The following is a 72,089-nucleotide window of genomic DNA, read 5'->3' on the forward strand; positions in this document are numbered from 1 at the left end:
CTTTATCTTCAAGCGTCACAGTGTGTTTGAGATGCATCTACGCCTTGTGTATGTGTTGTGTCCCGGAAAGGTGATGCCAATGTTGTTTTTCATTCACCCTAAGAGCTAATACCCTGAATACAATGCCAAAATCACTCCATTATCACTCGCTTGTGGTTAATGGTCCGTGAAGCTACACATGCAAGCTTCTTTTTTTATTTAAATTTCTTTTACATGCAAAACTCTATTATGGAATGTCTGGAATAGTATGGCACGTCTGGTCTTTTATGGAATGTATGGAATGGTATGGCACGTCTGGTCTATTATGGAGTGGTGTAGAGTCTGGAATGTCTGCAATGTTATGGCGTGTCTAGCCTATTATAGAATACCAAGTTTCATTACACATATATTTATTCAACAAAAGATATCTACACGAAGAAAACGGAAATGCCAGCGGTACGTTGATGAGACAAAGCAGTTATGTGATTATTTGTCTATTATCTTCCTTTTTTCATCCCATGCAAAACTGATCCTATCTAAACGATATGAGGTTAATCAGTCCTACTACGTTGCGATGACAAAACATGTCCAGACTGTTAGTCTAGATACGTGTCAACATTGCGATATAACGTCAATGCCTAGACTGTTTGTCTAGGTACGTGTCTACGTTGCGATAAAACGCCAATGTCTAGCCTGTACGTCTAGATAGGTGCCTACGTTGCGATAAAACGCCTATGTCTAGACTGTTAGGCTAGATACCTGTCTACGTTGCGATAAAACGGCAATGTCTAGACTGTTAGCCTGGATACGGGTCTACGTGACGATAAAACGGTAATGTCAAAAATATTAGCGTAGATACGTGTCTACGTTGCGATACAACGCTAATGTCCAGACTGTTAGCGACAGATGTGACCCGAGTACCAAAAATGATTCATTTTGAAACATAATGTGTTAAGGTGAGAGACTGGTTACTATGCTTGTCAAAGAAAATCTGATCAGTTTGTATTGTTTTCACATTTCCTACGTACTGCAAAATTCCACTAAACAGTCAAAAGTTTATTGCACCAAATATTTTTTGAAATACAGCAATCTGGAAAAAGGCGACATTTGTCAGCCGTGTACCAAAAATATGTGTCATTTTGACACAGAATGTGTCAAGGTTAGAGACTGGTTACTGTGCATGTCATAGAATATGTGACCAGTGTTGATTGTTTTCATACTTCCTACAAGCTACAAAAAAAGAATTCCACTAAACAGTCCAAAGTTCGTTCCACCAAATGTTCTTTGAAATACAGCAAATCTAGAAAAAGACGACATTTGTAATCCGTGTACCAAAAATATGTGTCATTTTGACACAGAATGTGTCAAGGTTAGAGACTGGTTACTGTGCTTGTCATAGAATATGTGACCAGTGTTGATTGTTTTCATATTTCCTACAAGCTACAAAATCCCACTAAACAGTCAAATGTTTATTCAACCCAATATTCTTTAAAATACACCAAATCTAGAAAAAGGCGACATTTGTCAGCCGAGTGCGAAAACAATGTATCATTTTTAAACAGAATGTGTCAAGATGAGAGACCGGTTACTGTGCTTGTCAAAGAATGTCTGACCAGTTTAGATTGTTTTCCTATTGTCCACAAGCTACAAAACTCCACTTAACAGTCAAAAGTTTATTCATCTATAATACTTTGTTAAATACAGCATGTCTAGAAAAAGGCGACATTTATCAGCTGGATGCCGAGAAAATGTATCATTTTGAGACAGAATGTGTCAAGATGAGAGACCGGTTACAATGCTTGTCATAAAATATCTGATCAGTTTGGATTGTTTTCATGTTTTCTACAAGCTGCAAAATTCTACTGAACAGTCAAACGTTTATTTTGCCAAATATTATATAAAATACAGCAACTCTAGAAAAGGACGACATTTGTCACCCGAGTACCAAAAATGTGTCATTTAGAAACAGAAAGTGTAAAAATGTGAGACCGGATACTGTACTTGTCAAAGAATATCTGACCAGTTTGTATTGTTTTCACATTTCCTACAAGCTGCAGAATTCCACTAAACAGTCAAAAGTTGCACCAAATAATCTTTAAAATACAGCAACTCTAGAAAAAGTCGACATTTGTCAGCTGAGTGCTAAAAATGTCTCGTTTTGACATTTATTTGACACAGAATGTGATACAGAATGTGTCAAGGTAAGAGACCGGTTAATGTCAAATGTTTATTCCACCAAATACAGCAAGTCTAGAAAAAACGAGATTTTTCAGCCGGGTACCAAAAATGTGTCATTTTGAAACAGAATGATTGTGTCAAGATGAGAAACAGGTTACTATGCTTGTCAAGGAATATCTGTCAAGTATAGATTGATTTCCTATCGAAACAGTGAAAAGTATATTACACCAAATACTATGTAAAATGCTGCAAGTCTAGAAAAGTTTATAGTGATCAACCAAGTGCGAAAAAATGTGTCTTTTTAAAAAGCAGAATGTGTCAAGATGAGAGTCTGGTTACTGTGCTTTTCAAAGAATATATGACCAGTTCGCATTGTTTTCATATTTTCTATTAGTTAAAAAGTTCTGCTAAACAGTCAAACGTTTATTTTACCAAATATTATATAAAATACAGCAGGTCTAGAAGAGGGTGACATTTGTCAGCCGAGTACAACAAATGTGCATTTTTGAGACAGTATGTGTCAAGAAGAGAGACTCTCTCACTCACTTATTCTGATGCTGTTTCCCCTTTTTGTCGTTAGCAGGGACCGTTTTCCCCATATCAGATACAATTTTGAACAAAGTGAGACATTTTGATCAGAGATGACGGTAACACGAGAGTAGATCATTTGCCAATTCCGGAGACAATATTTACACAAGAATTGTATTTTGCAAGGGATTCTAGGACAATCTTTTGTCCCCATTAAGTTAGGTGGTATTCGATTCGATTAGAAACTTGAAACTTGGTAAGAGGTTATTTGAGTAACAGCATGTTGACCACAAAGAACATGTTCCGCTCTGTAATTATTTCGTTAATAGTGTTCTGATGAATAAGTTTTTTTTTCTTCAATGTATCAGAGGTAGCCTAATGCTTCAAGCTTTCGCTCGTCAAGCCGGAGACCCGGGTTCGCTTCCCGACATGGGTACAATGTGCGAAGCCCATTTCTGGTATTCCCCGCCGTGATATTGCTGGAATATTGCTAAAAACGTTGAAAAACCAAACTCATATATCAATGTGGAAACTGTGCAGTGTCATAAGACCTTGTACAGTGACACGTCGGCCACCAGTGATAGGGAGACGCATTTGGTTGGTCATCAACAGAATCCCGTCAGCAAACGTCTGGAAAGAAGATGGTGACATTACAGCATAATGTGTACCGAAAATGTATCATTGAAGAGACATTATGAGCAGGACAAAATATAATTATTTTCTATACACAAAACGGAACCCGTTTCTTGTGCCGGGTGAGGCAATTGTCTATTGCTGGGAATGTATCTGGATTACGTCATGTAAGTCACCTACAGAGCCACATATTAACTGACAATGAACTCACCATAAACTCAGACTCCCTGATGTGGATTTCAATGACGTAGTTATTGATGTCATTGACTGAAACAGGAAGCTCCACTTCTTCTGTACCAAAGGTTCCTCCCTGCCGTGTATTGAAGACGGCTCGAGTTGTGCTGTTGCCCCATCTCAAAGACAACAGGTACACAAGGTCCGTGTTCTGGCCTCAAACAAGACGTAGTTGCTGCAATAATACACAGGATACCTAGTACATATATACCTTTTATGTTTCATCATAAAAAAACTGTAAGTTTGTACCTGACAATGATTGTGAGGGAATGGGAGTGGCTTAACTTAACATATTTATATTGCTCTGTAATTGCTCAGAACAGTAATACCCACTGTCTTAACAGCCAACCTGCATTGAAACGCGTAACGCCATTTGAATGTGACGTTTTTGCAACAGCTTGATCCCACCCAAGCATATATATCCTGTGAAAGCCAGTGGGATGATTCATTATTATGCAGAAATGCAAATGGATAGCGAGAATCTTCTTAACATACGGTACGCTTACAAAACACTTCCGCTATGGTCCCTAAGAAATATGTAAATACAGTAAAATACGTTATAACGAACACGCTTATAACAAACTACAGTTATAACGAACTTAAATTAAAGGTCCATTTACTGTAGGTTTACTTACAAATCAGTCGTGTCTCCAGACACTGCAAGTCTCAACTTCATCCCTGCAACAAGGTCAAAGTTCAGTTCTTCTGAATATTCCATGGATGGAATCTGCTTTAAAGAAGCGACATTTTAAAGAAAATACATATAGGAACCCACATGTATTTATTTGGATTCATCAAATAAATATTTAAAAAAAACCTGAAATGTTTACATGTGTGTACACCTTTATCTGTTAACTAATTTTCATCTTTAATTCTATTAAGGATAAATTCCAAACTGTCCAATCAGACATAGCATCTTTATAATGTGACACAATGTATCTTTTGACATGTCACAATTTGTATAGGCTGCCAGTAAACTGTAACTTATGCGACACCTCACCTGTTCTCAATGGGTAAAGGCAAAAGAAGTCATGTGTGCGTGTTTCTTGTTTCAGTAACATGCAGTGGTATGTAAGTAATCGATTCAGATCGAGACAATCCAGTGATAGCAATTGGGGTATGACAACAGGCAATCAACCAAGTCACGAGCATGATAACCCGATCCAGTTTGTCCTTCTTACAACAAGGATGGGCTGGTGTGGGCCCATTGCCCTACCTGGAATCGCCTTGGGCATAATCACACATGCAAATTAGATGTAATCTGTAGTACCCGTTTACAAACTTAACTCGAGCATTGCTCTTACATTTTCACAAACTTCGTATTATTATTGTAAACACGACACAGATAAACAGAGGTAAAGGTAGGTTTTACAGTTTCTTTCATTTACCCACACAGAAACATTGAACAACATGTGTGTCAGTAATAGTCAATCTTCTTCAATTTATCTTCATCGCTGATTCAGACAAAGGAATAGACATCAATATGACCCTACCATGGATTGCCTTGCCATGCCTATCTAGCATGACACACACTTGACTGGCACCACTTCCCATGAGGCACCTGTATAACAGGATGACGTGTTGTCATCGGAGGCAATGATGTTGGTGTTGCAGACATCTTTAGGGTCAGTTTTGATGACGTTAACATCTGCATGTGCATTTTCAAGTGTAAAGTCGGCACATGAAACTGGGGACGAAGTAGGAATAATTATATTTACATCAGTCATCACAGACATTAGTTTTAATGGGTAATGTGAGCAACTATCCAGTACTGACTTCAAGTAAATGAAAAAGAATATATGCGATTATGATCGAATTACATTCCTTAGGGAAAAGAATTGATCCATTCATGTAATTATAATCTCTACTATTGCTTTTTATGCCTATTAAATTGTGCTTCGGTTGATCACCAAGACTGATTATTCTCTAGCACTGACGGTTTATGCTTTCTCTTCATAGAATTAATGCCTTCTGCAGTCAGGTTGACAGGTCTATGGACCATATCACTATAAGAAGCGTTACACGGAGTCAGGGATGCAAAATTACAAATCTAATAGCTAAGTGGCCTTACCTGTATATATAAATGTCTATTGTTGTTTCACTTTACGAAGATACATTGTCGTGAGATGAAACTTGCTTTAACACTACTTGCACGTGCGTGCGTGCGTGCGTGCGTGCGTGCGTGCCCGCTTCTACTAATCCAGTCACACGCGGGCTCTGTAGTGCTAGCCAACTGAGATACCATGCCACAGTTTTAACATTGAAAGCCCACTTAGACACAGTATGCTGACTCCGAGCCGACCAGTCATTGGGTTATTTCCTTAACGCCTAGCTTCGGGCAGAGGATCACAAGTATTATCTTTTAACCTTTTCTGCTAGTATGTGTCATAGACCGAATCCATAACACCCTCTCTCGGGGTGATGCAAAGAGCCAACATCAGCTTTTGTAAGTGTGTAATCATAACACACGGAATATCCACAAAATATTAAAAGGATATACCAGTCCCATCTAGAAATATTTCTGTGTCATCATCATAGATCATGTTAAACATTTTTCAGTTTGATGAGCTTATTTGAATTATTATCATTAATCATTATTCCCAAAATTTCTGCAACGAGCAGGAATAGATATGGAGACAATTCGTCTCCTTGTCGACATCACCTTTCCTATAGAAGAATGAAGATACGTAGTCGTATGTTTTCGCTCATGCATCTTCCAGGGATAAAGTCAATCGTGGCGTGTTTTTGTTGTTCACTTGTTTGAGATTGTGATGGCATCAGAATGAAATCCCAGCGCTTTTATAGCCCAACAAGTGATGTTGCATGTCATATTGGTGTGTGTTTTGGCGCTAGGCTCTCAGGTGATTATGTTTGTTTTTTTGCTATGTTTCAATTTCGACAGTACAAAGTTCTTTTCCTCTCAAATCAGTTCCAAGCCATGCAGAAATTTATCAATTCCATATGGATGTGCGTAGCACTCGGTCAGATATTTATGATTTTATTTTATAATAGTCAAGCTGTATGACTGCGGTCTGTAAATAATCAAGCCTAGACCAGACAATCCAGCGATTGACATCGTGAACATCGATCCACACAATTGAGATACGATGACATGTATGAACCAAGTCAGTGAGCCTGACCACCCGATCCCGTAGGTCGTCTCTTACGACAAGCATAGTCGCCTTTTAAGGCAAGCATGGGTTGCTATAGACCTATTCTACTGTTGATGTTCACGGGCCTTTGCATTACTATATGCCTGTTGATACGTTCAGAAACGTGCATTGCCTAAAACGTATCGTAAGATGCAAAGATAGTTGTGCAAAAGATGTGATATGACTGTCAACGCAGTACTAAGCCAGATTTTGTGTTGATACAAACCAGAAGACACTCATGCACAAAACATTCTCAGTTTTAAGTTTAAATTAAACGTATTTAAGTAACCATTGACCATAGTAGGTATGCTTAACCTTAGAATGTGGGTCTTACATCCTTCACACAAGCAGTTCCTAATCATATCGCGTCGGCTATTCCCTAAGTGCCCATTCATACTCACTTCCATAGTACTCCATCCGGTTTCAACAGAGTCATCACTGCTCAAATCAAAGGCTTCAGTGTACAATTTACACTTTCTAATATGGGGGTTGTACAAGACCATGTTACACGTTACCCGCCACTGACACTGAGAGAAGCACTCAGCCCTCATGTCCACCAGGTTGATCTCTTCTATCAGACTCCCGGCAAACATCAGATCATCCATCTCCAATCTTCTGTAGAAAGTCGCATTATTGCAGCTGTCCGTGTTGTACGTTAATAGAGTTAAAACATACGACAAATTGAATCCAAATAAAGCGAGGATAGACGTTTGAAACACTTTCATAATGAATACGGCACAGAGCAAAATCTTCCGCCTCAATCAAAGTTTGTGATCCAGCACATCGCGTCCGCGTTACCTATTTAAAGTGTGAAATCGTCTTCCTGAGCTTCACACCACCTGGCATCAGCATGTCAATATGTACACAGCTAAACATTAACTTACCCTGACACAGCATGTGTATCGCCCTGAGCATGTCAATATGTACACAGCTAAACATGGACTGTACCCTGACACAACATGTGTATAGCCCTGAGCATGTCAACACGTACACAGCTAAACATGGACTGTACCCTGACACAACATGTGTATCGCCCTGAGCATGTCAATACGTACACAGCTAAACATGGTCTGTACCCTGACACAACATGTGTATCACTCTCAGCATGTCAATACGTACATACCTAAGAATGGACTGTACCCTGACACAACATGTGTATCGCCCTGAGCATGTCAATACGTACACAGCTTAACATGGACTGTACCCTGACACAACATGTGTATCGCCCTGAGGATGTCAATATGTACACAACTTAACATGGACTGTACCCTGACACAACATGTGTATCGCCCTGAGCATGTCAATACGTACACAGCTTAACATGGACTGTACCCTGACACATGATGTGTATCGCCCTGAGGATGTCAATATGTACACAACTTAACATGGACTGTACCCTGACACAACATGTGTATCGCACAGAGCATGTCAATACGTGCACAGCTAAACATGGACTGTACCCTGACACAGCATGTGTATTTCCCTGAGCATGTCAATACGTACACAGAAAATCATGGACTGTATGCTTACACAACATGTGTATCGCCCTGAGCATGTCAATACGTACACATCTGAACATGGACTCTACCCTGACACAGCATGTATATCGCCCTGAGCATGTCAATACGTACACAGCTAAACATGAACCCTGACACAACATGTGTATTGTTCTGAGCATGTCAATACGTACATAACTATACATGAACTGTCCCTGACACAGCATGTGTATCGCCTTGAGCCTGTCAATACGTATACAGCTAAGCATCGACTGTACCTGATACAACATGTGTCTCGCCCTGAGCATGTCAATACATACAGAGTTAAACATGAACTGTACCCTGACACAACATGTGTATCGCCCTGAGCATGTCATTACGTACACAGGTAAACAGGGACTGTACCTAACACATCATGTGTATCGCTCTGAGCATGCCAATACGTACACAGCTAAATATGGACTGTACCTTGACACAGCATGTGTATCGCCCTGAACATGTCAATACGTATACAGCTAAACACGGATTATACACTGACACAACATGTGTATCGATCTTAGCATGTCAATATGTACACAGCTAAACATGGACTATACGCTGACACAACATATGTATCGCTCTGAGCATGTCAGTACCTACACAGCTAAACATGGACTGTACCCGGATACAACATGTGTATCACTCTGAGCATGTCAATACGTACACAGCTAAACATGGACTGTACCCTGACACAACATGTGTATCACTCTGAGCATGTCAATACGTACACAGCTAAACATGGACTGTACCCGGACACAACATGTGTATCACTCTTAGCATGTCAATATGTACACAGCTAAACATGGACTATACGCTGACACAACATATGTATCGCTCTGAGCATGTCAGTACCTACACAGCTAAACATGGACTGTACCCGGATACAACATGTGTATCGCCCTGAGCATGTCAATACGTACACAGCTAAACATCGACTGTACCCTGAATCAACACTGAGTGTAAAATTCTTTGATATTTCCACATGTGAAATTTAGTGATTCATGATGCCACTGTCAATTTAATTAACATGAGGTCGCATTGCTTCCTTGTCGAGATATGAGAGGAGATCAACCTTCGTCTATGACTACACATACTAGTACCATACATTGGAAAAGTAGGCTGATTTCGTCTACGTTTCTCGGTTATTTTGACGTCATTATATTTCTAAAAATGACAATGCAAATATATGAAACAACCTACTCAAAACTTTGTAACATTAACTTATTAATGACTGATGTGTGTTCCGTTCTAAAGGCCTGGTACTTAAATCATACTTTCACTCGAGCAATTAATCTGTAATTCCATTTAGTCCGTCTTAGTATACACTGATACTCACTTCCATGGAACTCCCATCCAATTTCATCGGTGCCATCACTGCTCGAATCAAAGGCTTCAGAGTGCAGTCTGCACGTCCTGGTGAGTGGGTTGTACATGACCAAGTTACAAAGCCCCCGCCATTGACATTGGGAGAAACACTCAGCCCTCTTGTCCACCTGGTTGATCTCTTCTATCAGACTCCCGGCAAACACCAGATCATCCATCTCAGACCTCCTGTAGAAAGTCACATTCGTACAACTGTCCGTATTGTACAGTAACTGACTTAATACGCAAGATAATTTGAATGCAAGTTCCAGAATGTTAGACGTTTGAACTAAGTTTATAGTTGATCGTGTCTGACAGATGATTTTGTTCTGAGAAGAAATCTTGTTATCCGATGCTTCATAAGCGAAACAACACATCTGTCTTGCCTGTGTTTCTATGTGATCGTGTCTTCTCTTCAATCTTCAAGTTCACTTATGTCAATCAATCGATGACGCATTCTATCTGTTTACATGTGTATGTACTCCAAATGAAAAGTAGTGGTACATCAATCTGCAAATAATTCCTGTTTGAAGGATTTAGTATGTGTAATCAAGAAATATTGTAACTTCTTTTCATTGGCTAGATATATGTAATGTGCCAATGCAATTTATACAGAAACATAGTAATCTTGATTTATATTTGCGTGTTTGGATACTCAATACTTAGCAAACGTTTTAAGAGGAAAATGAATATAAATGTGGACGTTGTTTATTTATCGAGGCAATGCTTTTTTGGCACATCAATGTATATTTTTTTGCGCGACTTTGTTCGGTCTTGGTTGATGGAGTGAAAAGTCAAAATATTGAAAACTATATCAGAACTTAAACACAAATAACGTCCAGTGAGTTTAACTTGGCAGCAAATCAAAAGAGTCGTAGTAGTAGTAGTAGTAGTAGTAGTAGTAGTAGTAGTAGTAGTAGTAGTAGTTCAATCGAGGGTTACAACATTCACGGACTCAGTTAAGCTTTCCCCCAAAAATATGGAAGACATGTGGAGTCCATTTCCAAATTTGAGGCATCACTGACAGAAATGATGACTCATTTTGACTTGTACCATGTTTCTGTGCTTGTTTATAAGTGAATAACAGACAATATTTATATTGATTCTAAGCACCCCTAAGCAGAATACCTTTGTAGTAATGGACCTTCGTTAATTGCTTCATAGAGTAGTTAATACGGTATGTGACAAACTATACTAGCCTGTGATATAGACTAGAAACGTTTTGTGCAAAAAACAGTGACAAAAGCAATCTGCCGTAAGCCTGATACATTTGGTCTTTCAACAGAAATTAAATCTATTTTCACACAGTTCTCTACTTAGCAACGGGAACTTTCTTTATTATCACCCATGAGCCTTATGTACAACAGGTAGAAATAAGAGATGAGAAACTGAAGCTGCGAAGCAAAGACTAAAATATGCATTGTCAGGTCTGTTTACTTGATCAACTCCCAGATGCTCCCACCAACTGTATTCCCGAGGTGATGCAGGTCTCAGACGTTTACCACTTCAGTGAAACCCACGAGCACGGTTATGGTGCTGACATAGGTTTCTGGCAGCTCTGCACGAATCGCTGCGCCTTAGACGACTGAGCCATCCGTGCCCCCCTTGACCTTTAGTAATACTTCATACATTTGTACTGCCCTGTTAGATTTGTTTCGTTTTAATATTTTGTATCTATATGTAGTTACGCGTCCCAAGAGCGATGTCAAAGCGCTCTTTTCGTCATGGTAGAATAGTGATAAACCTACTGTGTTTTGAAATTTGATGTTGTCCATTGTATAGTAGACACGTCCTAAATGGAGACAAATTTACACAAACTGAACTGGTGTGTAGACATAGCAACACATAACGTCACAGCTATTCAGCTATTGAAACTGAACTGGCCTGTAGACATGGCACCACATGCACATGTCACATAATGAAGACCGACATTCAGCTATTGAAACTGAAATGGTGTGCTGGCATATTTTAATATCATCATTTGACATCAGCACAGCACAATATGAAGACTGCGTGCGTAGTATATGCATCCTAAGAGTTTGTCTGCGTGAAACGGACATAACCGCAAAGAAACCAAACTATGACCTAACACATACTTGCATCTAATCACGTACAGATTATGCGTGAAATCAATTACACGTGACAATAAGACCATAGATTGTCTTGCCATGCCAATATAGCATCATTCACACTTGACTGGCACCACTGCCCTTGGTGCACATGTATAACATGACGGTGTGTGTTATGTGGAGGCAATCATGTCGATGTTCTTTTCTAGGTTCAGAGTTGTTGACGTCAGCATCTACACGTGCATTTTCAAGTGAAAAGTTGGCACATGAAACTGGCGGCGAAGTATACTGAACAACAAAAGTTCCTGTGACATTGATTAAGATTTAATGCAAATTTATTTTTTTTACCAAATCTGAAACAATTTCGGTTTGCAACAGATAAAAGACTCCTGTAAGTGTTCAAATGGTTTAATTTGCCATACTGACTTTTTTCCTAAAAAGACATGAACATGCCAAAATGTATATTTACAAATCAATAGCTGGGTGTACACCTCTGGTTGCGATGCAAGCAACACATCTTCGTCTCATGGAATGGACCAGGCGACACACAAAGTCCTGTGGGATATCTGTCCATATCTGCTGTAGCATGTTTCGAAGTTCCCGGAGTGTCCTTGGAACACGTGGTTGACGTCGAAGGCGCCGATCCATCTCATTCCACATGTGCACGATTGGTGAGAGATCAGGGGAGCGAGCCGGCCAGGGGATGACATTCAGGTTTTTTTGTTGAAGAGAATCCTGAACAAGTCGAGCAATAAGAGGCCGGGCGTTGTTATGTTGAAAGGTAATGCCTGGGCCATGACGATGCAAAAACGATAGAAAACAGGGCTGATGGTTTCCTGTCAAAATGGGACGTCTGACGGGTCTTCTGGCGACAATCCCTGCACATGTGAGGCGACGACGTACGGTTTGTGAAGATATTCGTACAAGGCCAGGGATGCTTCTTGCAGTCACTGGTGCTGGCTGGAATCGATTTTGTAGCTGCGTGGTTCGAATCCAGTTGTCTTGTCGATTATTGGTTACGCGTGGCCTGCCACTCCGAGGATGGTCTCTGACTGCATTCGTCTGTTGCCAACGTTGCCATAAACACCAAATGGTGTTTCCGTGGTTGTTAAATTGTCTTGCAACATCACGTTGACTCGATCCTGCTTCAAGCATGCCAATGGCTCGCAGACTCTCATTTTCGGACAGGCGTGGCATTTCGTAATGTTAAATAATTGCGTAATTTTATTGTTTTTCTGAATGGTGGTTGTCAGCACGATGCTAAACAATGCATATGAAATCCCGTTAACGCACATGTTTTTATACCCATAATGGGGTAGTGAAATGCATGGGGCTTGCATAAAAGTCAACTTTTGCATGGAATGCATGCTATTCTGTAGCAGTTGCGTTTTTGTGACTTGATTCCATAAATGTACTACAATATTGAAAACCAAACTTTACTTGTTTGAAAAATACACTAAAATATGGAACAGGAACCTTTGTTGTTGAGTATATTTTTTGTTATCATTAGTGATGTTTGCCTTGAGAAAACTTGGGGTTGAAAAGTCATAAGATACAGTCTCTTTAATTCCTTTTTATTTACTTATTTCTTAAACATAGTTGTGACACAGGAATTATTACAACTTTGAATCTGTTTGAAATGTGTTTATTGTTGTTCCTGTTTGTTTATTTCCCCAAAATGCAGTAAATTTATATCTGTGATTTTTCAAGCAGATTCAGCGGACATATGTTGACTTAAATCATAATTCTGTGATGATTGATTTTGAAAATAAATGTTGAAATAATCTTTGATTATCATCTGGTATTCTTTTTGTGATTTGTGATGTTTGCTTTGATAAACCTAGGAGTGGAAAAATCATAAAACATAGTATTAAAAATTATTTCTAGTGACACATTAGGATTTCTTATTGATAATGATAAATATGTATTGTGACTTCCACTCTGTCGCCGGATATATTTAAGGTTAGTTGCCAAGAATTATCTCTGTTTCTATTTACGGACGCTTCATCTCTCAATCTTACTCCTGGTTGTCTTTCCAGCAGTATCTCGTGCAGATACCTGGGGCGTGACGTGGACACTTTCAAATGCCACTTTTATGTCACGCCATTGTCGAGGGAAGACATTTTTTCTTCCTCGACTCATCAATTCATGTTGATGTGATTTATATATTTTTACAGGTATGTACCCTTGTCTATCTACTTTCTTTATGAAAATCTAGTCAATGGAATAGGTAACGCGATTGTAGAAACTAAATCATAAACGCAGTAAATTGTGAATATCATACTCGGTCAAAAGACATCACACTGCACAAGATTACTAATTCAAACACTAAGTTAAAGCACCATCCTGTAAGTAAGATTGTGAGTGAAAGATCTGCTTAAGTTCCATTTGTTTATCATGAATATATATTTTATTATTACATAAGATATCATAAAAATGGTACTTTGTATATAATGTGGTGACGTCACACCTAACGTGTGCCGCCGAAAACATTTATTGCTGCATTTATAGTATATAAAGTAACAGCGTTTGAATATGTATTATAATCATATTAGACTTTTATGTCACGCAATTGCCGAGGGAAGACATTCTTCCTTCCTCGACTCATCAATTCATGTTGATGTCATTTATATATTTTTACAGGTAATAAATCTGTTTATACCTCATCCTCACCACCTCAGTTCCCTCAATTACATCGTTGGCAGAACCCGCGATAACTCTATAGAACATTTCCCATTTCTAGAATTCTCCAAGTAAATATGACTTGCTTACCAGTGCAAGGGAGATAATTCACATATTTTTATTGTATGTGATTTATAAATCAAAGATCGGAATCAGTCTCTCTCTCTCACTCTCTCTCTCTCACTCTGTCTCTCACTCTCTCTCTCACTCTCTCTCTCTCTCACTCTCTCTCTCTCTCATTCTCTCTCTCTCTCTCTCTCACTCTCTATCACTCTCTCTTACTCTCTGTGTCTCTCTCACTCTCTGTGTCTCTCTCACTCTCTCTCTCTGTCTCTCTCTCTCTCTCTCTCTCTCTCTCTTTTGTTGATAATATAATATGCCGAATTAAATTAATCTCATTTGATTTACACACAACTTGTCTATGTATATCACTTAATTCAAGTTCTGTGTTCCATGAGATCAGTCCCAACTGATGCTGTTGATGCACAAATTGTCACAGAGCCACTAGCTTTCCCACGGTGTACTTCGGCTTGACATCTCGAAAGAGTTGATCTTAGTGACTAACATTATCTTCAGTTTCATTTGAGGATTTATTATGGTCAATCTCTCTAGGGTGAGAATCATCAATGTTCACTGTAACAGCAGTATTGATCATTCTATAGTAGTTTTATTGTGGGATAGAGGACTGGAGTTCCTCTCCACACTGTGCAGTTGAGGACTCTGATATGTCTCCCGAGACAGAAGGATCATTGGTGCTTCATCCTTGTCACTGTTGTTGTCCTCCAAATAACAACTCAGAGCAAACATGCATGAAAATTCGAATATAATGACCAGTCGATTTGCTGCTAAGACACCGAATGACATACCTGTAATAATGTGGTCTCTTTTAAACCTCGTCTTCTAGGGGAATGTTCCCAACAAGCACAATTTATACAAGTGTTATGATAGCCTTATTCTTGGACTTTGTTAAGTGAGGTGACAGGACTCTCCGCTGAGCTGGTACTGCTTTACTTCACAAGTGCAGGAAATCAAGACATTTGTAGAAGTGTTCTGAGATGCCCTCTGTTTTATTTCTGTCGTTTTAAAGATATAGGCTCTTGGACCACCAAAACATTCTGGTATATCCACGTTAGCGGCGTATTTTAACGATTGTATGCACGTTTCTTTAGACAAAAACACCTGTTGAGATTCTTTGAGTGTCATTTCCTCGCCTCTGTTAGATTGAAATCTAGCAGACACAGCATGGGGTTCAATGCAGACGATCTTCAAGAAGTAGACCTTACTCATGTCGTAGTTGGTAGTTAAGTGATGGAAACTCCAACAAAGTGCAGTTTTATAACATTTTCCTTTTTCAGTCTCAGGGAAAATAGATGGTAAAGTACCCATGGTAATACAATTTCTCAGACGACTACACACTGGATTATTACAGGGAGAAGTGTCCACCAAGAGATAAGTATACTTCTTGCTTCCTTCCACAGCATCTCGATATGCATCTGTAAAGTATTTTGCTTGTACTGGAAAGATTTGTGAGACTAGAGTTTTGTATTCACGTGCTGAACGGGGATTGGACAACAAAATGAAAAGGTGCGTATTTAAACTTATTGTTCAAACAAAAGAGTGAGTGAGTGAGTTCGTAATGGGTTAGTACATGGTATGTTGTTCATGAAGGTTCACTTTAGGCTGGAAACATGATCACAATCAAAAAGATGAACTATTTTTATTAAGTCTATTACATACACTGAAACAGTATTTGAAATAACGACAAATATACATAACGATCATTGTGAAGCTTATCATCTGTAAAGGTTGAAACTATTTTGCTAAGTAATAATATAATACAAACAATAAAATACACACGCACTCGATATCGACTGCTGAAGAACTTTGGTGTTATATACAATCTCGTTAAAATCAGATCTTAGTTCTAACTACCGCTAAACAAAGATCTGAGGACATCACATTAGGGGTCACGTCAGAACGACCTTTCATCCGACCAATCAGAGCGTCGCTTACCAGATCATGAAAGTGACAGTCGGAACGTGATTTCTAATCATGCAGCCTCGAAAACGGGGTATTCCGAACGATAGTTACGGGCTTAACGACTGAATCTATACAATCTAGACCATATATTAGCCATCCGAGAATGTTCTTTTGTTCAGGTTTCAAATTTTTAAGCGAGAATTTGTCAAAACATGTTTGAAATTTGAAATTAGTGCCGTCAAGCTTGAGAAAGCTGACTTCTGATTGGCTAATGTCGACTTCTTGTCAGTAATTCCATTGGTCCGTCAAAGTTTGCGAAAGGTCGGTCTGACGTGACCCGTAATGAGATGTCCTCAGATCTTTGTTTAGCTGCAGATTGGTGTTATACATAAATGTTGATGAGTGCTTTTTCATGAAATGTACAAAGTCTTTGCAATAAAACACTGTTGTATATCCATAACTATCGAAAGATTTACCCTGGTCATTTTTAAGACAGAAAGGTTCCCAGTGTTTATTGCTGGTAATTGAACAGCATCAGTGTTCACAATGCATCCCTATCCACGATACTGCTTTTAAAGGAGGTTTGACTTCCAAAAGCATACACCTTCACACACATGCTCGAAGAGCTGGGTCGTTGTCTATAGCACACTGTAGCTGAAGACTTTTCATGACGCTTGTTTTACTTCACAAATACATTCTGCACTTTATCCACTTCGAACATTTCGGAGATGGTCGACAGAGCTATTAGATCGAGAGAACTTTGAGTCTGAGAGCCTGATTTGACCAAGTTGAGGTAACTCGTCGAAAAACAGCGGTTCTAAATTAAAGACGAATAGGGCGTTGCCAAACTGAAACTTTCCTTTGTCCTCTCTCCATGTGTTGGTACTCTCGAAGAAGTTGATATAGGCTTCAATATTGTCTGCCTCCAGGGTATGTCCTTGGGCACTGACCCCTTCCAGATACTACCCCACTGTTTTAATGTTGGATCCTAGGAAATTGAATGTGCCTTTGGTATATGACCCATTCACACCTTCACTAGTGACAAATCCAACAACAAGTCGGGATGGGCACTGGTCCAGAAACAAGTTCTCAAATGTGTAAGTCATCTGTGATGCACTGATACTGGCTTGACGAATGTCAGTTTTTATGTAAGGATACAAAATATTAGCGGTTTCAAACTGTTTTGCATGCGCAAGAACAAATACGTTATTCATTTTCATCTTAAAACTTTCCAGTAAACGTTATGCAGTTAAATATTGTATTATGTTCCACTAGCTCCAGACATAAGTGCAAACTGTGAATTGAATCTGAAAAATTGTTTGAACACTACCCTTTGTTCTCGTGGACGATGATACAAAACTCGCACTTTTAACATTGTCCATCGACTTCTTGCACACATCGACCCGTGAACATCCGGGGTAGAATATGTCTTCAGCAAGGTCTTCACAAGAGGCGACTAACGGGATCGGGTGGTCAGGCTCGCTGATTTGGTTGACACATGTCATCGATCCCAATTGGGTGGATCGATGCTCATGATATTAATGACTGGAATTTCTGGTCCTGACTCCAATTTTTACAAACCGCCGTCATATAGCAGGACTATTGCTGAGTGCGGCGTTAAGCAACAAGCCAACCAACCAACCTATAACCACAAAAGGAGGTTTTCGGCTTTGTTCTCACCAATGACTGGGTTTATTACTACTTTTAATCAAGTTCGCTTTCCGACCCTTAGCCATCTGATGAGTATCAGACATTGTTTGTGTGTTGTTAAACGCCGCTCTCGGCAATATTATAGCTGTCTGTAAGTACTCGGATATCGACCAGAAAATCCAGTGATTGATACCATGAGCATCGATCTACGCAATTAAGAAAGGATGACATGCATCAAACACGTCATCGAACCTGACCACTCGATCTCAATAGTCTCTGCACAAGCATAGGTTGGATCAGGCGGATGAATGTGACTTTGGTAATTGTTAGTCATCGTGCCAGAGTAGGTTGTCCATTCAGTCAACCTCTAGCAACCGTTTTCAGGCTGTCTTAATAATAACTACTTCTTACAGAGACATACGACCCTACAGTCACTCGTTTCACTCAACCAACAGTTCAACAAAGAAGAGTTAGTGAGTGAGTGAGTTGGGTTTAACGCCGTTTTAAACAGTTATTCCAGTTACCACGGCGTTCAACAAAGAACACAAGTTGCATGTCACAATTGATAGAGTGACTCACTTTTTAAGTATCGGTAACATTTCTGCCATATTGTGACCCTTTTAAATGTGTCAATGACATAACGTTATATTGTTTTCATTGGTTTCAAAATGGACTTTTGCTAGTTTGCCTACACACCAAATGGAATCTGTTTCACTGGACAACTTAGGCTGGTTATTCTTTTGTCGCATTGACAATTTATGTTTTCTTGTTAGCATTCAGGTTAAATGTTTAGTAAAAATATTTATTAATGAAACGATGCAAATGTGTGTATGTATATGTCAATTTTAGTCATCAAAAATGAAGACCCGGGTTTGAACTGGTATTTAGCAACCCATGCTTGTCGTAAGTGGCGAATCACGGAATCGGGTGGTCAGCCTCGCTGACTTGGTTGATGCATGTCATCGTATACCAATTGCATGGGTCGATGCTCCATGATATCAATCAATGGATTGTCTTGTCGAGGCTCGATTATTTACAGACCGCCGTCATATAGCTGGAATATTGCTGCGTGGGACGTTAGACAACAAACAAACATCAAAATTAAAGTGGTTAATTTTTCATTGTGAATTTGAATAATTTAGGTCTCGATTATGATCATGTTTGTAGACATGTGCGACCTGCGCTACTTAGGACTGAGGAAATCTTATATTAGTCTGATCCGCCCTGAAATCATTGAAATATTGAACAAAGCAGAGTCAAATCCAACTCATAAAGTCGTTTGTTTTACAGCTCCAACCAGCTCTGTTTCAATTTGAGGGAAACAAATAAGGTTTAAGTTGTCTTGTCAATGACGTCAAGAGTCGCGCCAATGACCACAGCCCTTACACACCGAAGCTTATTTAAGTGCGTATATTAAATCTTTTACAATACCAAACAAAATACTTAAAACTCGTACGTATATGAAAGACTGTGTTTACTGCAGAACGAATCAAAATAACAGAAACATATTTCAATCCTTTCTCAACTTAATAAATGTTTGATCAATACGGTACTTCTTCTTAGGTATACTATGCACAAGATAAAATCAGCCCTGCACTCAAATTTTTGAGTGGGTGAGTGAGTGAGTTGGGTTTAACGCCACTTTTAACAGTATTCCAGTTATATCACGGTGTTTCAGCTCAATGTGGGAGGAAAGCCCGAAGTGATGCAAGTCTCAGACGTTTACCACTTCGGTGAAACCAACGAGCACGGGTATTGTGCTGACAAACCTAGAAACATAATATGGGCGAATCAGGATTCGAACCCACAATCATAGGTTTCTGGTGTAACCAATGGACTCACCTCTGCACAGCAAATTGCGGCCCCTTAGACGACTTTGCCACCCATGTCCCCTACTCAAATTTTGAAATATGATTTAAATCAAATTACGAAAGAAGCAGTTTCTTTCAGACTGCAAATACAAGTAATGACAATAAAACAAGAATTTTAACTTGAGGTTCAGTCAGCTTCTTTTTCCAGCCCAAATTCACAGAAGATGGCACTCTTTCTCCAATGCAAACTTTTCCTCATCTGTTTCAGCATCTTTGAACAGGTCAATCTCTCCAACTCTCTTGCACTTGACAAACCATGTGACGAGCTCCCTGCCAAGGGCACTGACAAGTACATCATCCTTTTCCAACTCCTCCAGAGCTTCCTCCAGAGTGTGGGGTAGAGTCTCGGCTTTGTCGACACTTCCCGCGGGCGGGCACTCTAGTTTGTTGAGGACCCCATCCAGACCAGCGGCGATGGTCGACGCCACAACAAGATACGGGTTGGACTTGCCACTCGGAAGCCTGTTCTCTATGTATGTCTTAGAGGGACTTTCATTCTTCACTCGTACGGTTGCTTCCCCATGTTCTATTCCCCAGAATATAGTTGATGGACAAAACGGCTTGTAGATGGCCCTATAACAGTTGATAGTGGGCCTGCAGAGGGCACATAGAGCTTTACTGTGCCTCAGCATACCAGCAATCCAGTATTTGGCGATGACGGACAGCTTATCTGGAGCTGACGCATCGTAGAACAAACTCTCGCCACTTTTGTTCCAAAGTGAAAAATTTAGATGAGTGTTAGTTCCTATCGGGTTTTTCTCAGAGAGAGGAAATGCCATGAAAGTGACTACATGGTGTTCCAGATTTGCTGCCATTTCCACGAGTCCTTCTTTTATGTTCATGGTCATATCCGTGCATTCTATGCCAAATTTTGGTTTCAAAATGGCTTCAAACATCCCAGGTCCCACTTCAGTATGGTATCTTTCCACATCAATGTTTGATTCTTTAAAGTTCTTGTCTAAATGAAATAGAAGTTTGCTGTGTTTGTTGAATATTCTTTGGCTGAACATATTCCAACATTCAAATATTGGGGTCAGGGTTTCTTTTTCCAGTATATTAAATTCTATTTCATATCCAGAAAAGAAAGCATATCCTTGTTGCTCCAATCTCTGCAGCTGTTTTCTAGCGACATATCGGGGGCATGCTTCTTGGGGAGAGTTGTCTTTCTTCCACCGGGATTCGCACAATATCTGAGCGACCTTGACCCCGTCCTCTGCCCAAGGAATGGGTCTGAGGGTGTCAAGATCAGGATATATCATGGCCTTGCGACAGTTTTTCTCTTCATCAATTCGAGGGTAGGGTTTCGTCGGGACTGCTCTTAGAATATCTGCAAGAATAATGATATCTTTTGATTGATGTGACATGGAATCCATCTATTAAATCCATTGAATCAAAAACATACAAACAGATACGCAATAAAAGTTCGCAGTGGTTCGTCATTTGCTCATTGGCGTACACTTCGTGTCATCTCTGATTTCAGTGAATCATACATACAATTTGTATCACTATTTTGCCTTTTACGCTCAATGGAGTTTTTTTCGGCATATAATTGAGACAGATCATTCTTTTGCGTTGATGTTTTGTATTTAACCTATTTAAAAATGTCATCTTGACATAGATAACTTCTTTGATAGGCATTTAGAAGTTGGAGTACTAAGTAAGGATAAGAATTTATGGATGAACAACTTCTAACACCGTTATCAAGCAAGTAATTTACAGAGTGCAGTAAGCAAGTATATATACACGTAGGAGGCAATGTTTATACAGTAGGGTAGATATACTGGAGTAGCGAAGCCTGCTGTGTACACACAAGGGCAGTGATGATGACCATGGGTGAAGTCAGTGCCGTGATACAAAGGATGAAGCCAGTAATATAAACAACGGGATTATGGCTGATTGGGGTCTTTGATGAGTTGATGGTACGCCAGGGGTATGTAATAGCCTTGGTCACGGTTGATTGAGGGCTGAAGTCTTTTGATGTTGATGGCTTCTTGTAGTTTCCTGATCTTGAAGTCTTTGAGGTTGGTGGCGAGGGTTGTGACTCTCTCCCACTGGATGTTGTGGCTTGGGTTGTCACGGATGTGGTCTGATAGAGCTGATTTAGAGTCATCTTTGGAGACTGAGCTTTGATGTACTGAACTTAGCCACCTCAAAGTAAGTATTCTTACAGCATAACTGCTATCCTGAGCAACTAGTGCAACAGACGATAAAGACCATCACCAAGAAATCCCAGATATCCCCACGTCCACAGTCTGCACCCTTTGTGATCAGCCTCCCCTACTTTGGAACAGTTAGCCACAAAATCCAGAGACTCTTAAAGAAACAGGCCAACATTGATGTAGTCTTCAAAAGAAGTCAGACTATTCAGAACTCTATTAAAGCCACAGGGAAACCACCATCCAGCCACAAGCCAGAACCATCAGGAGCAGTGTACCACATTCCGTGCAAAGCTTACATAGGAGAAACATCCAGGCCCCTCAAAACCCGAATTAAAGAACATCAAAGCTCAGTCTCCAAAGATGATATATACTTGCTTACTGCACTCTGTAAACTATACAACCTAGTCTACCTAAACGGACAGGTCCCATCCTCATGGAAGGAAGCTCTAGTAATCCCAATACCTAAACCAAATAAACCAGCAGATCAGGCAAACTCCTATAGGCCCATCTCCCTAACCTCAAATCTCTGCAAAATAATGGAACTTATGACTAAAAATAGGCTACAGCACTACCAAGACCAAAACAACATCATAAATCCCGACCAAAGCGGCTTCACTCCTGGCCGATCAACTCTCGATAACCTTGCCCGACTAGAACAGGATATAAAAACAGGACAGCTAAACAAGCAATACACTATAGGCATATTCCTCGACTTCTCTAAAGCTTTCGATATGGTATGGCACCACGGGCTAATACAAAAACTAAAAAAAATAGGACTAAAAGGTCAAATAATAAACTTCATCCAAGATTTCCTAAACAATCGCAAAATTACCGTGGGTATAGACCATACACTATCGGACCAGTGTCCCCTAGAAAATGGCACTCCCCAGGGCAGCATCCTCAGCCCAACCCTCTTCAATATAATGATAAATGATCTATTCGAGGGCTTATCCCCTAAACTAAACACTTCAAAATTCGCGGATGACGGAGCCCTATGGATCCGCACTAAAAGCATTAAAATGGCAGAAAACTTAATCCAAAAATCTCTAAATAAAATACAACAATGGGCAGACAAATAGGGCTTCTCCCTTAACTCAGATAAAACAACAGGAGTAGTATTCAAACATAAAAACATGAAACCTGCCTACCCAATCCTCCAGCTAAACAACCAAACAATCAAATTCCAAAAACAAACCAAATTCTTAGGACTTATTTTCGATCAACACCTCACCTGGGAGGCTCACGTCCAAACCTAAAAACTAGATGCAGCAAAGACCTTAACACATTAAGATGTCTCACCGGCTCTAACTGGGGAGCCTCCAAAGATACCCTCCTCTCACTATATACAACACTAATTAGATCAAAACTAGACTACGTCTGTGCCATATACAATACCCTAAAAAACTCTCTTTCTAAAAAACTTGACTCAATACAATATCAGGCTCTCAAACTAATTACACGCACCCAACATGGCACAGACCCGTGAAGATTCCGGGGTAGAATAGGTCTTCAGCAACCCATGCTTGCCGTAAAAGGTGACTATGCTTGTCGTAAAAGGCGACTAACGGGATCGGGTGGTCAGGCTCGCTGACTTGGTTGATGCATGTCATCGATCCCAATTGCGTGGATCGATGCTCATGATATCAATCACTGGATTGTCTGGTCCAGACTCGATTATTTACAGACCGCCGTCATATAGCTGGAATATTGCTGAGTGCGGCGTTAAACAACAAACCAACCAACCAACATGGCACCTCCTACATCTCACTTCAGGCCCTTACAGGAGAAATGCCACTAAATCTACGCAGGGAACATCTAAGCCTTAATTTCTGGGCCGCGTCCCAAACAAACCCTCTCATCCAAAACCTAATTAACCAAAACATTAGCCCAAGAAACCAAGCTCTAGCTCGCAAACACCCCTTACTCACCCCAATATCCCAAAGAATAACTAACTACCTCAATGAACACCAAACTCAAAATCTTAAACAAAACTGCAAAAAATCAAATATCTTCACCCCTAAACTCAAAATACCCCAAATAGACACAACGCTAGCTAACCAAATAAATAAACAAACCGACCCAAACATAGCTAAAACCACCACACTTGCATACATACACGAAAATTGGCCAAATTGGTGTCACATATACACTGACGGATCTTCAGACCCGATCTCCAACCACACAGGCTTCGGAGTCCATACCACACAACCAGTTATATCCACACAATCTTACCGACTCCCTAACAACCAATCAATATTCACGGCCGAACTTATGGGCATGCCCTCAGCCCTGCATAACCAACAATCTAAAAACAACAAAAAAATCCTAATTCTCACTGACTCCCTTAGTGGACTACAAGCCCTCCAAAACAAAAATACCAAAAAACGACCTAAATTAATAAACCAAATACTTGAAAGCTCCAACGACCTAACAAAAGCAGGCAAACAAATAACCTTCTTGTGGATCCCCGCCCACGTAGGAATTTACGGCAACGAAAGCGCCGATAAAGCAGCTAAATTATCTCTCAAAATACCAGAAATAGGCCTAAACCTACACATCTCAAAATCAGAAATTAAAAGTGTAAACAAACAAAAAATAAACAAAAAATGGCATAATCAATATCAAAACTCAAATAGCCAAATCAAAAAAGTGCTCAGAAAACCACTAGCCAAACCTAAAATCCTACACCCCTCTTAAAAAATTGACAGATTAATTACAAAACTCCAAACAGGACACACTAACCTAAATAACCACCTAAAACAACTTAAAAGACACACCACAGGCAACTGCCCCCACTGCAAACAACCCGAAACCACAGAACACGCACTCATCCACTGCATCCACTATCAAACACACAGAACCACCCTCAATCTAGATAAGGTTCCTACTCTAGATGAAATACTAAACCCTCAAAATAAACTAGAAAACTTCAAGACCCTAGACGTATTCCTAATCAAAACAGACCTAATTAAGCGCATCTAAAAATTAATTAATCTACCAATCCAAAATCCAATAAACATACAAACACCCGGCTCCCTTAGTTCCCTCCTCCACCCACCTCGGCATTTATTCCAAATTTAAAAAATTCAAAAAATCAATATTAGCAACCCCTAAAAGCCCCCTCTTGGCTTGCACACACCACTTTCACCCTTCTCGGAATACACTAAATGGTCCGGCCAGGCCCGTGTGCGAAATACGCTGCAGTCGGAAAGCGCACGTTAAATCTTCTATATCAATCAATCAATCAATCAATCAACTCTGTAAATCACTTGCTTGATAACGGTGTTAGAACCTACACCGAAACGTCGCTCTTAATTGTAATAAAGAAGTTGTTCATCCATAAATTCTTGTCCTTACTTGACATAGATACGTAAGATTTCATTTCAGAAAGGCGTTTGATTATGTTGACAGGAAAAAAATGCTATTTTTACTCCTAAAAAAGGGAAGCCATTTTAAAATGTACAATCTGTTAAAAAGTATGCAAACATTTGTAAAAGCAGGTGTTAAGATTGGTAGCTTTAAAACTTATTTTTTAAACACATAGCAGCGTGTCAGCTTAATGTTGGAGGAAAGCCCAAAGTGATGCAGGTATCAGGCGTTTACCACTACGGTGAATCCCACGAGCACGGGTATGGTGCTGAAAAACCTAGAAACATAATTGGGGCGAACCGGGATTCGAACCCACAATCATAGGTTTCTGGCGTGTCCAAGGGACGCAACTCTGCACAGCGAATCGCGGCGCCTTAGACGACTGGTCCACCCGTGCCCCCCTTATAGAGATTGTACTAATGTCTTTTTTTTTTATGTAAGAAATATATTCACTTGAGATTTTTTTTACCTCATTACAGAAATATTATAATTGTAATATTACGTAATATTGCAAACTTATTTTACTTCTTTGATATTAATGTACTACGCTTGATAGATTTACATAACTTGACTGATTGATTGATTGAGGTAAGATTTGATTTTGTATTTTCACAGCAATGGTTATTTATGGTAACAATGTCATGAGAATGTAGTGACACCATCTAGTCACCTTGACTCGAACGAGGCATGGATTGAGTGAGGTAGAAGATCCAGCAGATCGATTTGTAATAACATGGTGTACTCTAATGACTCAACATATGTTAAATAAAGGTTTCAGGATCAATCTTATTTCACTTAACCTTTGCATAATCATAATATAAATCGCCAATGCAAGTGGATAAAGGACAAACTAGCTGTGAAAATAATATGAAAGGACCACTGACAGCAATGACACAAGTTGTTCCCGAAAAGGGTGCGCATGTCATTCAGAATTAACAAGGTCACTCAAAATTTGAAGTATTTATAGCCTGACACTGCACAGCAGTACTCCGTCATGCGACGGTGGCCTGTAAACAAATAGACATTTATGTGATCGATTGAGCAGAAAATCCAGTGACAAGACAGTGTATTTACGGGTGGTGTTGAAACGAATAGACATGATATGTTAATTCTGAATTACGTGTGCTGTGTACAAATGCAGAGATTCTGCTACTTATAGGTGAGAAAAACGTTTAAGAACTACATTGTATGTTCGCTTTGCAACACAGCTGTGTCCAGTTTTTATGTCTCGGCCCAAACATGTCTCTTGTAGATGACTCCCAATCACATTCTCTGCAACACTGCCTTATGAAACGGTTAACAGTAACGTGGCAGCCAGTGACCCTGGCACCGGCATTTCCTATTCGCCAGCAACTCTTTAACGTTCTTCTAATCCCTGTTAACAAGTCATCTAACAAAACAATACCTTACCTATGAAAATACGTCAAATGCTTTAAGAAATCATCTGCTAAAAGTAAACTGTCTTACGCATGTGTTTATATATCACTATCAACAACACCGGTTTAGACTGAATATTTTTACACAGCAACTGGATCTTTTTCGTTTTGTGTGAAATAGTCTGATCTATATTGAAAGAAATAGGAGACCTCATTAAGACAATATAATTGTAAGGTCAATTCACATTAACATTATAAGCTCCATGCTCAGATATCGATCCTCCTGTATCAATGGACTGCTGAATTGACGTATTTCGATAATACTCATCACTTTGAGTTTATAAATTATCCTGGTCTGAAGGTTGGACGTCCATATGGCGAGCGAAAGGTCGGAGTTTCGATCCCAGGCTGTGACATACACAAATGTTAAAAGATGGTACTTGTTGTAACCGACCCGTTTAGACCCGGGGTAAAATAGCTCTTCAGAAACCAATGCTTCCCGTAAAAGGTGACTATGCTTGTCGTAGGAGGCCACTAACGGGATCGGCTGGTCAGGCTCACTGACTTGGTTGAAGCATGTCATCGATCCCAAATTTGTGGATAGATGCTAAACAATGTCAATCACTGGACTGTCTGGTCCATACTCTATTCCATACTCTATTATGTACAGACCGCCGCCGGATCGATGCTCGTGATATTAATAACTGGATTGTCTGGTCCAGATTCGATTAATTACAAACTGCCGTCATATAGCTGGAATATTGCTGAGTGCGGCGGCAAACAACAAACCAACCAACCAACCAACCAACCAACAACTTGTTGTTACCCTGCCTGTCACTCGGCACTTCTAAGGGGAGTCAGTATACTGTGTATTCACGTTAAACTGCGACATGGTATCTTAGTTGTCTGGCACTGTAAAGTCGGCATTAGTCCGAACTAGTACAAGCAGCCACACAACATACACAAACGTGCATGCACGTCGTTATATATAAGTGCAATAATCTTGAAATCGACGTTTAAACCCATACTCCTTAAATCAATATATAATTCAACATGTGCCCTTACAGCTATGCCTTTCACCGTTCCGGTTACATGTTAACAGGTGGGTGTTCACACCAGTATGAAGACATCAATTATGTTCCTAATGAAAAAAAAAACGGGTAAAAAATAACAGACATATATAGAATATATATTCTTTTGAATATAAAAGAAGATTTCATTCAAGGACACATGCATTGTTATGATTAACTGACGTACAAGTATAACCTCGCACACTTATAAAGAATCGCACCTTTATTTGACGTTTTGGCTGTTGATCTTTGAACAGAGCTTTGACTTTCGCTCAGTTTTATTACTCTGTATGGTACACATGAGAATCAGAACGAGTAAATTATGACGGTTTACCTTGAGCTATATCAATCCCTTCTTCTAGGTACTTGGCAGCATGACGGCCAGCGACAACTTGTCCACGGTGTTCACCATTCAAGTCACATAAGGAAAACCGAACATAATCATATTTTGCAATCTCCTTCTTGGCCTCTTCTAGTGTCGACATGTCCGGTGAGTTGTTTCAAGCTTCACTGAAGCCAGGCCTTGTGTATGGCCTTTTAAAGTAGGTAGACGCCAGATGATAGTGTGCCTCCGACAGAAGCCGTACCCTGACATGACAAAACACACTGAGGTCTATATTGCATGAATGATTTATGACAGTGACGACCCGGGTTACCAAGTAGAAATGCTCCTTCATACATTGTGGTATAAACCTGTTTCGTCTATATTTTAAAAACAGGTGAACAGTAGCAATTAGGTGGAAGTCCAGGATGAGTGACTTTGCTGGTAAGATAAAGTTAACGTGTGTTTATTCATGTATGGGAGGCCATAGGCCCATGTACATTTCAGTTATATATAGTAATATACAATTGAGACAGTTTACATTGCAAACAATCTTAAGGGTAGAATATTACGACTTGGTACGTAATAATAGGGCTTCCTTCACATACTTAGCTACATTTCTGAGTATACAGTCATTTTTGCTATTTAAGAGATTACTAAAAGTCTTAATACATGGATTGTTATAGAATCTTACAGGAATATACTTTTGTCTTAATGTTGCGTAAAACGGGCAGACAAACACAAAATGGACTTCGTCCTCAATACAACCATTGTTACATAGCCGACAAAAGCGTTGTGAAGAATCAATATCCTCTCTTCTGCCCAGATTACTCCTATAGGCAATTCACTTAATCGCAACAGGCACATCATACGTCTATGGTCTCTATTTATGAAAGCTGTAACATAATATTCCATATCCAATAATATCTTGACGTGTGAATAATACCTTAATTTACGAGATTTATAAATTTTCATCTGTATACTCTGTTTGTTGCAATCCATCAAACGTTGTCTAAACAGCTGCAAGAAACACTTAACATCACCAATATTCTGTTCGTACCACACATTACCAAATCCATATATGTCGAGTAAATATTTAACATGAGTTGCCCACGTAATTCTACCACATTCATCCAGCTTCTTCATTAACAAATAACACTGTCGAGGATATCTTTCATCATTCATTCTAATCAGTTTACACCAGCATTTAACACACTTCATATGATAATCCACATGCAAACCATTTCTTCCACATTCAGCTAATATTGCCGTACTTGATACATATCTACCAACTCCTAAAACAAATTTACAAAACTTAGTAGGAAAAGTTTCGACAATTTGACTACCTTTGCAGCCCCAGATCTCAGCACCATAAAGAAGAATGGGCTTTATCTTAATATCAAACAATTTAAATAAAATGTTAACTGGCATATTTACAAAGTGAAATTGCAATTGTTAATTGGCAAACAAAGCCTTATTGGCTTTTATCTTAAGAGTATCAATGCATTTAGTCCAAGACAATCTATTTGAAAACAGAACACCCAGATAACTATAGTAAATACTAACATTTATACGTGTATCATTCAAAAACCATCGTTCATCATACCTTAAAGTACCACCTCTTATGAAAACCAAAATTTCGGTTTTAGACATGTTAATTTCAAGTCCCCACTTTTTACAAAAATTGGATAAAATATCAATTTCTCTTTGCAGACCTATTACTGTGTCATCAAAAATACACAAATCATCTGCATGTAGTAAAAGTAATATGTCCATAAACTCCTCTCCAATAAAAATCCCTCGCATATCACTTCCTCTATCATTGACTGTAATTCATGGATAAACATCGTGAACAGAAAAGGACTCAACACGCAGCCCTGTCTTACACCACTCAGTGATTCGAAATAATCTAAAAGAGAGTTATTTGATGTCCTGACAACACACTGAATCTTAGAGTATAGATCCTTCAAAACCACCAATAAACGACCATGTATTCCATTTTTCATTAATGAATACCACAAGAGATTTCGGTTAATCGAATCGAACGCTTTACGGAAATCAACAAACAAACATTAAAATCTACCCCGACGTTTAGAGAGATATTTTTGTGCTAAACATTGTAATGTAAATATATTATCAATTGTACTGTATCCACTTCGGAATCCTACCTGAGATTCAGGGATTGTATCATAAACGTCGGCAAAGGTCTTGAGCCTATTATTTAATACTGTTGTCATCAACTTTCCAAATACATCCATCAGCGTTATTCCTCTATAATTATTGACATCATTTATATTATCTTTCTTAAGCAGGGGAACTACTATACCCTTTGCCCACTCGTAAGGGAATACACCACTTTGCATAATCCTATTAAAAACTATAGTTAAGTATGATATGATTGAAGTACTACAACATTTCACCATTTCCGTTAGAATTCCATCCGGTCCAGCCGATTTACCCAGTTTCAAGTTATGTATAGCTGATGATACTTCTTCTTCAGTTATATCAGCATTAAAGAGATTATTCATAACATCATCATTACAGTAATTGCACTCATTAGTATCATGATTGTTCATAAAAGTTTCTGCCTCATCTTGATTGTCCTCATCCACAAGTATATCAGTTAAATTAAACACATGCTGGAAATATTCGGTCCTGTGCATATTGGTAATACCTGGGTTCCCTGTCACAGAAGGTGAAGAAATAACATTGTTGATGCGTCTCCAGAAGGATTTACCACTTTTACTATTATTGACCAGATCATTTAATGTTCATCATGCTTCAATCTCTTCTGTCTACACATTTCTCTATATTTATTCTTAATTACAACATATTCCTTCAAAAGTTCCTTACTTCCTGAGATTCTGAATAGATCAAGTTTATTAAACTTTTGTCTTTTTAATTTCATACACTCATCATCGTACCAATTCTTACTATCCTTAGTCCGGCAAACAGTACTATACTTCTTTCTTAAAAGACCACAAGACTCAGCACAAATATGAAATACATCAACCAAAGTTTCTACCGCAGACTCGATATTAAGTGGAACCTGGTCTCTGTCACTATCTAATACATAAAGTGATAACATATCAGCGACAGACTGCCGAAAAGTTTCAATAACAGTGTCCTTCCAAACATATCTTAGTATATCTGACGATGTATTATTTTCCTCGTTTTCTGCCCCGTACTCCGTCGTACTCTCAGTATGTACTTGAAATGACATAACGATTGGAAAATGATCTGACTCACACCATGTTCGTACAGTAAAGTCAATATCTCTGGTAAATAAGTCACTTGAACATAAACAGTAACCAACAAAGCTTGCTCCGTCTCCTTTAAAACAAGTAAAGCTACCCTCTGTATCACCCGCACATCTCCCATTCAACAATTGAATATTATGAGCTGAACATAAATCTAGGAGTTCCTTTCCATATTCATTGCATACATCATCACGGCTTCGTCTTGGCATGTCAAAGGAATCAGACACATAGTCCATGTCCTCAAAGCTCGGTATGTACCGATTTCCATCATGCACAACAAAATCGGACTGATTTCCACACCTGGCGTTAAGATCCCCAAATATATAAACTTACCATTTGGAAAATGATTAGTGATAAATAAAAAGCTTTGCTCGAGATACTCTATACCTTGAAGTGGTCTAACATCTGTTACCACAGAGGAGCCAGTAGGGTGTATATATGTAAATACAAAGATGTAATCATACAATGAACTGAACAAACTTTTCTGAAAGACTACCAATATAATATCGGTGAAATCTAGACACACATACTTGATATAGCGCGCAAGTTCAGACCGAACACATACAACCAAACCGCCTCGCGGATTGTAATCTCTGTAATTTACATAAACACAATAACCGGGGAACACTGTTGCAATGTTGCAATGATAAAGTAGGCATGTTGATCAACTAATTGTACTGTTAACAGCGGCGCACAATATTAAAACAACCAGGCATGTATATGTTATTGCATCATTTATATATCTTTGTACTTAAAATGCACTCAACAAATATTATGCAGCGCAGATGGTGGTACTGGCGTGGTCTGTGAACGGGCTTGTTGAAGCAGGTACGTGACACAACCATCTTCCACCATGAAGTTTAGGGAAGAAAGATAACTGTACTATTGCATTCGCCATATCTGATCATAGTATTGAATGACTTGTTCGTTGCTTTAAGAGTTTAAGTGTTTACATGTTTCTGCCACAGCAATGTCGGTTGACTTGTCCCTCTTTATGACTCACTCATGGTACAAATCTGTCGCTCCCTAACAGGTCATTCACTGCACGAACTACACAGAGCCCTTAATAAATCACTCATGCATGGCCCAGTGAAGCTCTACAAGGTAAACGACCAGAGTTGTACTCGCTCACACATACACTAACAATAGCAGCAGGTCAAGAGGAACGACGTTTGAACCGTCATACATGGTTTGCTTCTTCTTGCGTTGATCACCACGTTTTTAATCGTAGCATATATGTTATTTTAATGTTTGCACGCTTAGACTGCTTAACATGCTAAAGCGTGAAGCCAGCTATTTATTCTAAACATGTCAAACACGATCTCTGATAGCCAATTCGTCGAAACTGACATGACTGTCCCCTTTGCGACTAGCCCAGTGGCAACTCAACTGAAGGAGAACATAGATCATATGATTAGGAAGAGATTATTCAGTATGGAGATGGACACAAAAATAAGGCCAGTAAGAAGGTGAAATCCTTTCCTGGCGCGTTGCACGGTATGTTGGTAGACATTATGGTCCAATACACATAGCAGATTACAAGATGGAGGTGACCGGGTTCATGTGCGTTACGCCGACTCTCAGGAAAAAAAATATTCGTTATTATTTGTTGACATGGGAGTGTGTAGTGGCAGGTGTTAAAGTTACAGCGTGGGTAAAGGCCTGGGCATTATAGATGGTGTTGACATGGGAATGTGTAGTGGCAGGTGTTAAAGTTACAGCGTCGGTGAAGGCCTGGGCATCATAGAATGGTGTTGACATGGGAGAACGTAGATGCGGGTGTAAATGTTACAGCGTGGGTAAAGGCCTGGGTATTATAGATGGTGTTGACAATGGAGTGTGTAGTAGCGGGTGTTAAAGTTACAGCGTGGGTAAAGGCCTGGGCATTATAGATGGTGTTGACATGGGAGTGTGTAGTGACAGGTGTTAATGTTACAGCGTGGGTAAAGGCCTGGACATTATAGATGGTGTTGACTTGGGAGTGTGTAGTGGCGGATGTTGATGTTACAGCGTGGGTAAAGGACTGGGCATTATAGATGGTGTTGAAATGGGAGTGTGTAGTGGCAGGTGTTAATGTTACAGCGTGGGTAAAGGCCTGGACATTATAGATGGTGTTGACATGGGAGCGTGTAGTGACAGGTGTTAATGTTACAGCGTGGGTAAAGGCCTGGGCATTATAGATGGTGTTGACAATGGAGTGTGTAGTGGCAGGTGTTAATGTTACAGCGTGGGTAAAGGCCTGGGCATTATAGATGGTGTTGACAATGGAGTGTGTAGTGGCGGGTGTAAATGTTACAGCGTCGGTGAAGGCCTGGACATTATAGATGGTGTTGACATGGGAGTGTGTTTTGGCGGGTGTAAATGTTACAGCGTGAGTAAAGGCCTGGGCATTATAGATGGTGTTGACAATGGAGAGTGTAGTGGCAGGTGTTAATGTTACAGCGTTGGTAAAGGCCTGGGCATTATAGATGGTGTTGACATGGGAGTGTGTAGTGGCGGGGGTAAATGTTACAGCATCGGTGAAGGCCTGGACATTATAGATGGTGTTGACATGGGAGTGTGTTGTGGCGGGTGTAAATGTTACAGCGTGGGTAAAGGCCTGGGCATTATAGATGGTGTTGACAATGGAGAGTGTAGTGGCAGGTGTTAATGTTACAGCGTTGGTAAAGGCCTGGACATTATAGATGGTGTTGACATGGGAGTGTGTAGTGGCGGGGGTAAATGTTACAGCGTCGGTGAAGGCCTGGACATTATAGATGGTATTGACATGGGAGTGTGTTGTGGCGGGTGTAAATGTTACAGCGTGGGTAAAGGCCTGGGCATTATAGATGGTGTTGACAATGGAGAGTGTAGTGGCAGGTGTTAATGTTGCAGCGTTGGTAAAGGCCTGGGCATTATAGATGGTGTTGACATGGGAGTGTGTAGTGGCGGGGGTAAATGTTACAGCATCGGTGAAGGCCTGGACATTATAGATGGTGTTGACATGGGAGTGTGTTGTGGCGGGTGTAAATGTTACAGCGTGGGTAAAGGCCTGGGCATTATAGATGGTGTTGACAATGGAGAGTGTAGTGGCAGGTGTTAATGTTACAGCGTTGGTAAAGGCCTGGACATTATAGATGGTGTTGACATGGGAGTGTGTAGTGGCGGGGGTAAATGTTACAGCGTCGGTGAAGGCCTGGACATTATAGATGGTATTGACATGGGAGTGTGTTGTGGCGGGTGTAAATGTTACAGCGTGGGTAAAGGCCTGGGCATTATAGATGGTGTTGACATGGAAGTGTGTAGTGGCGGATGTAAATGTTACAGCGTGGGTAAAGGCCTGGGCACTATAGATGGTGTTGACATGGGAGTGTGTAGTGGAAGGTGTTAATGTTACTGCGTGGGTAAAGGCCTGGGCATTATAGATGGTGTTGACAATGGAGTGTGTTTTGGCGGGTGTAAATGTTACAGCTTTGGTGTTGACATGGGAGTGTGTAGTGACAGGTGTTAATGTTACAGCTTCGGTAAAGGCCTGGACATTATAGATGGTGTTGACATGGAAGTGTGTAGTGGCGGATATAAATGTTACAGCGTGGGTAAAGGCCTGGGCACTATAGATGGTGTTGACATGGGAGTGTGTAGTGGCGGGTGTAAATGTTACAGCGTGGGTAAAGGCCTGGGCATTATAGATGGTGTTGACAATGGAGTGTGTAGTGGCGGGTGTTAATGTTACAGCATCGGTAAAGGCCTGGACATTATAGATTGTGTTGACAATGGAGTATGTAGTGGCGGGTGTAAATGTTACAGCGTCGGTGAAGGCCTGGACATTGTAGATGGTGCTGACAATGGAGTGTGTTTTGGCGGGTGTAAATGTTACAGCGTGGGTAAAGGCCTGGGCATTTTAGATGGTGTTGACAATGGAGAGTGTAGTGGCAGGTGTTAATGTTACTGCGTTGGTAAAGGCCTGGGCATTATAGATGGTGTTGACATGGGAGTGTGTAGTGGCGGGGGTAAATGTTACAGCGTCGGTGAAGGCCTGGACATTATAGATGGTGTTGACATGGGGTGTGTTGTGGCGGGTGTAAATGTTACAGCGTGGGTAAAGGACTGGGCATTATAGATGGTGTTGACAATGGAGAGTGTAGTGGCAGGTGTTAATGTTACAGCGTTGGTAAAGGCCTGGACATTATAGATGGTGTTGACATGGGAGTGTGTAGTGGCGGGGGTAAATGTTACAGCGTCGGTGAAGGCCTGGACATTATAGATGGTGTTGACATGGGAGTGTGTTGTGGCGGGTGTAAATGTTACAGCGTCGGTGAAGGCCTGGGCATTATAGATGGTGTTGACAATGGAGAGTGTAGTGGCAGGTGTTAATGTTACAGCGTGGGTAAAGGCCTGGGCATTATAGATGGTGTTGACAATGGAGTGTGAGATTGGGTCTCAGTGGCATTATAGATGGTGTTGACATGGGAGTATGTGATTGGGTCTCGGTGGCATTATAGATGGTGTTGACATGGGAGTATGTGATTGGGTCTTGTGTAGTGGTGGATGTAAATGTTACAGCGTGGGTAAAGGCCTGGGCATTATAGATGGTATTGACATGGGAGTATGTGATTGTGTCGTGTGTAGTGGCGGATGTAAATGTTACAGCGTGGGTAAAGGCCTGGGCATTATAGATGGTGTTGACATTTGAGTGTGGGATTGGGTCGTGTGTAGTGGCGGATGTAAATGTTACAGCGTGGGTAAAGGCCTGGGCATTATAGATGGTGTTGACATGGGAGTGTGGGATTGGGTTTGGGGCGTTAGTGTTACAGCGTGGGTAAAGGCCTGGGCATTATAGATGGTGTTGACATGGGAGTGTGGGATTGGTACTCGGTGGCATTATAGATGGTGTTGACATAGGAGTGTGGGATTGGGTCTCGGTGGCATTATAGATGGTGTTGACATGGGAGTAAGGGATTGGGTTTGGGGCGTTAGTGTTACAGCGAAGGTGTAGTCCATATTTGACACAACATATGACAGTTGGCTCTGTTTATTTTTACATGGTGCAGATGCGGTAAATCATGACTATGTTGCAACAGTCTGTCAGTCGTCAAGTATAGGACTGCTGAGTCTGACAAAGACACTTGTCCCTGGACATGGAGCATAGGACCACGAGGCAACGCCGACAAACTCCCCTCCACACACTAAAGATGTTCTGCTGTCACCCTTTAGGGAATACAAGAATGTGAATAACAGTGTGTTCTCTGTATTAAATACTTCAAAACCGTCAATCCAGCCGTACTTATGGTTACTAATGCTTACAAATAATGTGTTGTGGAAGTAAATTCATTCCAGTGAGTGAGTGAGTGAGTGAGTGAGTGAGTGAGTGAGTGAGTGAGTGAGCTGGGTTTAACGCTGCTTTTAACAGTATGCCAGTCATATCACGGTGTGTCAGCTTAATGTGGGAGGAAAGCCCGAAGTGATGCAGGTCTCAGACGTTTACCACTTCGGTGAAACCCACGAGCACGGGTATGGTGCTGACAAACCTAGAAACATAATCGGGGGGAATCGCGGCGCCTTAAACGACTGGGCCACCTGTGCTCCTTATTCCAGATATGTGAGCAAATATTGCCAGATTTCAAAATGACGAAATCACATCAAAGTGGCAACTCCGTCAATTACTCTCCACACGCCAAACATGGTCAGGTGACGGAAGCAATCTTAGTTTAATGCACGACTGTGCGACCTGTTCATGTTGTGTTTGATCTTTATATAGTGAGTGAGTGAGTGAGTTTGGTTTTACGCCGCTTTTAGCAACATTCCAGCAATATCACAGTGGGGACACCGGAATTGGGCTTCACACATTGTACCCATGTTGGGATTCGAACCCGGGTCTTATGCGTGACGAGCGAACGCTCTAACCACTAGGCTACCTGACCGCCCCTCTTTATATAGCCCATTGTAAAAGGCGACCATACGTGTCCTAGGCAAAGTCCCATTGGTAAAACCAATCCTTACTGCGGTGATGGAGTGGCCATCGATACAGATCTCGTCCCTCTCCGTGATCGTCGCACCAGTTCCTGTTAGTCGTTTCACACACTCTGCCGTGCTGATGACAGTCACGGTTTTGGACATCAGCACTGGAAATGAAAGCAAAATGATCACGGCCTCTATTGAGTCAGTGAGTGAACGAGTTCAGATTTAACGTCACATCGGCAGTATTTCAGCCATATCGTGACGAGAAGTACATTAATAATGCATATATTTATACAATATAAAAAGCTGTCAACGATGGACAGTACAATAACTAGAATATCACAGAGACTATCTAAAACTAGTTGAGAATATATAAAAGTCAAAGCATTATTGAACAACACAAGATAAACATGAGCTAGAGATCGTCAGTAACTAAAGGGATATCAGCCTCTCGTGAAGAAAAACGTTTTGAGGATTAATGGGGTTATTTTTTTAGTAATGCTGGTTTTGTTGCTTTGGGGCGAGAAACAGTGTAGGCGTTATTGAGGCGTGTCAGTGGCAACATTATTGAGGGTTGATGTAGGTGTGTTATTTAGGACTAAAGTAGTCATTGCTATTGCAATACAAACAGTTAAAGTTATTGTGGGTTAATGACCTGATACAGAAGTTGGCAACAGTTATTGTGGTCTAATGACTTGACACAGTACAATTAGTTACAGTTATTGTGGTCTAATGACTTGATGCAGTACAATTAGTTACATTTATTGTGGTCTAATGACTTGATGCAGTACAATTAGTTACAGTTATTGTGGTCTAATGACTTGATGCAGTACAATTAGTTACAGTTATTGTGGTCTAATGATTTGACGCAGTACAATTAGTTACAGTTATTGTGGTCTAATGATTTGACGCAGTACAATTAGTTACAGTTATTGTGGTCTAATGACTTGATGCAGTACATTTAGTTACAGTTATTGTGGTCTAATGACTTGATGCAGTACATTTAGTTACAGTTATTGTGTTCTAATGACTTGATGCAGTACAATTAGTTACAGTTATTGTGGATTAATAATTTGATACAACACAAACATTTCCATCTATTATGTATTGATGGCTTAATACAGTACGGTTAATATCAGTTATATTTTGGTAAATGACTTCACACAGTATTTAGTTACAGTTTATGTGATTAATGGCATGATACAGTATATTTACTGTAGATTAATGGCAGGATTAAGTACTGTTAGTTATATTTACTGTAGATTGGTGGTATGATTGAGAACTGTTAGTTATATTTAGTGCAGATTAATGGTATGATTGAGAACTGTTAGTTATATTTACTGTATATTGATGGTATGATTGAATACTATTTGTTATATTTACTGTAGAGTGATGGAATGATTGAGTACTATTAGTTATATTTACTGTAGAGTGATGGCATGATTGAGTACTATTAGTTATATTTACTGTAGATTGATGGCACGATACAATACATTTACTGTGGATTAATGGCATGATTGAGAACTGTTAGTTATATTTACTGTAGAATGATGGTATGATTAAGAACTGTTAGCTATATTCACTGTACATTGATGGCATGATACAGTACAATAACTGTGGATTAATGGCATGATTGAGCACTGTTATTTATATCTACTCTAGATTGATGGTATGATTGAGTACTGTTAGTTCTGTTTACTGTAGATTAATGGCATGATTGAGAACTGTTAGTTCTATTTACTGTAGATTGATGGCCTGATTGAGTACTGTTAGTTCTATTTACTGTAGTTTGATGGCATGATTGAGAACTGTTAGTTCTATTTACTGTAGATTGATGGCATGATTGAGTACTGTTAGTTCTATTTACTGTAGATTGATGGCATGATTGAGAACTGTTAGTTCTATTTACTGTAGATTGATGGCATGATTGAGTACTGTTAGTTCTTTTTATCGTAGATTGATGGCATGATTGAGTACTGTTAGTTCTTTTTACTGTAGAGTGATGGCATGATTGAGAACTATTAATTATATTTACTGTAGATTGATGGCATGATTGTGTACTGTTAGTTATATTTAGTGTGGATAAATGGCATGATTGAGAACTGTTAGATTTACTATAGATTGATGGTATGATTGAGAACTGTTAGTTACATTTACTGTAGAATGATTGCATGATACAGTAAATTTACTGTTGATTAATGGCATGATTGAGTACTGTTAGTTACATTTACTGTAGATTGATGGCATGATACAGTACATTTACTGTTGATTAATGGCATGATTGAGTACTGTTAGTTATATTTACTGTAGATTGATTGCATGATACAGTACATTTTCCTGTGGATTTATGGCATGATACAGTACCGTCAGTAATATCTATGGCGGTTTAATGACTTGAGAACGAACATTTATTTGCATTACTGGCGTGATACAGAACAGTTAGTTGCCGTTTATGTGGATTAATGACTTGATACAGAACATTTAGTGTCCGTTTATATGGATTAATGACTTGATACAGTACAGTTAGTCACATTTATTGCAGATTAACGAATTCATAGATCAGAGTTACAGATATTGTGCATTTTTAATATGAATCAGTTAGTTACAGCTAGTGTATATTAATGGTATGCCACAGTACAGTTAGTTACAGATATTGTGGATTAATGAGTTGATATTGTGCATTATTGGCTTAATACAGAAGAGTAACAGTTATTGTACAGTTGTTTAATGTATTGTTGATTACTGTCTTGATACAGTATAGGTAGTTACAGTGATTTTGGATTAATGGCAATGTACAGTACATTTTTGTGCATTAATGACAGGATTCTGTACAGTTGGGTAATGTCTTGATACTGTGATTTGGCAACAGCTGATAATATATTCTCAAAGCATAGACACTACAAACAAAACGCCAATCACTACACATGCGTCCTTTTTAAAGGATTCAAATTCTATTTTGATTTCAATAAAATAATTGTTCCAATGTGTTTAGTGACTTTCATCAAAGCGTTAGCTATGATTATAGTGTGTTATTATGCAGTATTTGTTTTATGGGACTGTTTGATGGAAGTGTAACTATGTCCACTTATATTTTGTTTGAATAAATCTTCAAGCTTGAGTAACATAATTCACATAGTATTAGTTACCTTTGTAGAAATTACAAGAGTAAAATAATCCAAGAGGTAGTATGTGTAGTGTTACTTGAAATTAAGTTGATCGAACATATGTATGTGAAGTGAGAAACGACATGCAGGGAATGTGGTTATGAGACATATATACAGTTAGCTTTCTATACTTTTTCCATCCACATAGGGCTACCTGCACCTTGATTTGAAGACACTAAAGCTGAATCACTAATGCTGCACCATTAGAAAATGATGCAAATCTCCATTTAATAGTTTAAAGAAAATATATTTGACGAAGCACTAATAAATTACTTTAATATGACCTTAGGGAACACATGTGGAGAAACAAATTGATCTCCACTTTTGCAACAGTGTGAGGATATTGCCAGAGCAATACAAAAATTAAGTCAATGATTCGATGCAGTGTCATCGAGATTTTGTTTTGGGGAATATATTTTTTCTATAAAAAATAGAAATGTTTAGGGGATTTGACTGTATTCATAGCAATCACTGTGGTCATTGACGCATTTTTGAGACGCCTCCTATTTTGAAAATGCGTACCGTTGCCTTCTCCGAAGCCCACGATGCTGCACTGTTCCCCAGTTAGGTTTGTGACGGTAACATTATTGATGAGGGAGTCCTGGGGTCAGAGATGGTGATGTTGCTGTTGACCACGTTTAACTCGGAGTAGTCAAGCTTGTATCCAGGACCATTCCGAGTGAAAGATCCAAGCTACAACAAATGCTAAGTATTTCAATTCTTAATCGCACATTATAATATGTGCATTCGTTTTTGAAAACCATATTATATTCAAATATTATCTTTTATCTATTACAAAAGGTGTGGCGCTCTCAGCAACCACTGGATTGTAAATATAGGCCATCAAGAAGAAGGAAGTCATCCTGTTCCAGTGCAGACTACACATACACAGAGTGACGTGTCTTGTTAATATGAGGTATATTTTACATATATAGCAATATCGTTATAACCTGATGTTAGTGCTCGCAACTGCAACACAAAGATCTAAGGACGTCATATTACATGTCATGTCTGCCCTGCTTTCTCGGGAGAAACAGACCGGTCAGAAGCACAGGCATACAATCTCGGCAATGTGTTAGACATTACAGAATATTATTTTGTTCCGTTCTACAATTTTGAGTTGAATCAAATTATCTTTGACAGCAACTTGAGTTGAAGTCGTCATTTTAAAACTAATACCGTAAAGCCGGAGTAAAGCTGTGTGCTGCTTGGTTAACGTCGAATTCATTTTTTGCCATTTCATTGACCAGTCAAAGCTCCCGAGGAGTCGTTCTGACGTGACCTGTAATGGGATGTCCTCGTACCTTTATGTAGCTGTAGCAAGCGCCAAGTTTTTTTATATTTTTATTCGACTGCATATAAACCTGTATTCTTTAACCGTATTACAATCTGATTAATCAATTATCCAACTATTCCAGGAACTGATGCCTTTTTTCTCCAATTATCTCTATCGTAGGTATTGACTTACCACATAGGTTGATGTGATGGATGTTATCTGCGCGGGAGGTGAGAGATCCGTCAAATCTACAGTATCAAACACCGCCATGAAGGTGCTGATATCACTTCACCGTGTAAAATAGTTACTTTATGAAACAAGTTATGAAAACGTTAAATTCCTGTCCAGAACCATGGGCAATCTACCTGTAAAACATAAAAACCTACAATAGTGTTGTGAAAAAGTGAGCACATTCTGTATTTGACCTTACAACATATGTATCTACAACAGTGCATGAGAGATTGAGCACATTCTGTATTTGACCTTACAACATATGAATCTACAACAGTGCATGAGAGATTGAGCACATTCTGTATTTGACCTTACAACATATGAATCTACAACTGTGCGTGAGAGATTGAGCACATTCTGTATTTGACCTTACAACATATGAATCTACAACTGTGCATGAGAGATTGAGCTCATTCTGTATTTGACCTTACAACATATGAATCTACAACAGTGCATGAGAGATTGAGCACATTCTGTATTTGACCTTACAACATATGTATCTACAACAGTGCATGAGAGATTGAACACATTCTGTATTTGACCTTACAACATATGTATCTACAACTGTGCATGAGAGATGGAGCACATTCTGTATTTGACCTTACAACATATGTATCTACAACAGTGAGTGAGAGATTGGGCACATTCTGTATTTGACCTTACAACATATGAATCTACAACAGTGCATGAGAGATTGAGCACATTCTGTATTTGACCTTACAACATATGTATCTACAACAGTGAGTGAGAGATTGGGCACATTCTGTATTTGACTTTACAACATATGAATCTACAACTGTGCGTGAGAGATTGAACACATTCTGTATTTGACCTTACAACATATGAATCTACAACAGTGCATGAGAGATTGAGCACATTCTGTATTTGACCTTACAACATATGTATCTACAACAGTGAGTGAGAGATTGGGCACATTCTGTATTTGACTTTACAACATATGAATCTACAACTGTGCATGAGAGATTGAGCACATTCTGTATTTGACCTTACAACATATGAATCTACAACTATGCATGAGAAATTGAGCACATTCTGTATTTGACCTTACAACATCTGACCTTACAACATATGTATCTACAACAGTGCGTGAGAGATTTAGCACATTCTGTATTTGACCTTACTACATATGAATCTACAACTGTGCATGAGAGATTGAGCACATTCTGTATTTGACCTTACAACATATGAATCTACAACTGTGCGTGAGAGATTGAGCACATTCTGTATTTGACCTATACAACATATGAATCTACAACTGTGCATGAGAGATTGAGCACATTCTGTAATTGACCTTACAACATATGTATCTACAACTGTGCGTGAGAGATTGAGCACATTCTGTATTTGACTTTACAACATATGAATCTACAACTATGCGTGAGAGATTGGGCACATTCTGTATTTGACCTTACAACATATGAATCTACAACTGTGGGTGAGAGATTAAGCACATTCTGTAATTGACCTTACAACATATGTATCTACAACTGTGCATGAGAGATTGAGCACATTCTGTATGTGTCCTTACAACATATGTATCTACAACTGTGCGTGAGAGATTGAGCACATTCTGTATTTGACCTTACAACTTATGAATCTACAACTGTGCGTGAGAGATTGAGCACATTCTGTTTGTGACCTTACAACATATGAATCTACAACTGGATGAGAGATTGAGCACATTCTGTATTTGACCTTACAACATATGAATCTACAACTGTGCGTGAGAGATTGAGCACATTCTGTATTTGACCTTACAACATATGAATCTACAACTATGCGTGAGAGATTGGGCACATTCTGTATTTGACCTTACAACATATGAATCTACAACTGTGGGTGAGAGATTAAGCACATTCTGTAATTGACCTTACAACATATGTATCTACAACTGTGCATGAGAGATTGAGCACATTCTGTATGTGTCCTTACAACATATGTATCTACAACTGTGCGTGAGAGATTGAGCACATTCTGTATTTGACCTTACAACTTATGAATCTACAACTGTGCGTGAGAGATTGAGCACATTCTGTTTGTGACCTACAACATATGAATCTACAACTGGATGAGAGATTGAGCACATTCTGTATTTGACCTTACAACATATGAATCTACAACTGTGCGTGAGAGATTGAGCACATTCTGTATTTGACCTTACAACATATGTATCTACAACAGTGCGTGAGAGATTGAGCACATTCTGTATTTGACCTCACAACGTATGTATCTACAACAGTGAGTGAGAGATTGAGCACATTCTGTATTTGAGCTTACAACATATGTATCTACAACAGTGAGTGAGAGATTGAGGACATTCTGTATGTGACCTTAAAACATATGAATCTACAACTGTGCGTGAGAGATTGAGTACATTCATCCCTTACCATACGTACCTACAACACTAAATGAGAGTTTGAGAACCATCTCGGCTTTAGCGATCAACAAATTATCACTTTCCATTCGTGCAATGTGCTGCTGACACAAATACGTTCGAGAGTTTTCTGGTGCACCCACAGACATGGGTCCACTCCCCGTCGAGGAACTGCTGCAAGCTTCCAGCAAACCCAAAATCCCCGAGCACAACATTCGAGCCGCCTATTATTCTCATCTCCATCACCGTAGAAGCATTTGCTGCTGAAACAAACACGATCATCATCATTGGTGTATGCGTTGTGAAACGTGCAGGTTTGTCATCAGCAGTGTGACATTGGTATATATGTTATATAACAAGCACGATCACCATCATCAGTGTAGACTTTGATGTATGTGTTGTGAAACGTGGAGGTTTGTCATCACAGTGTAGACATTGACACATATGTTATATAACATGCAGCTTCACCAACAGCAGTTTACACATTGACACATGTGTAATATAACACGCATTTTCACCATCAGCAGTGTAAACAATGAAATATGTGTTATATAACATGAAGGTTCACCATCAGCAGTGTACAAGTTATTATATCTTTTATATAACCTGAAGGTTCACCATCAGCAGTGTATACATTGATATATATGTTATATAACATACACGTTCACCATCAGGAGTGTAGACATTGATATATATGTTATATAACATGCAAGTTCACCACCAGTTGTGTACACATTGATATATATGTTATATATCATGCAGGTTCACCATCAGCAGTGAAGACATTGAAATATGTGTTATATAACATGTAGGTTCACCATCAGCAGTAAACACATTGATATATGTGTTACATAACATAAACGTTCACCATCAGTTGTGTACACGTTGCTATGTGTTACATAACATACACTTTCGCCATCAGTTGTGTACACATTGCTATGTGTTATATAACATGCAGGTTCACCATCAGTTGTGTACACATTGTTATGTGTTATACAACATGCACGTTCACTATCAGTTGTGTACACGTTGCTATGTGTTATATAACATGCAGGTTCACCATCAGTTGTGTACACATTGCTATGTGTTAAATAACATACACGTTTGCCATCAGTTGTGTACACATTGCTATGTGTTACATAACATACACGTTCACCATCGGCTGTGTACACATTGCTATGTGTTAAATAACATGCAGGTTTACCATCAGTTCACCTAGCAGTGTTCCAGCTACAGGACAGCGGTTTGAAAATAAACGAGTCTTGGCCAGACAATCAGTTGCAGTTTGTACTCCCAGCGAGCAACACTTACCAAGCCAGCACAGAGCATTGCCTGATAGCCAGCCAAGGAAACTCCATCATCGGTAATTATCACGTTATCCTTATTCACATACTCTTAAAATCACTCTCACCGAATTAATCATAAAACCTCTAAATCCTTAAAAAACAACAACACTAAATAACCAACACCTTATCCTACCCAATCTCCCTAACACAGCTCGCACTCATTTCTACTCACACCCACGCCCACCACTCAAACACACCCTTTGACCCAACTCCTAAAAACAAAAAAACACCTAATCCCCCCTTCTCCTAAACACAACGCTCGCTCTTTCCTACTCACCACCCACGCCCACCACTCACATACCTCCACTCCTTCGACTAAATATCTCTTAATCCCCGCTTTCCACTTGTCTCACCTTATCCCAGCCTTCCAGAATCAAACTTAATCTTCAATAAATAATCCATTTCCCAAACCCTCCTACTAAAACCAACAACAAATAACCACCGCAACCTCCTCCGCCTCCTAAACGCAAATCACCAAGTAAAAACAACAAACCAACTCACCTCCCCAAAACACTCCACCACCACTCACCACAACACACGCTCTCCAACACAACACCCAAACAATATGACTGACACCCGCAACGCCACACTCGCAGACATTCCAGCTCCTTACTCACCCACGCCTGCGGAAGCGCACAACACTTCTGGGAGGTCACTCGAAAACATCGTCCCGACCGAGTATGGCGAAAACACGACATACACCACCCCAACCAAACCAGCTAACTCGCCACCACAAAACACCAAAAAACGCAAACTCGACACATCCACTCCACCTCCATCGCCAACACCCTCCCCGGCCGCCTTCCTCACCACCTTCGCCCTCTACTTCTTCTCAGCAGGCTCAGGCACCACTCTCTCACTAGAACTTTCGGCAGACAAAATAGGACTTTGGTTCAAAAGACAAAAAATAAATTACAACAATATTAAAAAAGCCAACAAAGGATACCAGATAATCTTTCCTAACCGAGAATCTTACAACGCAGCAAATAAAATAACTCAAATATTCCACGTCACGGTAATCAAACAAACACCTAATTGGCAACAATATACACGAGGCGTAATTAGGGTTAACCCAAGGGAAACAACTGAGGACTTACAATTATACTCTCTAGAAGCTAACATAAACCAAGACCAAAACCCTCAACCCCTAATCACCAGCACGCGCAGAATAACCTCAACTAGAAACGGAAAAACGGTCCCAACCTCCATTGTCATAATCAACTTTAAAAAAACCGCTAAATTCCCTGAAGCGCCCAAACACATATCCTTCGGAGCCCACACCAACTTAGAAGTCAAACCCTATATAAAGCAGGTTAAGCAATGTTCAAAGTGCCTCAAATACAACCACACTGCTTCCCAATGCACCTACCCTAAAACTAAATGTAAAAAATGCGCACAAACAGACTGCACAGGCACATGCACACCCTGGTGCATCCACTGCAAATCCACCCAACACACCTCACTTTCAAACCAATGCCCACACAGACACACACTCACCCAGCAGGCCAACAAACACATAAACATAGAAACGGCTAAAATCCAAACACGAAAATTTGCTACACCTGCATCTAAACCACTCCTCCCTACACCACACCCAAACACCATCCCACAAACAAACACCACACCCATAACCGACAGCTCTGTCTGGGACCCCTACCGAGAAACCGCACCCACCTCACACACACAAGCAGCCACTCAACCAACCACGAACCCTCCCAAAACATCAACCCCCGCATGCAAAACAAACCTCAAAATGACCACCACAACACGACCCTCATCCAAGCACCCTACAGCCCATATGGCAACAACGCTCTCCCACAAGCAAGCACAACAACAAAACACAAACACTAAGAAAACATCAGCTACACCCATCCCGCCAACACCTTCACAACCCTCCACATCACATGCCTCCCCCATGGAAACTCAACCAGCTAAACCTAATCCAACCCATGACGAAGATTTCTCCACTACTGAGGAAACAATAGACACTACTCCAACTAAAACAAACCAAACTTCCCAACCAGCCAATACCCCAAACCTAAATAACCTCACCTTACTCCTAGCATATATGCATAGTCAAAACTCACCAAAAGCTAGTATGGAATCCTTCCACAAAGAAGCTTTCAATCTAAAATTAACCGATCTTCCCTTCTTCCTCTTTAACCTCCATCTAAAAGAACTCACCGAATAAAATAAAAACTAAAAACTAAATCACCAATCACCCGAAACCAATAATGGAAGGACTAAATATTTTTCAGTGGAACGCCAACGGACTCACCTCCCATGGCCATGAACTAAAAACTAAATTTAAACTAAATAAAGGCCCTCACATTGCTTGTATACAGGAAACCAAATTCTCAAAAAAATCGAAATTCACACTACCTAACTACAACTCAGTTAGAACTGACAGAGCTAAACCGAAAACAAGAAGAGCCGCAGGAGGACTAATCATATTTATCAGGGAAGATATAAATTACGAAGAAATAAAAATAGACACGCCAAACCTAGAAGCCAACGGCATTAAAATCACATTAAATAACCGAAACATAAACATCATAAATATTTACCACTGGGCGGAACAAAAAGTCCAACCTGAGGATCTAAACAAACTACTCAAAATAAACGATAAATCTACTATATTCCTAGGAGACTTTAACGCTCACCATCCTACATGGAGCATAGATGATAAAATAGATAATCATGGCAAATTAATCTCCGAATGGATAGAAACAAACGACCTAGTACTCCTTAATAGCAACCAACCCACGAGGTACGATAAGATAAACAAAAAAATGTCGGCTATCGACCTAACCATATGCACCGCAGATCTAGCCCAAAGCACTCAATGGGAAGTACACGACGTCCCGCTAGGTAGCGACCACTTCCCCATAAACATAACCATAGGAAATACAAACGTACCAATCCAAACAGAAAACCAAGAACCAAAATTCCATTACAACAAAGCTAACTGGGACCAATTCCAAGATATCTGCAACGAAGCTAACTTAAACGAAATAGAAAATAATGATCCAGAAACCTATTGTAAAAACCTAACAGACTATATAATAAACGCAGCCAAAACCTCCATCCCCTTCAAAACATCTAAGACAGGCAAACCGACGGTACCATGGTGGAATGAGGAAATAGAACAGACTAGACGAAAACGTAAATCAGCCTTCAATAAAGCAAAACGCGACTACAAATATTTAAACATAGCCCACGAACTAAACCACCAGGTTCAAAAACTAGTCCAAATAGCCAAAAGTAGAGACTGGAAAAAATTCTGCGAAGGTATAAATAACCGTACAGATGCCAGAACGGTCTGGCGCAAAATCCACGCCATTAGAGGCTTAAAACGACATAAAAAAAACCCTAACATTAACAACTCAACCAACCCCGCCCAAAAAGCAAATAATCTCGCCAACCACTTTTCGGCCGTTAGCAGTAACAGCAACTTCAGCCAAAAATTCCAAGATAAACTTAAAACAGAAAACAAACCCACAAAAGAACCAAACAATAACAATCTAGAAATAAATCAACCCTACACAATGGAGGAGCTCCTCTACGTAATCAAAAACAGGAAAAAGGGCACAGCCCCAGGATTAGACCTAACCTCTTACCAAATAATTAAAAAACTCCCCCTAAAACTGCTCCAGGCACTACTCAAACTATACAATCTCATCTACCTAAACGGACAGGTTCCTACTCCCTGGAAACAGGCCCTAGTCATACCAATCCCTAAACCTAATAAACCAGCTAATCAAGCTAACTCATATAGACCAATATCCCTAACTTCAAACTTATGTAAAGTAATGGAATCAATGGCTAAAAATAGATTACAACATTACTTAACCCAAAATAACACCATAAACCCAGATCAAAGCGGTTTCACTCCTGGCCGCTCAACCCTAGATAACCTCGCCCGACTAGAACAAGATATTAAGACAGGACAACTAAATAAACAATATACCACAGGCATCTTCTTAGACTTCTCTAAAGCTTTCGACATGGTATGGCACGATGGGCTAATACAAAAACTTAAAAAAATAGGACTCAAAGGTCAGATAATAAACTACATCCAGGACTTCCTAAACAATCGTAAAATAACCGTGGGTATAGACCAAACTCTATCGGACCAATGTCCCCTAGAAAATGGCACTCCACAGGGCAGTATCCTCAGCCCCACCCTCTTCAATATAATGATAAACGATCTATTCGAGGGTCTATCCCCTAAAGTAAACACATCAAAATTCGCGGATGATGGAGCCATCTGGATCCGCACTAAAAGCATGAAAATGGCCAAAAATCTACTCCAAAAATCTCTTAATAAAATACAACAATGGGCTGACAAATGGGGCTTCTCCCTTAACTCAGAAAAAACAACAGGAATAGTATTCAAACATAAAAACATGAAACCCGCCTCCCCAATCCTCCAGCTAAACAATCAAACAATCAAATTTCAAAAACAAACCAAATTCTTAGGACTTATTTTCGATGAACATCTCACCTGGGATGCTCACATCCAAAACCTAACAACTAAATGCAGTAAAGACCTAAACACCCTAAGATGCCTAACTGGCTCTAACTGGGGAGCCTCCAAAGATACTCTCCTCTCTCTCTACATATCCCTAATTAGATCAAAACTAGACTACGGCTGCGCCATATACAACACCCTAAACAACTCTCTATCTAAAAAACTTGACTCAATACAATATCAGGCTCTCAAACTCATTACACGCACCCAACATGGCACCTCCTACACCTCACTTCAGGCCTTAACAGGAGAAATGCCACTAAGTCTACGCAGGGAACAGCTAAGCTTAAATTTCTGGGCCGCGTCCCAATCAAACCCTCTCATCCAAAACTTAATAAACCAAAACATCAGCCCTAAAAACCAAGCTCTAGCTCGTAAACACCCCTTACTTACCCCAATATCCCAAAGAATAACAAACTACCTAAATGAACACCAAATTAAAAATCTTAAACAAAACTGCAAACAATCAAATATCTTCACCCCTAAACTTAAAATACCCAAAATAGACACAACACTAGCTAGCCAAATAAATAAACAAACCGACCCAAACATAGCTAAAACTACCACACTAGCATACATACACAAAAATTGGCCAAATTGGTGTCACATTTACACGGACGGATCCTCAGATCCGACCTCCAAACACACGGGTTTCGGAGTCCATACCACACAACCAACTAAAACCACACAATCCTTCCGACTCCCAAATAACCAATCAATATTCACGGCCGAACTAATGGGCATGGCCTCAGCCCTCCACAATCAAGAATCCAAAAACAACCAAAAAATCCTAATACTTACTGACTCCCTAAGTGGACTACAAGCCCTCCAAAACAAAAATACCAAAAACCGACCTAAATTAATAAATCAAATACTTAAAAGCTCCAACGACCTAACAAAAGCAGGCAAACAAATAACCTTCTTGTGGATACCCGCCCACGTAGGAATATACGGTAATGAAAACGCCGATAAAGCAGCTAAACTATCCCTCAAAATCCCAGAAATAAGCTTAAACTTACCCATCTCAAAATCAGAAATTAAAAGTGTAAACAAACAAAAAATCACAAAAAAATGGCATAACCTATATCTAAACTCAAATAGCCAAATCAAAAGAGTGCTCAGCAAACCACTAACCAAACCAAAAATTCTCCATCCATCCAAAAAAATCGACAGAGTAATCACTAAACTCCAAACAGGACACACCAACCTAAATAACCACCTAAAAAAATTTAAAAAACACACTACAGGTAACTGCCCACACTGCAAACAACCAGAAACCCCAGAACACGCACTCATCCACTGCACACACTACCTAACACATCGAACCGCATTACAAACCACCCTCAATATAAACAAGGCTCTCACTCTAGAAGCAATACTAAACCCACAAAATAAACTAGAAAACTTCAAGGCCTTAGGCGTATTCTTAATCAAAACGGAACTAATAAAACGCATCTAAAACCATAATAACCTACCAAATCAAAATCACAAAAACAAACAATCATCCACCATACCCAGCTCCCTTAGTTCCCCTCCCCAACCCCATCGGCATCTATTCCAAATCTCAAAATTCCCAAATTCTATATAAGCAACCCCTAAAGCCCCCTCTTGGGTTGCACAGACCACCCTCGCCCCTTTCGGAAACACATTAAATGGCCTGGCCGGGCCCGTGTGCGAAATACGCGTCAGTCGGAAAGCGCACGTTAAATCTCCAAAGTAAGTAAGTAAGTAAGTAACCATCAGTTGTGTACACATTGCTATGTGTTATATAACATGCATGTTCACCATCAGTTGTGTACACATTGCTATGTGTTAAATAACATACACGTTTGCCATCAGTTGTGTACACATTGCTATGTGTTACATAACATACACGTTCACCATCAGCTGTGTACACATTGCTATGTGTTAAATAACATGCAGGTTCACCATCAGTTGTGTACAAATTTCTATGTGTTAAATAACATACATGTTCGCCATCAGTTGTGTACACATTGCTATGTGTTACATAACATACACGTTCACCATCAGGTGTGTACACATTGCTATGTGTTACATAACATACACGTTTACCATCAGTTGTGTACACATTGCTATGTGTTACATAACACACACGATCACCATCAGTTGTGTACACGTTGCTATGTGTTATATAACATACACGTTCACCATCATTTGTGTACACATTGCTATGTGTTATATAACATACACGTTCACCATCGGTTGTGTACACATTGCTATGTGTTATACAACATGCAGGTTCACCATCAGCAGTGTAGACATTTATATATGTGTTATATAACATGCAAGTTCACCATCAGTTGTGTACACATTGCTTTGTGTTACATAACATACGTGTTCACCATCAGTTGTGTACACATTGCTATGTGTTATATAACATACATGTTCACCATCAGCAGTGTATACATTGATATATATGTTACATAACATACACGTTCACCATCATATGTGTACACATTGATATGTGTTATATAACATACACGTTCACCATCAGCAATGCAGACATTGATATATGTGTTACATAACATACACGTTCATCATCAGTTGTGTACACCATGCTATGTATTATATAACATGCATGTTAGGCATCACGCATCAAGAACTACATCAAAATGTGTTTGCAGACCGAAATTCATGAAATGTTAATTATACAGTATCAATGTGATGTTACCTGTCACAGCAGCTAGGAGAACAATTTGCCAACATGCCATTTGTCTCGTTGTTTGCCGAATGCTAAATGCGTTGGGGCTTAAACCAAGTACTGTGATTGAATCTGTTTAAAACGGACCAATGGGCTCACACGCACCTGCTGTGCACCTTGGGGTAGAGGGTCAGGAGCCAGGTCACATGTTCCAGGTGGTAGCAGTATTTTAATTATTTCTTGCTGATTGGACTTGACATGCGGATTACACTTTAATAACCAGATTTAATTGTACTCTGTTGGACCTGGATAATGTACGTAGACACATCACAAAAATCAATAGAGTGCGAAATTGTAGAAGTTACACCATCACCAGTAGTATTGTCCTGTAAAATATGCTTTAATCTTATAATCTTTGTTAAGTGTAGTAAATGCTTTCTTATTTGGCAAAAGCGAGAAAAAGACTTATCGGGTTGGCGTGCATGCGGACGATCCGGGGTAGAATAGAACTTGAGCAACCCATGCTTGCCATAAAAGACGACAAGTAAGTGGCATCTAACGGGATCGGGTGGTCAGGCTCGATCATCGATCCCATTTGCGTGGATCGACGTTCATGATATCCATCACTGGATTGTCTGGTACAGACTCAATTATTTACGTTTGCATGCGTGCGTGCGTGCGTGCGTGCGTGCGTGCGTGCGTGCGTGCGTGCGTGTGTGTATATGTGTATGTCTGTGCGTGCATTAAGCAATGACGTTATCTATGAAATATTTTTAGTTAAACAAGCCTCCGATCAACCCCTTTGATAACGGCTTACATCGTGACTCTTACGGTCATTGTTTAGTGTTTAATTGCACTTGATTCCGTGGCATTAAACTAGCTACTCAAGCATCTGGCTTTGAGTTTTTGCCTCCATTAACCGAAAAACATGTTCATGATTCAACACCTGCTGGTTTATGATTGGCTGATAACGGATCGGGTGGAGCTTGTGTTGTATTGTTGCACTGATTTCGCATGGTTGTCATCCGATTTGTGCGTGTTAATGAATAAATAAATAGGCACATTGTGACGTTATTATTGTATGTGCAGAGATGCCTCCCTTGGACACACCAGGAACATATGATTGTTAGTTCTAATAACGGTTTGCCCCGAATATGTGTCTAGGTTTGTCAGCACCACTCGTTCTTGTGGGTTTCACCAAAGTGGTAAAAGTCTGAGGCCTGAATCCCATCGGGCTTTCCTCCCGCCTAAAGCTGACACGCCGTGAGGTATTTATGACGCGTTGTCTCCCTGCTTGTATTGATGTAATGGTCAGGGGCCCGTTCCACAAAGCGATCGTAGTGCTAAGACAATCGTAACTCTCATACTTTAACACAGACATGCGCCAGTCTTAGCGCTAAGGTCGCTTTGAGTAACGGGACCCTGGTCTAAGTGAAGAGGTTACCCATATAAGTTCCTGACCCTATGCGCAAATATGTCATGGGCTACAAAATAATTTCTACATAATGCAAGCGTAACATACACATGCCAATATAGTTGCCTGATCAATCCCCTCGCACCTAAACACTGTACGCTCGACACTTTATCAGTAAACACATAACATCTAAACACTGTACGCTCGAGCCTTATCAGTAAACAAATACACCTAAACACTGTACGCCCGACCCTTCATCAGTAAACGCATAACACCTAAACACTGTACGCCCGACCCTTCATCAGTAAACACATAACACCTAAACACTGTACACCCGACCCTCTATCAGTAAACATATAACACCTAAACGCTGTACACCCGAGCCTTTATCTGTAAACATATAACACCTAAACACTGCACGTCCGACCCTCCATCAACAAACACATAACATCTAAACACTGTACACCTGAGCCCTTATCAGTCAACACATAACACCTAAATACTGTACGCCCGACCCTTTATCAGTAAACACATAACATCTAAACACTGTACACACGAGCCTTCAGTATTCAGTATGGTGGGTTCTTTGTTTTGGTTTGAGGGTCGTCAAAGCCATGGATGAACGCGTTTCGGGAGAGATTGGTGACCTCGAAAAGGGCCGTTTTGGAGAAGAAGAAGATTACGTCTTCACCCACATAGGTGCTGTGGCCTGCCACCTTTCTCCTGACAGGACACTGACTGGTGTGCGCCGTCATAATCATATTGATAAACGTCTGTTTGTAGTCACGAGTGACATCACGTTTTGCATGGAGACGCGAAATACATCACGTAGGCATATAGAGTCTACCTACATCACGTTAATGTCGATTCACCTTTAGAATTCAGACGTCCGTTCCACAACATGATCGTAACGCTAAGGTGATCGCCACTCACCTACTTAGATGAACGACTGTCATTGCGCTACAATACACGATTGGCTAGTGGAACGAGACCTTGCATCTCAAAGTTTACAATCACATCATAATACCCGATGACATGATTTGTGGAATTTTGTTGCAAGATCCTTCGCCGATTTGACGTCAACCTAGCAACAAAGTTGCTGGGTCGTCGACTGTGTATTATACAGTCGTCTCAGTGATCTGTCATCTCCAAATGCAATCGCCACACCAGTCAGTGTCCTGTCAGGAGACGGGTGGCAGGCCATCCGTGCCTTTGCACCACAGCACCTATGTGGGTGAAGAAGAAATCTTCTCCTCCAAAACGGCCCTTTTCAGGGCCACCCATCTCTCCCGAAAGAACACGTTCATCCATGGCTTTGACGACCCTGAAACCAAAACAAAGAACCTACCACCTCCGCCTCCCTCCTCCCCCTCCGCCGCCGCACTCACCTCCTCCTCCACCGCCGCTGCCGCTGCCACCTCCCTCCACCACTTAAACATAAAGGATTTCACGGGCGCTTCTTTCAATTTGGATATTTTTATATTTTACGAGCGCTTCTTATGGTCCCCTCCTCCCCGGAAACGGATGTGACGTCCTCTTGGAGACATGCACGCTTCCCGGAAACGGAAATGCCGTCATCTTGAATGCCCGCGCCACAGGAAACGGAAGTGCCGTCATCTTGGATGCGCACGCATCACCGGAACCGGAAACAAGTGTTTAGATATTGCCTGATGCGATTCCGTTATCAACGTAAAATATAACTTTGTTACAAACAACATGAAACACATATAAACATACAGTAAACTACGGTTATAAGTCAAAGGAACCACTAATTTTAGTTCGTAATAACCGTACGCGCATGCGCGAAATTTTGATGGTTATTTTAACATAGTTGTATAGCCAATGTAACCCTTTCAATATTTCCAAAAGATGTCAAGAGATTTGGTCACTGCAAAATGCTTCCAAAAAATTGCACATTTACGCCCAAACGAAACTTGGCACCTTTCTCAAACACACAAAGTAGACGAATGTCTTTTCGGTTTGCTGACTGAATGTACTTCAGCCAGAGAGGTGAAAAACACATTTTCGCAAATATCAAGCGATGTTAGTGCATGGTGACTCGTTGGAAAGCTCTCCAAATTCTACGACGTTCCAATTGCTCGACATGAAGGGAAAGTTGAAAGCTTGAAGTAATCCTTCTTGTCATACAGTTTTGTTTCATATCAAGTATGTTCACATCCAAGACTGTACAGCAGTTGTAGATGTATGTAAAGGATCGTGGTGTGACTTAAACGTCAGATATGGTTGTCAAACACGTCAAAAGTTTTACAGCCGTTTGTTTTGACGACTTTTCCCGCGGTCCTGTGATTTTGCAAATGGACGTCACTCTAAACAGACTTATTTCGTAAAACCGGAAAATGGCTTGTTATTGGTTCATGCGGATCTAATTCGGATCACGGCCTGTGACTTCACCCTACGTCACCGTGACTACCTCAGGAAATACAATCTGAATAATGTCAACGTATCATAATCAAATAATAATAATACATTATAATTAAATCACACACTTTATTCTGTCACATTTGTATACACTTTTCTGAAGATGGTCTTGAAACAAATTTCATAAAAATTTAAGAACACTTCAATCTCACAAGTTGGTACAATATCAAAACAAATTTTGTTCGTGAATCACCAAAACACGTGTTTTAGGATGACTGCAGTAGGATAAAAATTGTATTTGTCTTGGAATAGCCATGTGTTTCCCAAACGGGCGATAGTGTCATTTAAAGCTGCACTCCTTTGAGCATGTATTTCTATAAAGCGGAGATATTTGCTGTTGTTTTTTAATTTATTTTTTGTACTGCATTGCTTGTCTTAACTTTTGAGAGAATGTGTAAAACCAAAAGTGCTTAAAATTTAAGGCATATGACAAAGGTGCCCAGCATTGTCTAACATTAGGTATTAAAGATGTGAGACGATAGAAATTGTCGATGTCAGATAGCTGTCATCGGATTTGGTTTAGTCAAAATGGTTACACTCGTTTAGATTAGACAAGCACAACGATATGCGTCCGGTGGGCATGTACAAATATCAGTGACTCCATGTAAACATTCAGATTTATGTTGCGTTTGCGGAAAAGTTTCAAAAGAAAAACGACGTGTTTGTTCCTGGCGTTCTAAAGAGAAGACGTAGCTTTTACCTTTACTGCAATATGGCGAAATTTATATCAGCTGGTGCTGTAGGTAGGAATCAAGCGAGACTCGTGCATTTCGATCGAAACGTGCAAAAGTTCAGAGACTTGGTTCAACAGTGCAAGAAGAATCCAATAGATGTGTGGTGGTGGGAATGCCGAATTCTTACCACTGTCAATGAACTTTAGCCATTTCCTTGCAGCAAGAACTAGATACAAAACAGATGTTTTCCTCTCTTTGCTCTACAATGACAATGTCACTGACATACGAGTAGTTTTAGAAATGAAATTGAAGGAGCATATCCATATACATTGATGATATTTACAAGAGTGCAGTTTTAATGTTTCTATAATATATGCATGCAGTGGCACGGCAATTATGTCTACAGATGACATCCAACAAATTGTTAAGTTTTCTCAAAATGTGTGTTACGTTTTTCTGTCTGTTAACTCCTCACGGTTAAGATCAACACTGAATGAGTTTAAATTTAACGTCGCATCGTCATAATTTCAGCCATACACCTACCAGAACAAGTTTTAATAGCTATAATCACGTCATATTACAAATACATCAACGTAATGTGTATAATGCAAACGAATTTAAGAAGAAAATCACTATTTACAACAGTATGAATTAACATGAATAGGTGGACACATACATCAGTTAAAGGTGATGGATGTCTTAATACGTTTATGTCTTTAATATCTGACGACTTTGAACCTACAACAGCTTCAGAGCGAATCGGAGACGAATTATTGACGACGGGTCTACGTTGGCAACTGAAAATTTTATACATCCAATATTTGAATAACGTTAAAATCACGGGCGCTAAAAGAAAACGTACCTTTAAACAGAATATACGTCAATCCTAGGTGGAACTATGTTTCAAAAACTAATTCCCGCACAGCTATGTCCAAGGTTGTGGAACATCATTCAAAAGATTTAGGGCAAAGAATCTCAATCTGGAGTTCACCATCTCAAAGATGGGAAGACACTTTTAACTACAAAATCTGAAATTGCCAACAAACTTGGTGACACTATGGTAAATCATTCCTGATCGTAGCACGATAATCCTCAATTCAAGAGGTTTCAAAAACAGCAGGAAAAGAAAAAAAGTAAATTTTAACTCTGATAATGGTGAGGACTATAGGAAATGTTTTCGCCCCATGAATTATTTACTGCCAAGGGGCAATCTCAAACTGTATCAATCGTTTTCAATCTAGAGAAAGCATATGATACAACGTGGAAACATGGTATTTTACAAGATTTGCATGAATTTGGATTGAGGAGAAGATAACCTCAGTTCATATCTAATTATTTTTTAAACAACAAATAAGAATATGAATACAACAGAAAGACAGCTACTGCTCTGCCTTAACAAAATTTTAAAATGGGGTAACGAAAACGGCTTCCAATTTTCGAAATCCAAAACAAACTGTATTCACTTTTGTCGTAAATACAAACCTCCCAATGATCCAGATTTAGTTGGTATGTACTATCCAGGTAGGAGAGGAGGCCAAATTCCTGGGCCTCATATTTGATCGTCATCTCACATTCTTACCATACATCAAATATATAAAGGCAAAGTGCCTGAAGGCTCTCGACTTGTTAAAAGTCGTTTCAAATTCCGAGTGGGGAGGGGGATCAGACCACCCTCCTTCACTTGTACAGATCGTCAATACACTCCAAACTAGACTATGGTTCCATTGTCTATGGTGGAGCCTGCAAAAACAACTTGGAAACATTAGACACAGGGCGTCTTGGAGCTTTTAGGACCTCTCCCGTGGACAGTTTGTATGTGGAGGCTGATGAACAGCGCCGCATTAAACTTTAACTGCAATACATTACTAAATTGCATTCCAATAAATCAAATCCAGCATAAAATTGCGTTTTCCAGCCTCAATATGAAAACCTGTTTCAAACTTTGTCCACCACTTGGAATCCGAATTCAACCTCACATCACTGCAGCTAAAATAGATCTTAATATTATATTACCTTACAATCTTCTGTTTTCTCCTCCATGACAGATGGTGAGGCCAGAGGTAGACCTCACTCTAACCCAAGTAAAAAAATCCGAAAGAAATTCTTTGGTTTACAGACAAGCGTACAAGCAATTGCAAACTCAAAATAATTTTATTCTCCCAGGTCCATTTTTACAGATGGATCTAAGCATGGTGGCAAAGTTGCTAGTGCCACCGTCATTGGATCCGGAACTGTCTTCTGAAGGATACCAGATTCTAGTTATATTTTTACTGCTTTGACCAAAGCTGTCCTAACAGCATCCTAACCTGTATCAAACATCGAAACCAATCTAAAAATGTCTATGATTCGCCTTCAAGCACTTCGACGTGTTTCATCATATCACCCTATTATTCTAGACATTTTAGAACTTTTCAATGATCTTTTAACTGGCCAATGTGGTATCGTCTTTTGCTGTTTTCCCAGTCATGTAGGCATAATAGGTAACTCAAAAGCAGCTCGGCATACCGTTATCTCCACTACATATCTTGTACTGCGATTTTAAACCAACTATCAAAAGTTATACTCGGGAACTCATGCAAAAGAGGTCAGGCACCCACGAAGGAAGCAATGAACTTCACGAATTAAAACCAAAAATCTGTCATACCTACTTGGGTTGTCAGTCAGCTATGGCGAAGTCATTTTACGACGATTCGTATTGGCCACAGTCGGTTTACCCAAGAATATCTTTGCAATCGCAATGGATTCATATTATCAAAGCATAAATCTGAAAGATCTCTTTTCCCGTATGTCAGCAGGCATCATATCATCAGCTATTTGAAAGAAATTGGTCTGCATAATATTTTTTTAAAATGTATGTGAATAATTAAATGCTTGTTTTTAATTTTGTTCTGATGTTATTATCGACTGACTTTATTGAAGGCTCTGTCCAGGGGGTTAAAGTACTGTAAAATTATTGTCCCCCTGTGTGACACGTAATCATGTCATAATCAATGTGTTTTGAAGCCAATTCCTTGCTGAGTACTTTTTAATATTGGCTAGTATTGTGCACAACCACCAGTGGCTAAAGTGATGACGTAAATCCTCCTGGGTTACCATGCAGGAAGCAGAGGTACTGTAAGTCCCCATAATACCCAGCGAGGTGGCCTAGCTTTGGTTATTGGTGGCCTATAACCCAAGTTTTAATAAAAACTGTATTCATAAAATTGTTATGCTCAAATATGTTTCATGAATTGCTTTTAAATAAAGTATGCTCAAATATCTTCATAAAATGTTTTTAAATATGACATTGTGTATATATTAACTTGGTCTCATTGCTATATGGCTGAAATAATGCTGATGTGACACTAATTTTTAATTCTCACTCTACAGACAGTGTACAACTTGTTTCATATATCTCCAAAAGAATGTAGAGTAAGTAAGTACAATTGTTTTATGCAAAGCTATTAATGAAGTTTGATCAAATAAAATCATAAGTCAAGCATGTTAAGGTATCAGAGCTATCACCTGTTCAGATAGACCATCAGGATTAGCTTCTCTTAAAAGGTACATCTTTGACTCATGCCATTGGAGAATGAATTTGTTTCCCAGAGAACTTATAAACAAGTCACCTTTATTCCTTACAATGTTCTTGACATGATACTGTAATCTAGTTAGTTTTCTTCTCTTTCCTTTTTTGAACAACCATAATTCCATGAGATTGGTTTTGTCTTTGTAATAAATGGCTTCTCCATTATCACTCAAAGTCAGACCATGTACTTCATTTGATGATGTTACCTTCAGCAATACCTGTCCATCATATCCGGACGAGTAGATTTTTCTTCTTGTAGCGACATACACTAGTTCTCGCCTTGTATCAAGGCAAACACCCCGAATAGCCAAGAGACAGATGATCCTCTTGAAATATCCCCCATCAGGTGTCATCCTATGTAAACAATTTGACGACCTCGAACTGAGGAACACGAGATGTTGAGCATCGTCCACTGCCATTGACATAGCATAGATGACCGACTTTACAGTAACACTGACATTAGAATGCAATGAGAATGACCTGATCTTCTGCGGTACTGACGTAGCCATCAAAAGCTTTTGGACCGTTGGCACATATGCCAGGGCAAGGACATTTCGTTGATTTATATTATAATATGTTGTAATGGAGCCGTTCCGAAGGTGGAGCGCACGTAATGGCGTCTTCGATGTCTTCATATAGGGTGCAACCAAGAGATGTGTCTTCTCCTCTGTTCTAACTGTAAGAATTTAATTGTGTTTTATAAATGAATTGACCTTTGATATTGGTTGATCAGGTTTTGACTCTTAGAAACAAGTGTGCAATTTGTAAGAACCTGCACATCATATTCTAATTGGAATTGGTCACCGTGATTATCAGGTATGAAACCATTCATCATAAGCTAGTAGCATTTATCAATAACACTGAGGTGACTACAAAAGTAATGTTTGGTCCGAGATTTTGAAACTTCTCCCCAAAACGAACACACATTTCTTGTTATTGATAAGCAGACGAATCTCTGCACATCTACAGAACAGACGTAATTTAAAATTAACACTTCGTTTGTAGTTTCAGGAAAATAAGTACATGCACCACCATGTCACCGGGTTTTCTGGTCCATTTTTATGCAAATTGTGTGACTGGCGCGCCTGGTGTTTTTTGTTGTTTATTTTAACGCTGCACTCAGAAATATTCCGGCTACATGACGGCAGTCTGTAAATGATCCAGTCTGTACCAGTGAATCCTCAGGTTGATTTCATGTGCAACGACGCACGCAAAAGGGATACAGTGTCATGCATCAACCAAGGATGTTTTAGTGGTGATCGAGACTGGTTATTCTCAGGCGTTGACATTTTACATTTTTCCTACAAATCATGTATCATAATATTAACCAATTATCAGTTGTGTTGCTGCCAAAAAATGAAAATGCCACATGATAGGGAAAAAAGAGTTGATAACAGGGAAAGCTGGCAGTGCTTTATTTGTTGAATCCCCAAGGACACATTAGTCAGTGTCGGTGACATTTTAGATGAGGATGACCCTTTCTTATTAAATGTAGTTTTCGTTTCTTTTGGGATAGCAAGAGCTATGTGCGGTTAGTTTGAACTTAAGATCTAAAAACAATGTATTTCTTCTGAAGAAAACCAGACTCCTCAAATTGTGAATACAACTTGCACCAACTTCATGTTCTATCATTTCCACTTAAACATGTATATATTCTGGGTCCAAAAAGAGTTCATCAAAAGGGTATGATTCAATGAGTGAGAGAACAGCTACATGATATTGCCTACATACAAGCAATTTATGTGCGCAAAGTTCTTCGGAATGAGCCGAGTGTTCCAAGTAATACCTGTGTTAAAATGTCTTACCAAATGTTTGTTTAAATATTACCCATATCATGTTATTATGTTGGGAAAGGATACAAATCTATTTTTTGAAAGGGTAGTCAACAGTTGATTATTATTACAAATTATTAATCATGTTGTAGTTAGATATATTTCAAATAAGTAAAAGAACAAATAATGAACACTTACGTTTAATGCATCGATAGCCTTTTGATCTGGTCAGGACAATCCTTGAACGTCTCTCTGTGCAAGGCTCCTTTCTTTCTGAATAGGATCCGACTGTTTTCTAAGACAGACACGTCGATTTTATAAATGTATTCATACGAATTACTTATTGTAAAGGAATATTGTAAAGGAATTGCAAACAAACCATGATTTATCAAAAATGGTATTTTAATGTCTCACTGACATGATCATGAGAAAGTCTGTGCTCCAAAGTAACCTCAGTTCAGCTTTCATAATCATTATTACACTTCAAGGCTATGGAGATCAATCGCTGACATCAGTACCTGTCGAAGAAAGCTGATAATCTTCAAGTTCAACTCCTTTTCTGTTTCATTGACCTATATTTTAAATTGATAAAAGTGGGATGCACGTTTTTCAATGTGTAATGCCAAAACCCAAAACCCAAGTTTAGCAGAGGATATAATATTTTGATTAGTAATAGTTATATGTTTTCCCCATGATTTGAACATAATTTTCTTCAAGCAGACGAAATAGAAAATAAACGGACAAAAAAGCAACCCTGAGTAATATCTTGTGATTGCAAAGATTTTAATGCGAAGCTGCCTTGTTGAACTCTCAAGTTGTTAAACCTCAAGTGTATTTTCGCCTAAATCTGTCTCAGTAAAATTTGCTACCTTGCTTATATTCAGATATACTGCCTCCTCTCCGTTAGTCTGTAGTGGATATTTGGACCATGTAGCTATGCAGGCCAACCGCTTTATCAGAAATACGCAAAAAGTGCAATCATTGCATTGGCTACAATGATCTTTGCACATTTTCAGTCCGACTGGCTGCCTCTCTTGGTCAAATGTTGCCGTGACCACCATTATAAAAGCAGTGCAAACTATTTGAAGTGGACAGTCAAATCGTCTGTAAGGAAGCATCTTTCTGAACCTGGATGTTGCTGCAAACACAAAGTAAAATATTGCGAAGCTTATTGACCGTGCTAGGTATATTACCAAAAATCAACATACATGAAATATTGCCTTTTATCAACAGCTGTGACTGTATCAATACTCCACTGTAAATGTTTACAGTCATTTGAGAGAGAGAGAGAGAGAGAGAGAGAGAGAGAGAGAGTGAGTATGATATTACGCTGCTTTTAGCAATATTCCAGCAATATCACGGCGGGGGACAACAGAAATGGGCTTCACACATTGTACTAGGTTACTAGGCTACCCGACCGCCCCTACAGTCATTTGAGGTCACCCTTAGAACTTGGAATTCATTAATGTTTACGTTCCCAGAATGTTCCAATTTGAGGTGGTAATGAGTAAAAGTGTTATAATTTTTCATCACATCAGTAGTATATTGTGACTGAGCAATAATAATAATGCACCGATTTTGACTATATAAAACCTGTCAACTAAGGACAGTAGACAAAAAAGACCTATCACAGATACGTATTCAAAACTAGCATGATACCATAAAAAGGTATAACTATTGATGACAATGCGATATATAAGCAAACGAACCATATTAGGGACCATGGAGACTTACAGTACCCGTGCAGCGACCTGCATGGACCCCAGCAGAATTTACATTGTCCCGATTAGTTGTTGGCGATAATTGACAAAGTAAGTTTTGGTTTGGTTTGGTTTGGTTTGTTGTTTTAAGCCGCACTCAGCAATATTCCAGCTATATGACGGCTGTCTGTAAATAATCGACTCTGGACCAGACAACCCAGTGATTGACATCATGAGCATCAATCCACGCAATTGGGATTGATGTCATGTATTAACCACCCGATCCCGTTAGTCGCCTTTTACGACAAACAAAGTTTTTGCAGCAGCATGGATAATTGTGTTATCTATGATACCAACATGGCTGGGAAACCAACAGAAAACGATGTCGTACAGGCCAGTAGCAAGATCATTAAACAATTCAACAATTTCAATTAAAAGTGGATGTGTGCATGACAAGGTTTTAATAGCCTACAGGCGAGAAAGAGAATCTGAAAAAAATATGGTCTGTTTATGTTTAGTTTGGCTGTTCATATATTTAAGTGCTGTTAAAATAGCATTGGCTTCCGCTGTGAAAATAGAACAGTTATCAGATAACCTGGATGAGATCATCCTGAATCCAATGACAGTGGCGCTGGCAACAGCGTCACCATCCTTAGATCCATCTGTAAATATAGATTTGTAAGTGTCATATTTGCTTCGTAATTCATTATTATTCATTGCTGTTGATAAATTAGTTGATTTGTGTCAGATTTATTTAGTTTAGTTAATGTGAGGTCCACCTCTGGTTGTACCACCTGCCATGATGGAGAAGAGAAAAGCTGAGTGGGGCTATTTCATCAAGATTTATATTTGCAGCAAAAATGTGAGATTGTATTCTTATTCCAAAAGGCAAAATAAGGGATGATTTTCTATTATAAAGGTCTTAAAGACGAGAGTTAAAAACTCAGTTGTACGCTGGATTGGATCTTGAAGAATGTAATTTAGAATTGATCTGTGAAGACAATTTAATGTGTCGGTGCATAAGGGACGGTTCATCCACCTCCACATAAAGACTTTGTATCGGAGAAGTACTAAAAGCTCCAAGGCAAAGTTTCAGGCCCTGATCATGAACAGCATCTTTCAAATTGCTTTTACAAGTTCCACTATAGTCATCAGAAAGATGTGATATATCCCCTCTGCAGTTGTCTGTGAAGTAACCACTAGTAAATGTGCAATTCTGTATGTAATGAGTCTTGAAGTTGAATCTTCTTTTAGAAGCATACATTGTTTACCCACTGAATGGTTTTCGAATTCTGGCCCGTAAACGAACCCGTTCCCCAATGGAGTCTTGTTCCAACTTCTTTCCAAAAAAATTTTTAAAAATTGTAAAAAATAATAAATATCAAAAGGCATCATTTCAGTATGTGCCTGATAGCTTTGCCAAGTTTTGATCAAATACACTGAATGGTTTTCGAATTCTGCCCCGGAAACGAACCTAATCCTCAATTGAGTCTGTGTCCAACTTCATTCCATAAAAAAAATAAAAATTAAAAATCAGAAAAATTCCAAAATATCAAAAGGCACCATTTCAGTATGTGCCTGATAGATTTACGAAGTTTCGATCAAATACACTGAATGGTTTTCGAATTCTGCCCCGGAAACGAACGCCATCCCCAACTGAGTCTATGTCCAACTTCATTCCATAGAAATTTACAAAAATAAAAATTGTCAAAATCCCAAAATATCAAAAGGCACCATCCCAGCTAGCACACCTACATCGGGCCGACGTTGGCTTTGCATCGGCAACCGCCGGCAATATCGGCATCGGCAAACTGCAGCGGTCGCTGTCAGGCCAATGCTGGTGATTGGCACTGACATTGAACCTGATATATGATTTGAACTTGTTATGAAAACATAAAAAACAAAACACATTTGTCGATTACAATGTGACAAATAATAGATCAAGTATATTTACGAATAATACAATAATTATATTCGAACTCAAAATATTAACTTTATTTTAAATTTTTAAATTAAATAGATCAAGCACATTCACTGACCATTTTGGCTGCACATATACAACAGACAGAGAAGATACAGACGGGATTCGTCACATTTTACAATTCATTCAGCAAATTACAAGATGTTGGCAAAAGTTTGGAATATCGCGAGCGGTAATGTTACGTTGGTCCAACGTTTTCACAACATGTTTCAGGGGAAGCTACTCTTGTTATAGAGGGCGCTGTTACTCACGCGCGTCTTTTCAAGCAGACGACGAAAGGATGATGCGTGGAGGGCTGAGGGAAAGCCTATTTTGCGGTAAGTGTTTACTTCATTACTGTATTTACGAGGTGTTCATTTCATTTTCAAACCTTACAATTGAAACGAGAAACAGTGTTCATTCAAAAGTGTCAACGTGAGAAGAGAAATCTAGGCCTATGTGTTTCGGAAGTTCGAGAAACACTCCTGTCAATGGATCCTGCATCATGACACTGCATCCTCACTATTTATATTTTTTAAACACCATATACATATTTCTAGCAAAACGCGGGGACAAGGGCAAATGCAAAACATGACAAGATATGTTTTATTACCATGTAGATTCTGCGATGTTCAACCCACGAGTCGCAATCTCGGGGTGAGAGTATTACAGCGGCAAGCAAATGAATAGCCAAACAATTACTTACATTAATATTTTTGAATGAACATTGCTTTATTTGTCATTGTCACAGGCGTATTTGTTAAGTGTGGGGATGTATGAGGTTAGGAAATTAATTACAAACAAGTGATTTTTTTTGCGCAAAAAGCAGTGAACATGAAATTCATAACGAGGCTTTCGGAAACTTTCAGCATTGCGTGTGCATGTCATGCGGTCCAGCTAATGTTCCTACTGATCGATGAACGGAGCTACACTGCCGAGTTCGGTTTTCGATCACCAAAAAGTTGAAATAAAAAAAATAAAATTGATGTTTTTTTAATGTCATAGTTAATTGCGAATTTTGAACATTTACTGGATAAAGGGCGAAATGAAAGGACAGCACTTTTTGTAAACGATCACTGTGTATTACAGGTGTGGGCAATTTTATCAAGATCTACTTGGATACCTTACATAGACCTAGGCCTATATATCAATCAGAAATCTTATACCGATGTATGGTATCTGTATCTGTATTGGGGGGTAGTGTGTGTATGGTAGTCTTACCTGGTTAAGTAATTTATGGTGTACATTTCTGATGAAATAGCCTACTGAATTAAAAAAATTAAAAATGTACCCTTTCAAAGGTAATTGATGCTAAATATATATTACAAGACAATTTAGAATGTCATTTATTTAATCAAAATTCAAGTTAGTGGTAAAACTTTGATGAGGAAGAATAGATACTTCTTTACAGATTTTTCAGGACATTTTCCACTGTAGAACACCCACAGCCTTGTTTCAAATTTGATTTATTCTAACTGCTTTTCAATGGATGGGGCTATGGCTATTAAAGTGAAACTACTTTCCCTGGGAAATTATTTCTGCTACATGGATCCAGATAAGGACTGTGTGTACAAGTGCAAATATACGAAATCAGATGTATGAATTAAGGAAAGGACCTGATAACTGTGTATGGCCAAAGCTTTATTTAAATGTTACTTTTATGTTTTGAGCAACCTCAACCTCTTGACATTATCATCATAATAGCTAAGTGCTCACTGCTGCTACACAAACTTGATATATAATATTCTTATATTTCTATTTAAGAAAACCAGACGTTCAGCCATTGCCTATTGGCAAACATGGATGAGCTGAATGAACTTTTAGCAGCTTTTCCAAAATCGAGCAACTGAGAGGTCACTGGTGAGTGGATTAAATTTATTTAGATGTATCAAGAGATTGCACACCTAAAACTGTTCTCCAGCAAGATTTGGGGAGGGGGGTTATCATGTGGTTATTGGGGATGTTTATTGGGCTAAATTTATAGGGTGATATGTCAGTTATAAAATCTTTTTTAATTGACATAAGAAATAGATTAGGGACTTACCATGCAATATTGGGAGGGGTTATGTTAGTTGCATATATAATTACACATAATTCAATTTACTTATTTACACATATTATAAACTCATCAATTTACTTACTGGGATTCCGAAAATTATATGCTGGGGGGATAATGATGGATCCATAATCAAACTTAGTGCTGATGAAGGAGGGTTTTCTGATCCCCTCCCCACTTCGTATTTGAAACGATTTTCAAGAGATCACTTGCTTTCAGACAATATTTTTCAAAGTAATTAATATGCGAGGGAGAGAACTTATGGATGTCAATTTGGGTTTTGAGTTATGCTTCGGAAACGATCTCTACCATATAGAACCTAAGTCCAACTGGTTGCCATGGAAACGTAAAAAATAAATTTAAAAAAATTCCTAAATAGCAAAAGGCACCAGTTCAGTAAGTGCATGGTAGACAAGCAAAGTTTTGTAAGAAAGTATTTAACGGTTTTTGAGTTACGCTCCGGAAACGAACACCACCCTTATAGAACATAAGTCTAACTTGTTACCATGGAAACGTAGAAAAATAAAAATTTCTAAAATTCCTAAAAAAGCAAAAGGCACAACTTCAGTATGTGACTGATAGATATATCAATAAGAATATATAAGTCAAGAACGTTTAGAACTCAAACTAGAATTCTAACAAATAGGGTGATGATGGAATTTTCCTGAAGTCCAACAAGAAATAAATAATTTTCCTGCAGTCCAATTATATTCTTAGTTTCCGATGGAAAAAAAAACATATCGCCCATTGTCATTCAGCGATAAAATATGTGCAACATTCATACTTTTCTTGTTACAATGTTTGAAAGAAAGTACCTGCGTTTTTCGACGTTGCAGTTTTTCGCCACTGTCTGTTCCCAGAGATGAATCTCAATGTTCTGAAAACGTATTTCTTTCATACCTAAGCAGTTGCTTCGTTGCACTAAAGGGTTTCTATAAATATTTGCTCTTGAATATTCATTTTGAGAATACGTTTGGCTTCATAGCACTGACATTACAAAGATGAAATCTGTCAGATAAGACTTCTTGAGTGATCAGCTGTGTTTGATTCTTGGCTTCACTTTTATTTTCCCATGACTTTTAAGGGCATTGCTTTGTAAGTAAGTACTTGTGCTCTTGTGAGGGGGAACAAACAGTGAATACATGAATCCGATAATATCCGTTAGGAATTCCACGATCACTGAGGAATCAAACCGAGGTTGATGAGCAGAATCATTTCAGGGTGTAAAACGTGCAATCTTCAATCTGTGATATTCATATCCTTTGTTTATTTTTGTATCCCCCCGACAAAATGTACCAAGGTTCCGTGCGTCCGTCCGTCCGAAATTTCGATTTCTCTTAAACTATTCTGTGGATTAATCTCAAACTTAGTACATATAATCTGTGTCATATGGAGGGGTGCAGTCAAACGAAAAAAATGTTTGTATTAATTTTCCATTCTTTTAAATGAATTTTTCAAACCCTAACTTCTGTCAAAAAACTTTATCCGCGCGATTTCTCTTAAACTATTCAGTGGATTCATCTCAAACTCAGTACATATATTCTGTGTCATATGGAGGGACGCAGTCAAAAGAAAAAAAATGTTTTTATTAATTTTCCCTTTAATATGAATTTTTCAAACCCTAACCTATCCTAGCTATTTAATTTGAAACTACTGACACACTAGGTGGGTCGGGGGTATTAGTGAGCCACGCTCAGTTTTTTTCCTGTTCATAATCACTTCAGCTGTTCTTGTCACTATAGCCCCGACATGCTCCTGGTGTGTGATAAACTGTGATTTCAATACGCTATTCTGTGGAATATCCAAATTTGCCTCCACTTCGATATGTCATTTCTTATACGGTTATTTCAGTGTATGTATAAAAAAATAATGTAAATAAAAGGAATAAACACATTTCCATAACAGTCAGACTACACAATGCATGGCTCCGCTAGGACAAATTGCGTTTTCGGGGATGGTGGTCGGACTTGGCTGTTATCGTACGACAGCATCGTGGGAATTGTTCATTCCTTTCGTCAGTGGACGTCAGGCAATCACTCAGCTGTTTACAAACCACCAGGGTACGCCAAACATAGCTACACTTTTGAGTGAGTGAGTATGGTTTTACGCCGCTTTTAGCAATATTCCAGCAATAGCAGGGCGGGGGACACCAGAAATGGGCTTCACACATTGTACCCATGTTGGGAATCGAACAAGGGTCTTCGGCGTGACGAGCGAACGCTTTAACCACTAGGCTACCCGACCGCCCCAGCTACACTTTTGAAAATCGCTTGAAGAACTTAGCACATATAAATAGACTAGGCAGATAAGGCCGATCGGACTATCATTGTGGTTAATGATGTGCAATGTGAGTAGTCTAATTTAAGTTGGGCATTTTCCCATGACCTTTGATATACTGGCAATGTAGTTCTAACCCAAAAGAAATTAAACTTGAGTACAAATGCTCTGATCCAAATGAAACAAACGACAATATATGTTACAGTAAGACTGTGTATCTAATGATTTCGGGAAATCCCTTAAATGTTAAGTGATTTTGTGAATTCAATGTTTAATTTAGTTATTTCGTGATATCACTAAAACCTCAAGAGATCACAACCAGCTCCAAGACATCAGCAAGAGTGAAAAAGCTCACGAGTCTCAGTTATCTGAAGTAAAAAGGCTAGCCATGTTGGAGATTTAAATACACTGCACAATTTCACTCATTGAAATTTTGTAATGTTCTCTCTACTCGCCAATGCGATATGTAGGCATCATAGGTAACACAAAAGCCGATGATGCAGCTAAATCAGCTCTTGACAAACCGTTATCTCCACTATTTATCCCGTACAGCGATTTCAAACCAACTATTAAAAGTTATACTCTGGATCTCATGCAAAAGAGTTGGGACACCCAGGTAGAAAGCAATAAACTTCACGAATTAAAACCAATTGGTCAAAACTACTTGGGTTGTCAGTCAAGACATGACAAGGTCGTTTTACGACGATGTCGTATTGGCCACAATTGGTTTACACACGAATATCTGCTCAAGACAGATGAGGACGAATCTCCTAAGTGTATCCCTTGTGATGAAATGTTGACCATCAAGCATATATTGCTTGACTGTGTGGACTTTGCAATCGCAAGGGATTCACATTATCAAAGTGTAAATCTGAAAGATCTCTTTTCAAATGTCAGTGGTCATCTTATTATCAGCAATTTGAAAGAAATTTGTCTGTATAATAAATTTTAAATATGTATGTGAATAATTAAATGCTTGTTTTTCAATTTGGTGTGATCTATTATTTATTGACTTTATTGAAGGCTCTGTCAGTTAAAATGTTGTAAACTTATTGTCCCCCTATGTGACACGTCATCCTATCATAATCGTTGTAACTGTAATCAACCAGTGTTTTTAAGCCAACTCATTGCTGAGTATTTTTTTAATATTGTCTAGTATTGTTCACAACCACCAGTAGCTAAAGTGATGATGTAAATCCTGCGGGGTATCATGCAGGAAGCAGAGGTACTGTATGTCCCCATGTTCCCCAGCGAGGTGGCCTAGCTTTGGTTTCT

General features: G+C 39.3%; 2 protein-coding genes and 3 pseudogenes across 2 annotated transcripts; all 5 read right to left on the reverse strand.

The window, feature by feature from the left end:
- Positions 1 to 3,198: 3,198 nt before the first annotated feature.
- Positions 3,199 to 7,429, reverse strand: LOC139460197 (uncharacterized; annotated as a pseudogene).
- A 12,131-nt stretch (positions 7,430 to 19,560) lies between these two features.
- Positions 19,561 to 28,347, reverse strand: LOC139460500 (glutamine synthetase-like). Its single transcript, XM_071241977.1, has 2 exons — positions 28,162 to 28,347; positions 19,561 to 21,180 (listed from the first exon to the last, which is right to left on the reverse strand). Exons 1-2 carry the CDS (start codon positions 28,310 to 28,312, stop codon positions 20,009 to 20,011), a joined length of 1,323 nt encoding a protein of 440 aa, XP_071098078.1. The 5' UTR covers positions 28,313 to 28,347; the 3' UTR covers positions 19,561 to 20,008.
- A 370-nt stretch (positions 28,348 to 28,717) lies between these two features.
- On the reverse strand, positions 28,718 to 29,996 carry LOC139460501 (uncharacterized; annotated as a pseudogene).
- Positions 29,997 to 33,150: 3,154 nt separating this feature from the next.
- On the reverse strand, positions 33,151 to 36,389 carry LOC139460198 (uncharacterized). The gene is made up of 3 exons (XM_071241709.1): positions 36,372 to 36,389; positions 35,553 to 35,783; positions 33,151 to 35,280 (listed from the first exon to the last, which is right to left on the reverse strand). Exons 1-3 carry the CDS (start codon positions 36,387 to 36,389, stop codon positions 33,151 to 33,153), a joined length of 2,379 nt encoding a protein of 792 aa, XP_071097810.1.
- Positions 36,390 to 36,473: 84 nt separating this feature from the next.
- LOC139460869 (chymotrypsin-like serine proteinase) lies at positions 36,474 to 53,024 on the reverse strand (annotated as a pseudogene).
- Positions 53,025 to 72,089: the final 19,065 nt, after the last annotated feature.

This window comes from Haliotis cracherodii, unplaced genomic scaffold (genome assembly GCF_022045235.1).
Source record: "Haliotis cracherodii isolate W230 unplaced genomic scaffold, xgHalCrac1.p SCAF_14, whole genome shotgun sequence".
Classification (NCBI taxonomy): domain Eukaryota; kingdom Metazoa; phylum Mollusca; class Gastropoda; order Lepetellida; family Haliotidae; genus Haliotis; species Haliotis cracherodii.

Bases quoted from the DNA above. Each gene is read 5' to 3' on its own strand.
- LOC139460500 (XM_071241977.1), bottom strand. From the start codon at position 28,312: ATGTCGACACTAGAAGAGGCCAAGAAGGAGATTGCAAAATATGATTAT. The intron at 21,181-28,161 runs GTAAACCGTCAT...TTATTCTTGCAG, and splicing joins AGGGATTGATATAGCTCAAG to ATATTCTAAGAGCAGTCCCG.
- LOC139460198 (XM_071241709.1), bottom strand. The intron at 35,281-35,552 runs GTAACATTAACA...TAAAATGCCCAG, and splicing joins TCCAGGCCTTTACCAACGCT to GCCTTTACCCACGCTGTAAC.